Source organism: Talpa europaea (genome assembly GCF_964194135.1).
Source record: "Talpa europaea genome assembly, chromosome: 12".
In the NCBI taxonomy this organism is placed as follows: domain Eukaryota; kingdom Metazoa; phylum Chordata; class Mammalia; order Eulipotyphla; family Talpidae; genus Talpa; species Talpa europaea.
Genome location: NC_140079.1, coordinates 41,477,320 through 41,529,587, shown reverse-complemented (window position 1 = coordinate 41,529,587; position 52,268 = coordinate 41,477,320). Strand labels below are relative to the sequence as shown.

Sequence of the window (52,268 nt, the reverse complement as noted above, 5' to 3'; positions counted from 1 at the left end):
TGGCACCGGAACCCGGGTCCACAGCGCTCAGGCCTCAGTCCTTCAGCTCCAATTTCCACCCCTGCCCGTTCTCTGTCAGGGCCAATTTTAACCTTTTATTTTCTCAAAGAATTTTCACGCAAATAATTTAGCTGACTTGACCCCCAACAGATCCAGGTAGATCTACCTAGTTCCTGATAAGGACAGAGGAATCTCGACAACTTCTCTGACTCAGGTCGGTTTTGGCTTATTTGGCCCCCAAAGCTGGAAGGAATTGGCAGTGACTCCTGCCCCGTCAGGGCCCCAGGCATCTCCCCGAAGGTTACTCCTTTGAAGGTCCCCAGGTGTTCCCTGGAAAGTCCTGGATGTTCCTGGAAGGACCCTAGAGACTCCAGCCTGGACGGGAGGGGCTTCACACAGCCTACCCCAACTTAGGGACTAGAGTTGAGGTCTCCATGGTTTTCCACAAAGGACACCCCTCCCCTGCTCTCAGACCCTGGACACAAGATGGACAATTCCCTCCCTGTGCCCTGTGGCATAGAGGTTGACTTAGCAAACTGTGGTCCAAGGTAGCTGTAAATCCCACCTGGTGTCCTCTTGACACCCAACTGTCCTCTCAGGACAGCCCCATGGGCCAAGATAGGGGTGGGAATGGCTTGTGCATCAGCCAAGGCTACTAGACCTGTACCCAGGGACTGCTTATAATGATGGGATCTGCTTGTTTTCAGATTTTTCAAAGGAGGGATAAAATGAGTAAGAGGAAGAAGAGTCGAACCTCAGGTATATTTATGTTCATCTGTTTCTTCTTTATTGCTGCATCTGCTTATAGAAGAAATGCAGGCTTATTTATTGTAGGAATGCTAAAATGAACATCAAGCTCTGTAGAAAAAGCACAAAGACTTAATATATGCTAGAAAGTAAAGTATAAATTATGAAGAAGTGCATTCATCAAAAAGTGAAAGCTTTTTGGAGCTTCTTCCAAGAGTCTCACAGCCTAGGGGAAGACCCCAGGGAGCTGTGTAGCTGCTTTCAGGCCCTCTCTCAGAGATGACCTCTGAACAGAGCTTGAAGTGCTACAAGGCCATCTGGTATGTGACTCAGTGTTTCAGTCTAGAACCAGAACCCTGGTTCCTTTCTGCTTTTAAGGAAGTACCATTTTCTTACATCCTTATTAAAATTTTGACAGGATAGGGTTTCTCCGCTCAGATGTGGTCACTGTAGCCCTGGGTTCCTTTCATTTCTTCTCATTCTGTGATGGCAGATGACTCTGTGCCTCAGTTTCCCCCTTCTGTAATAGGGCCTAATAAGAGCACCCACTGTTTCCTTTAAAACAGTGACTCTCAACCTGGTCGGGGGAGGAATTTGCCTCCCAGAGAATATATAGTAATGTCTAGAGAATTATTTGGGTTTCACAGCTGATGGGTATGTTTTGGGGGGAGGTGGTACTAGCATTTAATGAGTTGAGGTTAGGATGCTCAGAATTCTACAATGCACAAGACAGCCTCCACAGCATAAAGTGATCCATCCCCAAATGTCAACAGTGCTCATCTGAGAATTGCGCCCTAGAGCTCACATGTGGATTAGTATTTGCAAAGCACCAAGAATGGACCACAGATAACAAGTAAATGTGTGCTGCTGTAAAAAGAAAAAAAGTCTTCATTTTGAAGTAATTTGGGAATTACAGAAAAGTTGTGAAAATAATTCAAGATTCTGTCTGCTTTTCCCCAGCTCCCCCTATTTTTAAAGTCTGACAGGATGATGATGATACATATAAATACATATATATGTATATATATATATATACACACACACACACACACAAACGTATATATAGTAGTACAGCATAAAAAAAGAGGAAGTGAACTTCAGTGCACTGTATCATCCAATCTTTGTCTATACAAATACAGTACTTCTATGGGAAAATAGAATCATCACACATACTGACCTGCATTCTACATTTTACACTTCAGGTATATCATGACTATCTTTCCTTATCAATATGCATGTAGAATTTCCTTCAAAAAGAAAAGTACCCAATATTATATGTTAGAACTCTATTTCCCTGCATTATCTAAAGTAATTTAAACTTCTTACCAGTTTAGAAATGACTTCTTAGTGTTTAATGAACTTAGAGTAGCACTCATTTTTTTCCCAAAACACGGGACAAGAAAGAAATTATTAACAAACTGAAAACATTTTGTGTTTATATGATCAACAGGCTGCTCAGAGGCATGGGATTTCTCTGACCTTGAGGAAGGAAGCTGGGGATGGCCAGGCCCACCCACAGTTGGTCAATTGGAGCTTCTCTTGGCACTGTCTCCCCAGTTTAGTGGACCAGGCTAGCCCAGGACAGCTGTTTTTGTGTGTCCTGGGTGGGGTCTCTTGAGAGGAAGACAATTCTGGCAGGTGTGAAAGAGACTGTTTCCTCTGTCTTTGACCTTTGGTGTTGAACATAAGTTTCTGCCTTAATATTTCTTAAAATTAACTCCTGTGGGGCAGATCATAGGAAGGAAATGGGAGGGTCTTCACTTCTGTTAATGTGTTATTGCTTTTTATTTAGTACAAATGTCCATTGGATCAGCAGAGCAAGCTAGTGTTTAGGCACCTTACAAAACACAATAAATGGGCAACTGTCCTCACGGGTCTTGCCTGCCTGTGACTATGGATTTGCCTCCCTTTTGTTCCTTCTTTTCTGATAAATCTGTCCTTTTAAAATGTAAAAGAAAGAAAGAAAGAAACCTAATAAATGAAGCTGCTGTATTTTGCCATTTCTGGCTCATCACAGAGGGGAAAGTGTTTGTGGAAAAAACATTTGTAGAACTTTAATCTGGGTGCAATTCAGGGGTCAGCACTAGAGGTGCAGGTAAGAGGCAGGGCCAGGATAAAACCAAAGGTACCCAGACTTACTTCCTCACGGTGAAGTCAGGGGAAAGAAAACTTCTCACGGAGAGAATGTATCAAATAGATGGGAGTAAAGTTCTAAATGGACACACAGGAGACAGACCTGACCAAAATAGGAGAAATTACAGCAAATTTGTGTGGTCCAGAATAAGGCTGAGGAGGAACCAAGCAATTGGCGCTGAGAAATGGGGGTGCATATAATGGATTTGCTTCAAGATGGATAAGGAGGGACCTCCCTGGTGGCCTAGGGGTTAAGTCTCAGCACTATCACCACTACAGACTGAGTTCAGTCACCAGTCAGGGAGCTAACCATACGGCGAGACCTCTCCTATCTTCCATGTTCCTCTTAGTATATTTCAGTAAATCTGCTTATTCTGCTCCCCACTCTGTCTCTGGTGAATCCTCTCACACACACCCTCCCACCTCTGACCTATACCCCAGCGCTTGTATTCATAAAAAATAAAATAAATCTTTTTTTAAAAAATTCTCCTTATGGGGCCTCCCCGGTGGCGCAGCGGTTGAGCGCTGGGTTGCGAAGCTGCCCGCAGCCTCTGCGGCGCCGGTTCGATTCCCGGCTGCTCCCCGGCCACCAGAGGAGGGTCCCACATGGCGCGCAGACCTCTCCTGCCGCCCGCTGCTCCCCTCAGCAGTGTACTTCGGTCCTTCTGCCTGCTCTGCTCCCCGCTCTGGCTCTGGTGAATTCTCTCACCCTCCCGCGCTTCTGACTGTACCCAGTGCATGTATAAACGAAACAAACGAACAAACAAACAAATAAAGAAAGAAAACATGCCTCTATAAAAAAAATTTAAAAAAAAAAAATTCTCCTTAGTTTTCATCTTTCACATTTTGCTCACATTCTTTTTTTTTTTTTAAAGATGTGTTTATTTATGCATACAAGAGCAGGGGTACAGGCCATAGATGCGGGGTGGGGGGGTGAGGGGATTCACCAGAGACAGAGTGGGGAACAGAACAGGCAGATTGATCAAAGTACACTGCTGAGGGGAGCAGTGGGTGAGACAGGAGAGGGCTGCTGCGCCATGTGGGTTGCTCCCTGGCCAGCCGGGGGATCGAACTTGTGCTGCAGAGGCTACGGACTGCTTCATAGTGTGGTGCTTAACCCCTTGTGCCACCAGGGAGGCCCCAAAAATAAAATAAATCTTTTTTTTATATTGAATATATATTTAATTTCCAAATTAAGCATTGAGCTTTTTTAATATTGAATACATATTTAATTTCCAAATTAAGCATTGGACTTTTTTTTTTTAAATCTTAAAAAAAGGGAATATAGGTCAAAAGGGATTTGACTGAACCCCAGGAAGTTCCAGCCTGGGTCCCGTTTGTTCTCTTCATTGTCAGAAGTAAGGTACATCAGCACTCAAGGAATGCTCAAGGACACTTGAGTGTATTGGCTCCAGAGTTGGACTGCCCAGATCCCATTCCAGATTCCCTGGCCTCTGTGTGCCTTGCCTTTGTCAACCAATATGATGAGCATAACATACAGAGAGACACAACCTTGAAGTTGCATCATAACACACAAATTCTCAGGACAATGCCCGGTATGGAACTCACTAGAGACAACTCTCAGCATTTGTTCATTGAATAAGTGATTAGATTGGGCTCAGATTTGGGAGGAGTCTTACAAGCCAGCCATTACGAGCAGTTTTCTGTGTAAGGAGGTTTCCTTTATTAACAAATAATAAGTACTTTTAGGCTCTAAATTGCTTTCAGTGATGGGGAAGGTATTATAGAGATAGAAGGGGCCAAAAGGAGACCAAGACATTGCTTCCTAGTACTTGATCACTCTGGGATCTTGTCTCCCCAAAGTGAATGTTCTTAGGGCATCATGGAAAACTAGAGTGGTACATAATTTAGTCTTTAATGGTACATGATACAATGTTTTCTACATGTGTTTATTCCGTCCTCTACCTAGTATTTATTGAGTACCTACAGTACACCAGATGTGCCCTTTAAGACTCAATAAGGAGGGCCTCCCCTGTGGTGCAGTGGTTGAGCGCTGGGTTGCGAGGCTGCCTGCAGCCTCTGCAGCACCGGTTCGATTCCCGCCCACCGGGTGAGGGTCCCACATGGTGCGCAGACCTCTCCTGCCGCCCGCTGCTCCCCTCAGCAGTGTACTTCGTCACTCTGCCTGTTCTGTTCCCCTCTCCGGCTCTGGTGAATTCTCTCACCCTCCCGCGCTTCTGACTGTACCCAGTGCTTGTATAAATGTATAAATAAATAAATAAATCTTTAAAAAAAAAAAAAAAAAAGACTCAATAAGGAGTAAGGCAGGTGAGGCCCCTCTTTACAGGTTGTAGTGGGAGAGAGACATAAAATAACCCTATACACTGGATACTTCCCAAAAAGCTGTAACATGAATAAAACTGAGCTTGGCCTAAAAGGGAATCTTTTGCAGAGAAGTCAGGGATATCCCCTTTGCAGGGAAAGTTAAGCTGTGACCTGAAGGGGCCAGCAATTACCTCCAACCACTTCCTCAGAGAGACAGACAACTGGATCAGGCCTGGCCGTCTTGGGATTTATGACTGAGGAGTCATGGCCTTCTAAATCCTACCTGCACGTGATTCTAACCTCTCTCCTGCTCTCCAGGTGGCCATCGGAGCAGGGGTTTCTTGCCCTTGGGTATGCCTGCCTACCTCGCAGCACCCAGAGGTGAATGCTCCTGGTATCCTTCCACTTTCTTTGTCTCTCAATCAGGAGAAGGGAGCCGTCCTCCAAAACCCCCAAAGAATGCAAGGCTGGAAGAGTCTGATGGGATCCCTCAGAGTTTTGAGCTGGACCATTTGCATCATCCCGAAGAGACAGAAGGCAGATCAGGACCCATTCCCTCTGCAGATTGGCGCTGGGAGGAGCCAGGAGGGGTGGCCTCCAGGTAAGTGGGACAAAATATTCCAGCAAACATAACATGGTGGCTTGGGCCTCCCTGGTGGTGTAGGGGTTAAGTCTCAGTGCTATCACCACTACATTCTGAGTTCCATTCCTGGCCAGGGAGAAACCCACATGGCGCAGCAGACCTCTCCTGCCTCACCCGCTGCTCTACGCAGCAGTATCTTCACTCAGTCTGCCTGTTCTGCTCCCTGCTCTATCTCTGGTGAATTCTCTCACCCTCCCATGCCTCTGATTGTACCCCAGTTCTTGTATAAATAAATGAATCTTTAAAAAAAAAATAACCTGAAATAAAACATAACATACTGGCCCGGTGGACAGAATATAAAAGGGGAGGGGGCCAACATGACCAGTACAGTGCCAAGCATGCCTCCCACCAGGGGCTCAGGGCCTGGGATTGTGCTTCTTGAAGCTTTCCTCCTATGCCTCTCGACTCTAGAAATTTGCATTTCAACCATAGGCAAGGAAAACCTGACATTTTCTTTTTTTTAATTTTTATATTCCCCATACAATTGCAACACCCTAATTTTGACCCTAATCCCTCTCCTCCCCACCCCCCACCCTCCATAGAGTGTCTCTGGTTCATAGTTTTTTGTTGATTTTGATTTTCACTTTCTTATAGTTATTCTTTTTCCTGGTCCCTTATTTAAGTTTTCTAGATTCCTGCTATGAGTGAGACCATTCGGTATTTTTCTTTTTCTTTCTGGCTTATTTCACTGAGCATGATCCCTTCCAGCGCCATCCATGTTGCTGCAAATTGCATGTGTTTATCATTTTTGAATGCTGAGTAATATTCCATGGTGTATATGTACCACATCTTCTTGATCCAGTCATCTATTTTTGGGCATTTGGGCTGTTTCCAAAGCTTAGCTATTGTAAATAGTGCTGCTATAAACATAGGGGTGCAGGTGTTCTTTGGAATTGGTGTTTCTGTGTCCTTTGGGTAAATACCTAGGAGTGGAATTGCTGGATCATATGGAAGCTCTATGTTTAGTCAAGAAAATCAAGAAATCTCCACACAGCTCTCCATAGTGGTTGGACCAGTTTGCACTCCCACCAACAGTGCAGGAGAGTTCCTTTTTCTCCACATCCTCGCCAACATTTGTTGTTGCTAGTTTTTTTAATATGTGCCATTCTCACTGGTGTAAGATGGTATCTCATGGTAGTTTTGATTTGCATTTCCCTGATTACAAGTGATGTTGAACATTTTACCATATGCCCGTTGGCCATTTGCATTTCCTTTTCAGAGAAGTTTCTTTTTAGCTCTTCTGCCCATTTTTTGACAGGATTATTTTCTTTGTTGTTGTTGAGTCTCATCAGCTCTTTGCAGATTTTTGTGATCAGTCCTTTATCATTAGTGTTGTGTGGAAAAATGTTCTCCCAGTCTGTGGGGTTTCTCTTTGTTTTTGTTATTGTCTCTTTTGCTGTGCAGAAGCTCTTTAATTTGATGTAGTCCCAGCTGTTTAGCTTTGCCTTCACTATTACTGCTTTGGGTGATATGTCTGTAAAGATGTCTTTGATGTGCATATAACAGTGTTTCGCCTATATTTCCTTCTATGTATTTTATGGTTTCAGGTCTTATGTCTAGTTCTTTAATCCATTGTTGAGTTGATTTTTGTGTATGGTGTGAGGTAGTGGACAAGCTTCATTCTTTTGCATGTAGCGACCCAGTTTTCCCAGCACCATTTATTGAACAAACTTTCTTTGCTCCAGTGCATATTCTTTGCTCCTATGTCAAAGATTAGTTGACCATAAAACTGTGGGTTTATTTCTGGATTTTCTATTCGATTCCATTGGTCTGTGTGTCTTTTCTTGTTCCAATACCATGCAGTTTTGATGATTATGGCTTTGTAGTATAGTTTGAAGTCTGGGCGTGTGATGCCTCCATTCCCTTCTTTTTTTTTTCAGGAGAGCTTTGGCTTTTCAGGGTTTTTGGTGATTCCATATGAATCTCATCAATAATTGTTCTATTTCTTTGAAGAATGACATTGAAATTTTTATTGGAATAGCATTGAATCTGTATATTGCTTTTGGTAGGATGGCCATTTTAATAATGTTTATTCTTCCAATCCTTGAGTAGGGGATGTCTTTCCATTTCTTTGTGTCTTCTTCTATTTCTTTTATTAGTGTTTTATAGTTTTCTTTGTATAGGTCCTTTACCTCTTTTGTTAGATTTATTCCCAAGTATTTGATTTTTTTTTTGTTTCGATAATAAAACGGATTTTTTTTTTATTTCTTCTTCTTCAGATTTATTGTTTGTGTATAGGAAGGCTACTGACTTTTGCGTGTTGATTTTGTATCCTGCCACTTTACTGAACTGACTGATAAGTTGAATTAGTTTTTCTGTGGAATTTTTGGGGTTCTCTATGTATATTATCATATCATCTGCAAATAGTGATAGTTCGACTTCTTCTTTTCCTATTTGGATTCCTTGTATGTCTTTCTCTTGTCTTATAGCTCTGGCTAGGACTTCCAGTATTATATTGAAAAGCAGTGGTGAGAGTGGACATCCTTGTCTTGTTCCAGATCTTAATGGAAATACTTTCAGCTTTTCACCATTGAGAATGATACTGGCTGTTGGCTTGTCATATATGGCCTTTATGATGTTGAGGTATGTTCCTTGTATCCCAAGAATTTCAAGGGCTTTTGTCATGAATGGGTGTTGCACTTTGTCGAAAGCTTTCTCAGCATCTATTGATATTATCATATGGTTTTTATATTTCTTTTTGTTGATGTGTTGGATAACGTTGATTGATTTTCAGATGTTGAACTATCCTTGTGTCCCTGGAATGAATCCTACTTGGTCGTGGTGAATTATCTTATGGATACATTGTTGGATTCTGGTAGCTAAAATTTTATTAAGGATTTTTGCATCCATTTTCATTAGGGAGATTGGCCTGTAGTTTTCTTTTTTTGTGTTGTCCTTGTTCGGTTTTGGTATTAGTGTAATGTTGGCTTCATAGAACGTGTTTGGTATTGTCCCTTCCTTCTCAATTTTTTGGAAGAGTTTTTGAAGGATAGGCACTAATTCGTCTCTGAATGTTTGGTAGAATTCATTTGTAAATCCATCAGGTCCTGGGCTTTTGTTTTTGGGGAGGTTTTTGATTACCATTTCAATTTTGCTGTGGTCTGTTTAGGTGTTCTATTTGTTCTAATTGGTCTGTTTAGGTGTTCTATTTCTTCTTTATCTAGCTTTGGGTGATTGTAGAGTTGTAGGAATTTGTCCATCTCCTCTAGATTGTTGAACTTGTTTCCATGTAACTGTTCATAGTAGTTACTGATTATTCTTTTGATTTCTGCTGTGTCGGTTGTGATTTCTCCTCTTTCATTTATGATCCTGTTTATTTGTGCTTTCTCCCTTTTTTCCTTTGTGAGCCTGGCTAGGGGTTTGTCTATTTTATTGATTTTTTCGAAGAACCAGCTCTTGGTTTCATTGATCTTTTGGATTGTTTTTTCAGTTTCAATTTAATTTATTTCTGCTTTGGTTTTTATTATTTCTTTTCTTCTACTGGTTTTGGGGTTTTTTTTGTTGTTGTTCTTTTTCTAGATCTTTGAGCTTCGAGATTAGGTTGTTTCTTTGAGTTCTTTCTTGTTTCTTGATGTGAGCCTCTATTGCTATATATTTTCCTCTTATTACTGCTTTTGCTACATCCCATACATTTAGGAAATTGGTGTCCTCTTTGTCATTCAATTCAAAGAATTTTTTAATTTCTTCTTTGATCTCCTCATTAGTCCAGTGGTCTTCCAGTAGTGTGGTTTTCAATCTCCATGAGGTAGGAGAGTTCCTTGCCTTCTTTTTATGGTTTATTTCTAGTTTGATGCCTTCATGGTCAGAAAAGATGGTTGGTATGATTTCAATCTTGGTGTATCTGTTGATGTTTGTCTTGTGTCCCAGTATGTGATTGATCCTGGAGAATGATCCATGTGCGCTTGAGAAAAATGTGTACTCCGTTTTTTTGGGGTTTAGTGTTCTATAGATGTCTGTTAAGCCCAAGCTCTCTAGATCCTTATTTAGAGCTTTAGTGTCTTTACTTATTTTTTGTCTCGTTGATCTATCCATTGTTGATAGTGGTGTGTTGAAGTCTCCCACTACGTATGTGTTTTCTCTGATGTCTGTTTTCAGAGATGACAATAATTGTATGATATATTTGGGTGCTCCTTCGTTTGGTGAATGTATGTTAATGAGTGTTATTTCTTCTTGAAGTATTGTCCCCTTGATCAAAATGTAGTGACTGTTGAGGTCTCTTTTTATCTTTTTGAGTTTGAAATCTGTTTTATCTGATATAAGTATAGCTGTTCCTGCTTTCTTTTTTGGTCCCATTTGCTTGTAGGATTGTTTTCCATCCTTTAACTTCGAGTCTATTTTTATCTTTTGTAGCTAAATGTGTTTCCTGGAGACAGCAAAAGGTTGGGTTTTGTTTTTTAATCCAGCCTGCGACTCTGTCTTTTTATTGAAGAGTTTAGTCCATTTACATTTAGAGTTAATATTGATATGTTAGCATCTGTGTTTGCCATTGTGTTTGTCTTTCCTTTGATTTTATTTATTTACTGTTTTAATAACTTTTTTTTAACCAGCTATTCCTGATTTTATTTTATTTTATTTTTATTTATTTATTTGTTATTTATTTATTTATTTTATTTTTATTTATACAAGCACTGGGTACAGTCAGAAGCGCGGGAGGGTGAGAGAATTCACCAGAGCCAGAGCAGGGAGCAGCGGGCGGCAGGAGAGGTCTGCGCGCCATGTGGGACCCTCCTCCGGTGGCCGGGGAGCAGCCGGGGATTGAACCGGCGCTGCAGAGGCTGCGGGCAGCTTCGCAACCCAGCGCTCAACCGCTGCGCCACCAGGGAGGCCCTTAGTAACTTTTTTTTTTTTTTTGGCCTTCTTTCGTTGTTATTCGTCCCTCTGAGGTTCTGGCTTTAGGACTCCTTGTAGTATTTTTTGGAGTGGGGGTTTAGCTGTAATGAAATTCCAGAGTTTCTGTTTGTCTGGGTAGGTCCTTATTCTTTCTTCATAGAGGAAGGAGAGCTTTGCGGGATAGAGTATTCTTGGTTGGCATCTGTTTTCTTGGAGTCTGTTGACTATGTCCCTCCACTCTCTCCTTGCCCGTAGTATTTCTTCCAAGAAGTCTGATGTCAGCCTGATTGATTTTCCTTTGAATGTTATCTGTTTCTTCCCTCTTGTCAGCTTCATTATTTTTTCCTTGTCCTGGATTCTTGGGAGCTTTACTATTATGTGTCTTGCTGTATTTTTTCTTTTGTCGTGGAAGTTTGATGTTCTTCTTGCTTCTTGTATATCAATTTTCAGCTCCTTCTTCACGTTTGGGAAGTTCTCTTCAATTATCTCCTTAAATATTTTCTCTGTTCCTACATCTCTCTCCTCTCCCTCTGGTATTCCTATAACTCTTATATTTCCTTTCCTCATGGAGTCAGATATTTCCCGAAGTCTTTCTTCAGTCTTTTTCCTTCATACTTCTCTTTCCTTTTCTGTTTTGGTTCTTTTTATTTCTGTGTCCTCAAGAGTACTTATTCATTCTTCCATTTCATCTATTCTGCTTTCATTGCTTTTCCCAGAGTTCTTTTGTGCCTCCATTAATTCTTTGATCTCTTGCATTTCTTTTACTTCCTTCTTTAGGGACTCAATTTCATTCTTCTGATCTTTGATTATTTTCCCCTTATCATTGTTTTCCTTTATGACTTCTGTCAGTTTTTTAATCATGGCAATTTTAAATTCTCTTTCTGGAAGGCTCAGAAGTTCTTCCAAGTTACTGTCATTGCAATCTGGGGGGTGGTTTTCTTTTTGTGGTGTGCTTTTTTCCTGAGGAGTTGCTGGGTTGTGTGTGGTTCTTCTACTCCCTACTGTCTGTTTTCTAATTTGCCATATGCATAGGGACACTAGGTTGCTTGGACTGGCCGGCATCTTGGGTGAACTTCTCCGCTCCCCTCTGGCTCCTCCGGGAGCCATCTGTCACTTTCAAGCAGTCTTTACTGAAGAAAGGTCCCTGTTCTAAAATGCCGATGCGGGGACACGCTCCCCTGCACGCCTGGTCTGCCCCAGCGGTGGGTTCCCACTCCCCCTCTGGGCTCGGATTGCAGGCCAGAAGGGGTCTGGCGTGAGCGAACTTCCTAGCTCACCCCTGGTTCCTCCGGGAGCCTTCTGCTGGTTTCAGGCAGTCTTTACTGTAGAAATGTCCCTGTTCTAAAATGGCGATGCGGGACGCACTCCCTGTGCGCCTGGTCTGCCCCAGCAGTGGGTTCCCGCTCCCCCTCTGGGCTCAGACTGCAGGCCAGAAGGGGCCTGGCGTGGGTGAACTTCCCAGCTCACCTCTCTCAAGCAGTCTTTACTGAAGAAAGGTCCCTATTCTAAAATGGCGATTCAGAGACAGGCACACTCTTCCGCGCGCCCAGTCTGCCCTGGCCATGGGTGCCCACTCCCCTCTGGGCTCAGACTGCTGGTCAGAAGGGGCTTGGCGTGGGTGAACTTCCCAGCTCACCACTGGCTCCTCTGGGAGCCTTCTGCCGAAAACCAGACATTTTCAAGGTCACTTAACAGCTATGTCCTAGCTGGCTGGGCAAGTTCATATTTATCCCACATTCCATTGTTTTGTTTCATATTTATTCATTTTCCCCCATAACTCTTCTTAATCAAGAAGGAATTCAGAGTCCTGTTTATGAAATAATAGCCAATAAGAGAAGAACAATCATCATGTTCAGCATGCTAATAGTAAACATATATATCAGTTCATTGACTCCTCAGAGCACTGAAAAATATTTTTCTGTCCCCAGTTGACAGGTGAGGACCCTGAGGCTAGCACATGACTTACCCAAGGCCACTGCATTGATGCAAGGCACACCAGGGTTCTGGTTGTATCTGATTCCTGTGCTCTTAACAACTGTAGTTTCCCAGTACCCCCTTTTTTTTTGCAAGAAATATGTAATTAAGCATGGTGGAAAAGAAAGACCTGAAAAACAGTTTATTCTTTCCACAGTGTTAGACTACATATAACTATAGCAAAGTAGAAAGGGGAGCTAGCAGGAGTTAGGAAAGAGAGATTCCTGCTAGCCAGAGTCTAATTCATAGATTGAACTAGGAAATTTTCTGAATATAAAGTTGAGGCATGTAATTCTGACAAAACTGTTTTCATGAATGGATATGGTGTGTCATCTCGTCATTGCTGTCTTAGGACTAAAGGCAGCCCTGTTGTCTGTGTAGGTCAAATAGGGTACCACATGTCACATTTAAGCCTTCTCCCAGACATTACAGTGTCACTATGTTCCTCACTGTGGAGAGACCAAGAGGGTTGATGGAATCTTGGCTACTGCCCACCTTGCTTTCTGAGTCCACAAGGACAGTTAGGACCTACAGAAATGGGTCCCTGCCCTTATTCTTTTCTTTTTTTAATGTCTTATTAATACCACATACACAGAAATACATCCCAGAAGTCTCCGAAACAATCCATCCTGATTAAACATTTTTGAAAGAGTTGCTATCAGTTTCTAGACTGATTTTGCCTCCATAACTTCCACTGACATAGTTTAAGCCGATTAATGTATCTTCATGCTTTTTTTTAAAGATTTATTTATGCATACAAGAGCTGGGGCGCACGCCAGAGATGCATGGGCTGAGAGGATTCACCAGAGACAGAATGGGGAGCAGAACCGGCAGATCTATTGAAATACATTGCTGAGGGGAGCAGTGGGCAAGACAGGAGAGGTCTGCTGTGCCATGTGGGTCACCTCCCTGGTGCTCTGTGGCTACGGATAGCTTCATATTGCTGCATCTTAACCCCTTGTGCCACCAGGAAGGTCCCTGTTTCTTCATGCTTTTTCCTACTCTACTTCCAAAGTTGAAATCATGGGAATTTTGGTTCTAAATTTTTATCTTTTTTTTTTTACTATATTCAGATCCACATGTATTTAGCTATAACTGTCTCGTCATTTTTTTAATAAAAAGTCCTTGTTTTTTTAGAGCAGTTTTACCTTTACAACATTGAGGGGAAAGTACAGAGATTTTCCATATACCCCAGGCCCCAGCTCATGCAAAACCTCCCTCATTATTACCATCACTCACCAGAATGGTACATTTTTTACAAGGAAGAACCTACATTGACACATCATTATAACCCAAAGTCCATAATTTACCCTAGAGTTTATTCTTGGTATTGTGCCAAGAGAAAACTCTATGAAAATCCTGTTAATTTGGTGTGAGTCAATTCTATGGGTTTGGATAAAAGTAGAATGACATATATCCACAATTATAATATCATACAGAGAGTATTTTCATTGTCTTAAAAATAACAATTACATATCCATCTCTTTCCCACCCCTGACTGCCATGTATATTTTACTGTCTCCGTAATTTTGCCTTTCCCAGAATGTCATATAGTTGGAATCATACTCATATAGCTTTTACAGAATGACTTCTTAGCAATGTGCTTTTAAGTTTCCTCCATGTATTTTAATGACTTGATAGCTCATTCCTTTTGGCATTAAATAATGTTCTATCATCTGGATGTACCACAGTATATTTATCCCTTTACCCACCAAAGGCCACCTCAGTTGTTTCCATGTTTTGGCAATTATGAATGTACCCTTTTTTTTTAGTGTCTTTCATACCAACAACTTATCTTCTCTTGAATTTGCAGAGTTGAGGACGGGAGTATCATCAGTCCCAGTGAGAATCCCTGTTCTTATTTCAGGAGTCTGTTTCTGGGATTATATGGGCAAAGTGCCATCAGAGCAGGTGCTTGGATTCTGGATGCAGGACTTCACCCACTGCCCAACAGGTGTTACCTGGAACATGGCTGGCCCCTCCACACCACCTTTCTTTAAAGACATTCCAGAGCCTCCCATTTAGGAGAGATGTTTAGCGCTACTTTTCCTTTGAATTTCATTCTCTGTATCACTACATATGTACACTGACAGCCTGGAGGACATTAGAACCTCCTCTTCTATTTTGTCTCTCTCCACCAGCTTCCCTGATGAAGAAGCAGGAGCTCCCTTCAGGCTCCTCAGACGACCAGAGAAGGAACAAGTCCCCATACCTCCTTCCCAGGTTAGCCTGATTTGTAGCCTCAAGTACATACAGAGGACACTGCCTCCCTTCAACTGAATGCTGCCTCTTCATTGTCAGCAGCTGCTCACAGTCTACAGAGGCTGGTGGGAGTATTTGCTGGGGACTATGGATGAGGGCCACATGGGAGATAAGAAAGAAGCTGATCTTGGGAGTGTGCTTGTTTTTTTTTTTCCCCCTGCAGCTTCATTACTTATCTGTACTGATGCTTATTATTGTTACATCTGGTTCACAGAGCTCAGTTGGGAGGTTTGTCCCCCAGTATGCAAAACCCAGAATGACAGCAACACAAACAGAGACAAGGGAAGAGGACCTCATGAGTAAGGCCTTTCGCTCGGTAAGGACCTAAAATTGGCCAGGCTGAGCCCTGTAGATGCGCAGCCTCTTGGCCCAGCCTCAGCGGCTACGTGCAGCCTTGATTTTCTTTGGCAATAGCTAGACCTGCACCACTTAACCCCCCAGCTCTCTATTTTCAGTGCATGACACCACAGGTGTATATGGATGCACAGGTTTTCACAGACCTGTTAAAAACCCTCAGGACAGCTTTACACACACTGAAGCATTCAAGGCCAGAGCGCCCTTTTGCACAGGATACATGAGGGTGGTAAAATTCAGTAAAACGTCCACTCACATGCTATCCCTGAACCCCTTTGCTTCTCAGAAACTTTACAGCTTGTTCTCTTGTCCTTACCTTCAAGAGATCCAGGGGTTACAATGTCTCTGGTAGCGTGCACCCAAAAATATGAGTAATATGCATCCCCAGCAGCTGTGTTAGTGACCTCCAAGATCTCCTTTAGTGGGTGAATGGTTAAACAAATTGTGCTCCTTTCATACCATGGGACATAACCCAGAAATAAAAAAGGATGTAATTAGTGATACATACAGTTACCTGGGTGGATGTCTAGGGCATTATGAGAATGGGAAAAGCCAGCCCCAAGAGTCATGTACTGTAGGATTCTGTTGACAAAATTATTGATTGGCAGAATTATAGGATGAAGGAGAGACTGGTGGTAGTCATGGTTCGGAAACAGTGGGTCGTTGTGGGTGGGAGGTGGGTGAGGCCACAAATGGCAATATGAGGGATCCTTGTGTTGGGGCTCTTCAGTTTCCTAGATATGGGTGTGGATACACAGTCTCCACTAAAAAGATACCCTTCCACAACATAATGCACACACGCCAACAAGTACATGTACACAAGAGAGCCAAATAAGGTCAGTAAATCTGATTGATGTCAGCATCCTGGTTGTGATTGCACATTACACACTCAGTTCTGCAAGGTATTACCTTTGGGGCAGCTGGCATAAGAGGTCTTTCTCCATCATTGCTTACAACTATGTATGAAAATACAATGACCTCACAAAATGTTTAATTGAAAAAAGAGAATCAATAATCTTGCCATCATTGGTATCGCTGAGCTGGGTAGTTGCCAGTGGCTTCACTAAAGCCACATCGACTTGCCTTGCCCTTCAGTGGTCTAACATTTGCAGTGTGGACCCTCTCCTAGAAAGGTCAGACCTGGTGGGTGTAAAGAAATAACTTGGAGGAGATGTCTCCCCTCAGCACTGACAATTGTGTGAAAGAAGTGGAGCACAGCTGTTGTCTGTGGGTGCCTAAAGGCACAGGACTCAGTCTCTAGTATTGAAATGACTTATTTACAGTTCATTTTAAAGGGTGAGCTGATGGTGAGTGTGAGAGAAGAGAGTGGTGATAGGTTGACGCTGCATGTGGGGCCTGAATGACTTCAAGGAGGGAGTTGATGTTGGTTGATACAGAGAGATTTTGAGGGGGACGCTCAGGCCATGCTGTTGGTTATGTCACATGGAAGGTGGCCCAGAGATGCCAGGTATCTTCAGTCGGACAGATCTGGGTTATAGCAACTAAAAAGGTTTAGACCTGAGCACCTGGAAGAATGGGACTCCCATCTAACCTAGGTATTGTGCTCCATCTGGGTCCCAATTGAGGTCTCCTCTCCCCAAGCTGCTTTATGGACATTTCATTATGGACATTTCATTTCCCTCTCTCTTTTGTAACTTTTTATCTTGAAATAAGGATAAACTCATAGAAAATTGCAAAATGATATAGACTCAAGTGCCTACAGACAGATGAATAAACAAAATGTGGTATATGCATATGCAGGAACAGATATTTGTACCCCCATGTTCATAGTGGCATTATTCTCAATAGCTAAAGATAGAAGTAACGCATTTCCAAGGAGAGAGAAATGAATAAACAAAACATAGCATATGGTCATATGTCGCTTGACAATGTCTCAGTCAAGGAAGGACCACATATAGTGGTCCTGATAGTTGTCTTGATAGGCTGTACCATATAGCCTAGTGTGTAGTAAGTAGTAGGCTGTACCATATAGGCTTGTATAATTACACTCGATAATGTTTGTACAATGGTGAAATTTCCTAACAATGAATTACTCAAAGTATATCCCTGTTGTTAATTAACATGTGAATGTATTCATAGAGTAGAATATTTTTGAGCCTTGAAAAGGAAATCCTGATACAACATGAATGAATCTAAGGGTCACTATGCCAAATGTAATAAGCCAAGCACAAAGCAACAAATACACATGATCCCAATTATATGCAGTCCCTAGAGCTGTCAGATTTCTACCAAAAATGTAATGGAGGTTACCAGAGTCTGTGGGAGAAGGGAGTTGCTTAGTGGAAACAGTTTTAACTGTGCAAGATGGAAGAAAAGTTTCTAGAGATGGATGGAGGCAACAGCTGTACAACAATGTAAATGCCTTAGACCACCGAACTGGATGCTTAAAAACGGTCAACTTATGTTATATATATTTTACCACAATTAAACAAAAGCGGGCCTCCCTGGTGGCACAGGGGTTAAAGTCTCAGTACTATCAAGCTAATACCAGCCACTACAGCCTGAGTTCAATCCCTGGTCAGGGAGCTAACCCACATGGCGCAGCAGACCTTTCCTGTCTCACCTGCTGCTCTCCTCAGCAGTGTATTTTAGTCAGTCTGCCTGATCTGCTCCCCAGTTTGTCTCTAGTGAATCCTTTCACTCCCCATACCTCTGACCAACACCCTAGTTTTTGCTTGTATAAATAAATAAAAATAAATCTTAAAAAAAGAAACAAACAAACCAAAACAGCACATTGAGGTCCCTGTGTGCTCCCTTGACTTCCCCTAGTGGTAACATCTTGCCTAACTGTAACCTGTGGTCCACTTCAGGCAACTAACATTGGTGCAATGCACATGCCCCCTCAATTCTTACTCTTTTACCTGCAGGTAGCTGGTATTGCTGGGAGAAGTGGGGTTTTCTGTGCTTCAAGTTCTCCCTCCAACCCCTAGCACAATGCTCCATTCTGCACTGGTACTGAACCCTATATGCCTTGGTGTCTGACACTTTGTTCAGGGGCAATAATAGCTAGAATGAATACCCAAGAATGAGTATTTTTCTCTCTACAGGAAACACAGCCAGAGCCCAATGCCCAGCAGGCAGGAAGCCAGCCACACTCCAGGCCCATTGTCCAGGAGGCCAGGGAGCCAGGAGACCAGCCCCAGGCAGATAATATCCATCCCCAGCATAGTGACCAAAGCTCTGAGACACTGGTGCCCAGCAGCAGGGATTCTCAGCCCAAGGTCTCCCCTGACATCTCTCTAGAAAGAGAGACAGTGCCCTCTGTCTCAGAGAGGATCAGCCAGAACCAACTATTAGAGCCAGGGAACAACACACCAGATGGTAGAAGCAAAGAGAGCGCTTGGGTTCCGGGTGGTCACAGCTATAAAGTGCACCTGTCAAACATTGATGCTGAAGAGAAGCCTGAGCAAGGATCCCCCCAGAAGGGAGAAATCCTGCAGGGAGCCAGGGCTGACCTACGTGAAGGACCCCAGGAGGAAGGAGAACCCAGATCTGTAGCACAGGGCCTCCCTAATGACATGCAGCTACCTAGCAGAAGTGGCAGGGAAGCAGAACAGAACTTCAGCAACACAACATGCTCCTCCCTCGGGATTGTTGCCATCACAGATGTGAGCACAGACCCCGCTGAGTTCGAACAGAGAGCTCTGGAGGTGGCTGGCCCAGATGGGCAGGCCAAAGCCAGGACCCCTGATGGAGGGCACAGTGAGGCCCTGCTCAGCTGCATTCCTCTCACTGGGAAGACCACAGGAGATAGAGGGGAATCAGGGAGGGGAATTGAGCCCCCTAGTGATATCCCCAAGGGCCCTGAAGTTACCCTGGCTCAGGTTCAGGGGATCCAAGAGCCCACAGTAGGTGCAGAACATACCAACCCTCCAGCTTCAGAAATGGACCCAGATGCTGATCAGACACAAGTGTCAGGCCTGGATGAAGAGGGACTGGGAGGTATGCTGTTGCAGCCCTCTACTGAAAAGCCAGCCAAGTTAAGTATCCAGAGCCATGAACAAGACCTCAAGGGGCTCAGTTTGCCCCTTCAAGCCTCCACCTTGCCAGTGCACAGAGAAGTAGTGAGTGGTCCTCAGCAGACTAGCACCCTTCAGGGCAGCCCAGATGCCTCTGCAGGCCGGCCCAAACACCCTCCAGACTCTACAGACCAGACTGCCTGGGGGGCGTCCCCAGCCCTGGAATTCGACTTCCTGCCAGATAGCCAGATATGGGAAGCCCTGGAAGCCCCTGACTTTGAAGCCCCACCTGAACAGGTAAGAGCATTTCCTAGTGACAGCCCAACTTGGGCTGGGCCAGTGCCTAACTACTTTTTTTGGTAAGATTTATTTATTAATGCCTACAAGAACTGGGGTACAGGCCAGAGGTATGAGGGGGCAGGAGTGAGAGAACCCACCAGAGACAGAGTGGGGAACAGAACAGGCAGATTGACTGAAGTACACTGCTGAGGGGAACAGCGTGCAAGTCAGGAGAGGTCTGCTGCGCCATGTGGGTAGCTCCCTGGCTGGCCGGGAATCAAACTTGTGCTGCAGTGGCTGCGGATAGTTCATAGGTTGCGTCTTAACCCCTTGCGCCACCAGAGAGGCCCTGCCTAACTATTTTGAACCTGCTCCCAAATTGCCCAGTGGCAGGAAGATGGGGCATGTGGCGATATGTTCAGACGAGTCTAGGGGTCTGATTCAAAGCTTTTATAGGAAGGTTAGTGATTTTCTAGAGAGGTCAGACTTGCCTTTCTGTGGGGCCTACCTGAGTGGGAGCTGAAGAGTCCCAGGTAGCCCCGGGACATAATTTGTCTGCCCAAGCAAAATGTATAGTAGCCTCCCCAATCTGACCAGCACCCTTGGGTGTACCCACTCCCTTTATCCTTCTTTACCCAGCCTTGGCTGCAGATTCCCAAGGGTACCTTTGGACCTGGAAGAGTGACCTTATGACCTTAAGCTGGGCCTGGAAGATGGAACTTCATCTCCTCAACTAGAAAGAGCCTTTGCCCCTCCTTAGAGTCATTCCAGGGCCCTGCTATGATTCTTTTTCAAACATAGGAATGGAGGTTTCTTTTTCTGTTGGATTTTTGCTTCCTTCTGACATCTGCCCCCCAACAAGCAGTGTGAGAGCCTCCCTGACTGCTCACCTGTGAGGCAGGTCTGACCCTGCCCAGCCCTGCCCCCTGGGGAAGTACCACCACCCTGGCTGCTGGCAGACCTGCGCCTAGGTGCAGTGCTCTGCAGTTACACCCCTTAAGGTAGGCGGTTCTCTTTCCACACACTGGGTGCAGCCAAGAGGCTGAAGGAGGTTAGGTGACACAGCTGGAGGGGAGGAGACCAAGGTCAGACTCACTCTACAGCTGCACCTCAGCCACCCCATTCTGGAACTGGGAACTTCACTTGCTTCATATATGTTGACCTGTGTTTTTTGCTCTCCCTGTTGAGGCGATTTTTAAAGCACACTCAGTGCATATTTATGAAGTACTGCTCCATGCCAGGCATGGTTACTGTCCCATAAGGTATTTTGGAAGCACCGTCCTCACCTGTCTCTCCACTGAGCATCTTAAACCCTGTCATCCCAGCACTTAGTCTACACAGCCCCAAAGTACCCATACTTGCAGAAAACCAGCTGTTGTACCTGTGCACGCAAAGCTGGGTTGGGTGAATGTGGATGCCGCAGCGCTGCTTTCCCAAAGCATGGCCCAGGAGTCATTTTCAATCCACACTGTGCACCTATATCCTTCCTGCGCAGGAAGGATATAGGCTGGCTCCTCCAGCCACTCACTTCTTTGTCACTGAATGAGCAAGATCTGGGAAAGCAAGTCACAGTGTGGATGGATCATTCAGATGATCATCTCCTAGGAGAGGTACTGGACAAGCTGAAATTTTGTAATTAGAGCCTCAACCCTCAAAAAATGCAAACCCCTCACATAAATTGTCCCCAGTCTCTGGCTTCTTGGGCAGTGGCTAAGGGAGAAGGCTGGGGATTCATTGGGAGGTTTGGTGGAATCCAGCAAGCAAAGGAATGAGCCCTTTTGGAAAGACCACCAGCAGGTACACTTTGGAAACACCCAGGAATTCAGGAATCAGCAGTGTGAGGGCCAGCCAGCCAAGTGGTCAGACTCGCCAGGCCTGTCAGGGGAGGAGGCACTGCTCTGACTGGCTGCCAATGCCCAGACAAATTTCATTTTGATACTGGGTGTTCCTGAACAAGTCAGGGCAATGCAGGCATGAACAAGTTCCCATGGGAAGGTTCTAGATGCCCCTGCTGGAACACTGCGTGAGCAGGGACACTGGGAGTAGAATGCAGGTAGATGGAGAGAGCGGCAGCAGCAGCTTCCCACCAGCAGACCCTCTGCCTCACTAAGGCACAGCCATGAGCACTGCTCGGGAGGTTTAGGAGTGGCAATCTGGAGGCTCTCAGAGGCCAGCAGCAGTGAGGGACCAGGTCATTGTACAAGACAGCATAATGAGCATCATGTAAGAAACTTATTCCCCCTGGTCCCTCTTAGGCCTTCAGGAGTGGGCCTCCAGCACATTCAGTGGGAAGATGGCCTTGCTGTCTCAGACAGTTACATAACCCTGGTGGGAGTGGTGGTAGCTTTTGAGAGAGAGAATATTCCTCCGTGGCCAAGAACAATATACTGAGTTGGATGAATATGTGCATCAGATTCTTTGTGAGAGTTGCTTACATGAAAGTTGATCAGATGCGTGGGAGATACTATATTGTCTATAGCTAGGTTTCAACCAGCTGGCATTTAGGGTCAGAGTACTCTCTAAGGTAGGGCCCCATGTACTCTAGGTTGTTAAGCAGCATCACTGGCCTCTCCCTACCAGATTCCACCAGCATTCCCATGACCAGAAATGTTTTCAGACACTGTAAAGTGTCTCTTGGGACAGAATCATCCCAACTCCTGGGCTGCAGGCAGCCTTCGTGCCTGTTCCTTTGGATTCAGGGATCCTTTTCAGGTAGCTCAAGCCTGTCACCACATCCCCTACCCTATTTAGGGCGTCTCCATTCAGAAATACTCTCCCCACTCTGAGACTTTGGTATCCTCAGAAGAGGCCCAGAAGCCCTGGCCTGGTTACTATACTGCAGCCTCTTTGAAGGGACACATGTATTCTCTGTGATTGAACTTGACATTTTCCACAGAAATTAAGCCACTGTTGACATGTAAAAACCTAAAGTTATCAAGGTTATCTATCAATAATATTCTCCCCTATTATGAATTTTTCCCTCCCAATATGTTTGCAAAATCTTTTCCTGACATGAAACACAGCATATTTGGCTGACTTCCTCCCCTTGTCCCAGATGCCCACCTTGCCCCAGTTGCCACCATTCAGGGTCTTCTGTGTACCCTTGTAGATATTACATGATAAGCAGCAGACAATAGCCTACCTCAGTTGTTCAGGACAGAGTATTTGGCACCAGAGCCACCCACTGGCATAGAACAGATCAGCCTGTCAGAAGGTATAGGCTGGGAGAGGACCCTGGGTCAGTTCTCTCCTGAGGGAGGAAGGCTAGAGCACCAGGCTAGTGGCCCACAGGTCTAGTCATCATGGTGCCCCTCCGCCATACCGTCTTTCCTCTGCAAGAGTTCTGGCCTCCATGACTCTGGTGTGACTGAAGTAAAATGTGCCATCCCCTGCTTGACTTTTCCTTTATTGTGTCGGGTTTGCCCAGCTAGGCTGTTCACACGTGTGTTCTCTTTTCAGCTGTTACCTGTGGGTCCTCACTGGCCCAGTGCCAGCCCATCTGTTGATGGAGGCTCCCTTGATGAGACTCAGCAGAGGTAGGCTGGGTACGAGGCTGCCCCAGGACCCTTCCCTCAGTGGGAGGCCTCCGTCTGTCCCTGGGAGGGACAGAGCAGCCTCCCAGTTCTCCCTTATCTCTCCCCAGTAGGCCCTGAATTCTCCCTCACCCCTGATCTATGAGCTCCATTTTACCCACAAGGGTAGTGATGAAGGGGACCCTGGATCTCCCTGTCTGGGCCTTGCTTTCCTCAATCCAGTAAGGAAACCAAGCCCTGTCTTTCAAATTACACATGTCCCCTGGTCCCTGCCAAGTACAGAGTGAGTGACCACCATGCTACACCCAAACCAGCATCTCTACCCAGGAATACTGGTTGGCGCCCCAGTTACACAAGTTATTTGAATTCATGTGTGTGTGTGTTTTTTTAAGATTTATTTTTATTTATGCATACAAGGACTGGGGTAGGCCAGAGGTATGGGGGATGGGGGCAAGAGGATTCACCAGAGGAGTAGGGAGCAGAACAGGCAGATCCACTGAAATACACTGCCGAGGGGAACAGTGGGTGAGATAGGAGAGGTCTGCGCCATGTGGCTGGGGGTTAAACTTGTGCTGCAGAGGCTACCAATAGCTTGATAGCACTAACACGTAACCCCTTGCACCACCAGGGAGGCCCATCATGTGTGTGTTTTCTAGAAAGGGGCTCTCCAGAGCTTCCTCCGATCTCTTTTGAGGGGGGATGCCCCAGATGTAGCCTTGGTGGGCCCTCAGTGTCTCATACCTGTCCTGTCTCCTAACTTACTGCTTGGCCCTCCTCTCCTTTCTGTAGACACCAGGTGTGCTATCCCTCCATCCTGGGGAGTGGGGGGCCTTGTCCCCACTCCTAGAGGCTCTCACCTCCTTCCAAGTCCTCTTACCTACCTTGCCAAACACTAGCCCTGGGCGCTGTCCTCTCCTACTACCTCCCCACCCCATGTGACCTCTATACAGGGATGGCAACTTACCAATTATTTATGGCCAAGTTTCTGTTTCTGTCTGGTGGGTATGGAGCAGGGTTAGGGATACATCCCTGGGTCATTTGTCTCTTCCTGTTCCTCAGGGTGAGGAAGCATTTTGCCCACTCCTGCCCTTGTCACATCTGTAACTCATAGCTCTTGTTCCACTTGATGTCACACATACACACACACTGCAGAAATCAGAAGCAGTTTAGTCAAAGTGACTGCACTATTTGAACAAAGAGGAGAGACATCTGGGTCTGAATTGCTGGTGGCCTAACTGGGCTGGTGTGACCCCACATGGACATCTGGAAATCCACAGAGCAAGTCCTGGGGCTGGTCAGTGGCCCATGGCTGAGACACTCAAGAGGCTAAAGCCAGCCAGGCGTAAAGGTGCATCTGAGGCAGGCAGAGAGCTGGAGTTCCTGCAGTGACAGCTCAAGAGGATACTCCTAGCCTGGGATGTGGGAGACTTTAGGGGAGCCACTGATCTGAGGCCAGATGGGTGGGCCCTGCCCATGTACAAAGGCTGCACACATGAGATGTGGCCACTTCTTCCATGAATGTTAACCCCATGCAGCCCCTGGTCTTCCGGAAACTGTTATGGGAGCTGGGACAAAGCATGCAGCTTTGTTCTAGTGAGTTTGGGGGTAAGAAACAAGGAAATTAGAAAGTCTTGTGGAGAAAACAGAAGCACTTGTTACCCCATCCAAGGAGGGTAATAATTGGCAAAGAACATTCTAGAGTCCTAGGAAATGCTGAGGGGAATGGAATTAAATGTGGCTGGAGTAGAGGGAAAAGGAAGAGAGGGAGGAGATGGGGTCTAGAGGTGCCAGCAGTTCGTGTGGGGCTGTGTGTGGGGGTTGGCGGGCCAGGTTTCATTTTCTCAGCAACCCCATGCTGTGTGGGGGGACAAGCTATAGAGGCAGGGGCTGGGAACGGGGTGGAGGAGGTGTGTGGCTGTGGGATCTGTCCAGGGGAGAGTGGCAGCACTCTGGGTGTGCTTTTGGCAGGAGAGCCAACAGAGTTGGCCATCAGGGATCTGCCTCTGGTGGCTTCATATCTGGAAAGGATGTGGCTAGCTGGAGCAGGGCAGCTTGAGTATCTGGAGATGACACATGAGGCCCAGCTGCAGTTTGGCGCAGCTGCCAGTGAAGTCAAATATGTCTTCCCTCCTTTCCCACCAGGACCTGCATGGGAATTAAGGCCTATGAAGCCACCAGCTTGGAGGACGCCACAGACACTGTACGAGGCCTAGTCATTGAGCTCTCCAACCTGAAGTAAGAGCTGGGCCTGGATCCATGGGGGACAGGCACAGAGGATGGGTGCTAGGGTCTAAAGAGGATGGAGAATCCAGTGTAGCAGCAAGACAGGAACCTAGGCTTCCCGCCAGGGGCTCCCAGAAAGCACTAGCCTTCAGAATATACACCTAGCAGAATGACTAGTTTCTGAAGTTGGGCTGGAATCATCTCAGTCCTCCTGGTCCTGACTCTGCCTGTGTGTGTGCGCGTGTGTGTGTGTGCTGTAATCCCACAGCTCATGTGGTATTTCCTCATAGCCGGATTATCATGAGTGCCCACCGGAACCTGGAAGCCTTCAAGTGCCCCAGCTACTATAAGGCAAAGTCATCCGGGAAAGCCTCTGTGCCCTTTGCTTCAAAGGAGACTGGGAATCTCCCCCAGGGGGGGTTCTCATGGAAGGATTTCTAGACTGCTTCCGGATGGCCTGTGGAGCAGGCGCTGCCCTCTAGCCAGCCCAAGTGCCTGAACAGCTTGGAAATAATCTCAGCAGATCCCAGAAAGCCCACGAGTCTCTCTGTGCCCCCTGGTATTTTGTTACCCTCCAAGATGCCTAGGGGATCCTAGAGGGCCCCAGAAACCACTGCTCAGCCGACCAGGAAGTCAGTTTCCCACAGGAAATACCCATTGGGTGCCTCCCTCAAGTTAATGTGGGATGGGGGAACCTGCTTCTCTCCTCCAGCCCACTGGGGCCTCAGAAGAGGAACCCAGCTAGGAGTGGCTCAGATGTTTATCTGGGTTTGCAAATCTCGGTTTTTTAGCCAAGGTTATAGACGGTTCAAAATTTGTTTTCTTGCTGAAGGAGAAAAGGACTTCTTTTGTTGGTTGTACTTTCAGCTTTCTCCCAATTTCCATTTTCTTTCTTTTAGGAAGACCATTAATAAAGGACTTAAGAATGATTCTCACATGACCTGTTTGGGGTTTGAGGCAGTCCCGTTCCTTAATGTTCTCCCACAAGCTCCCTGCTCACCTTTTTCTACCTTGGAGAGACAAGTTGGGCTTAGGTCAAGGGCTCCCCACAAATATCCAAGCAATGTGTCACACTCTCCAGGAGCGGGTGGCTGTGTGCATGAGTTCAAGTGCCCACACTGGTATCTAAGGAGCAGCAAGCCCATGGAGACATGAGGCTGATCCTATCATTGGAGGGCTTGTGAGTTTGGTTTTAGTGTTCATGTAGCCTCTGCCAGCCTCTGTAGCCCAGCCAAGATGGAGGCAGTGCCAGGGGATTGTTATTGGGTCAACACAGGGCATCATCCCACAAAAGCCTTCTTATAACCCCACAGCACTTATCCAGCCTCTGGGGCTGCTGTAAGCTCATGTTACAGGAAAGGGTGCTTCTGTTAAATTGGTCGCAGCAAAGCTGACCAGGCCCTAGACTTTTAATCACTTCCTGTGGCTCCTGCATCTGACTCCTATAGCCAAGACAGGGCCCTCCTTTCAATGCCATCTTACACCTCAGAAGACCCCAGAGACCCGAAGGATGGTCAGGGTCCCCCACACTTCTTCCTTGAACTCACTGGGATGTACCCTACTGGCCAGTTCACAAGGTGCAAGCACCAGCTGCTCTTACATAAGAGGGAAGAGGAGGAAGAGGGAGAGGCAGGGATGTTGTACCCCTAACTCAATTCTTGGGACTACTAGGGAGTCTGTGTTTTCTTTTTCCTCCTCCCCTCTCTTCTCCAAGCCCGCCTATGTAACCTTAAGTCCTAGTACGAGTCAAAAAGCCAAAAGCAGAGGGGACCTCCCTTCTCCCATCCAACACTGGGAGACCATCTGGGCAGGGTATGTGTGTGCAGCCCAGGTTCTGGGGCCAGCCCTCAGCTTTGGGAAGGAATGTGGACCTTGCAAGGTCCAGGCTGGAAGAGTAAGAACTGGGGGTAGAGGAGGCAGATGGCATGGGTGTTCCCCCAAACACAGCCCCCTGCCCCACAGAACAAGACCCCACAGTAGGGGAGAATTTTCATCCCCCCCTGCCCAAGGAAATCCAAATTGCCTCCCTGATGGTCCTGCCTAAGCTCTGGACTGGCCTGACCCCCAGGCCATATTCCCATCCCCTGCCAGCCCGCCAGGAGTCCTTCCCTTACTGTGAAGGGCCTATCACGTGACTCCACGGCCCCATGACCCAAGGTCATTGGGGCATCCACGGTAACCTAAGTGCTCACTGGGGACATACTTAGTATAGGACATCTTTAGTATAAGGGTGAAGAGCTTGCTCAGTCTCTCTATTGTCCCCCTCAAATCAGGCCCCCTCCTACACTGCAGTGTGGGGTAGGGTTTGTCCATTTGGTAAGTCAATATGCAGGATGGCTGAGAATCTGAAAACACCAAATGTGGCAGAAACGGCTTCCTGGGAGTAATCCAGAAATTCCTCAGGGTGAGCTGAAATACAAACAACAGTCTGAGAAAAGGGGCATCAGAGTAACATGTGGGCTAATGGATGCAGCTGAGAAAAGGAGGTGCCTGAGCCCCTCAATGTACTCCTGCTACTTTGTCCCAAGACCATGCCTCACTTGAGATTGAGGGTGTACATTCATAGCATTTATTGAGTACTCTGGCTTGCCTCCTCCCACATGGGGGCTTCTTTGGGTCATACTCCCAGGTCTAGCTCCCTTACCAGGCCTCCAAGCAGAGGGCCCTCTCAGGGCCCATCCTAAGAGTGTGGATCTTTCCAGAAAACCACCCTCTACTGAGCCTGGGTCCACATGCCCAGGCGAAGGCAGCATCCCCTTGCTCTCCATGCCAACGTCCTAGGCAGAAGTGGTGGGACAGCGGGAAGGCGAAGGTCCAGAAGACTTCCCAGCACCTTTAGAACCTGCATTTTAAGAATGGAGGAGGAAGGAGGAAAACATTTAATAAGAACAGTAATTCAATGCTGCTGAAGTAACTGGTCCACTAGCAGGGTTGCTGGGCTCTGGCGCCATCTGGTGGCTTACCCTAGAATGGCAGCCCCTGTGATGTTCCTGGACCAGGACAGCAGCCCGAGTCATCCCTGCCCCCCCCCCCCACCCGCCAGAGAGGAACATAAAGCCCAGAAACTGGGACTCCAGCCAACCATGCTGCCTACTTAAGGCCTCAGGGCTCTGGGGACCCCAAATTTATTACACCCACAATGTTACCAGGAAGGCGGTCTTAGGCAGCCTTTGTGTGCCTGTATTTAGTAGTGAGAACTCCCTCAACCCCACCCTCCATACCAGGGGAGGCAAGGGACTTAAGACGAAAAAGAATCAGGGACCATCATCTCCACGTCCCCTCAGCTTCCCTAGTTTCCCAGTTGAAGCTCATCAAAACTCAGGAAATTTGCCTCTGAGGCAGTCTCTTACTTTTTAACAAATAGTCACAGCACAGTGTGGGAACAGGGAGGAGTCTTCCCACCCAGTCACCTGCCTCCAGGAACTCATGGCTGATGGAGGAAACAGCGCCCACTCAAATGGGCAGCTGTGTCACAGCCCCTTCAGATCCCTTCTCTGTTGGCTGACTTCCCTTAAGGCAATTAAAGTTGCTAAAATGGGTATCTCTTCTGAAACCCCTCAAGGGCTGAAATCCTTTCCCTCTAGAAAAGAAAATACTGCCATTTAAGCCCCAGCTACTCAAAAGCCTTATCACACATCAGCATCACAGGGAATCCTTTAGAGACACAGCTGTTTCAGCCCCACTCAGACCTGTGGAACTGAAATCTGCAGTTTGTCCACATCTAATGAGCAAGATGAGGGTGACCCCATGTGGTGGGCTGGGCACAGTGTGAAGACAACCAGATCAGGGCTAGGGAGGCTTTGGCTGATCTGAGTTGATCCATTCAAAGAAAATTCATGGTACCCAGGTGTCCCCAGGAACCAGGCCTCCTTGCTTTTGCCTTGGATACCCGTGTCGGCAGACCTGCCCCTTTCCTTCCAATACTCTCAAATCTGTCCCCATACCTGCCAGCCTCCATACCAGTGGAGGCAAGGGACTAACCATCTAACAGACTAACACAAAGACCTGGTCTTGTCACTTCTGTGTCTCCCTAATACCAGAGTCCAAACTCTATGTGACTCAAAAGGACCTATAAGTCCTTCCTGCTGTCCCTGAAACCTGACACCATGCCCCCCAACCCCCCACACTCTATTCCAGACACATTGAACTTCACAAAATTGCTGGGCAAACCTCAGTGCCTGATACCTCAGGGCCACATATCTGACCCTCCACCAAACTGAGTAAGGCTTCCAGAAGTCACTTTCTCCAGGAAGCCCTCTTGGACTGCCTCTCATCTAGATCAGGGGCTTTTCTTAGCCCCATCATCTGTTGTTTTAACTGCCTTTGTATTCACTATAGGTCCAGCCCAGCATTTGGTACAGAGCAGGCACATAAACTATTTGGCAAATGAGTGGACATATGAAGAAGCTGAAGTTCAGAGAGGCTGAGCAACTTCTCTCAGGCCACACAGCTCCTTAGTGCCAAGCAGGATTGGAGCCCCTATGGCATGTGTCCACAGATCCCACTGCTGAGCCCATGGCCTCCTTGCCAGATCACCCTGTGTCTGGAAAAGACATAGTATTTGCCCCATGGGCCCAGAGAGGGAGAATGCCTTGCTCAAAGCCACGCAGTGAACCCCAGCCCAGCTTACCCACACTCGGCAACACTTCTATAATAGTCTTCTAAGCTTTCTCCACAGATTAATTATCACCCACCCCAACTCTCTGAAGAGGATACTGGGATTAATTTCATTTCATAGAGGCTCCAGGAGCTCAGCCTCTAGCGCTAGCGCAGGCCCCATCCATAATGGGTCCCCCATCACCTGTACAAGTGCCGCCTCCTCCTCCTCCGGCTCCTGCTCCTGAGCCTCCTCCCCGGCGGTGTCCGGAGTCCGGTGTCCTTGCTTTGTCTGGCCTGGTCAGCCTCTTGCCAGCAGAGTTGCGGGTGGTGTAGCTGTAGACGGAGGTGTAGCCCTGGCCAGTAAGCGGGCAGAAGCGGCGGGTGTGGGCCCGCTCACGTGTGGCACCACACTGGGGGCACACATAATCACGAAGTATGGGGCACAGCACCCTGCCAGCCTCGTCCTTCAGCACGTGGGACTGGTAGATGGCCCGGGACTCGCCATTGTGTTTGCAGAAAGAGCAGAGGCGTTCTGGAGCTGGTGAGGATTCTGGGCTGGACCTCTGATCCCCGGGTCCTGGAGCTGGCTCTGGTTGAGGATCCAGCCTAGTTTGGGGCTCCTCTTCCCCACGCAGAGCCCCCACCAGGCGTGCCAAACCCAGGTAATCTGTCCATAGGTCGAAGGTCCCCATGGTTGAGAGATGAGGGCCAGGCAGAGGGGAAGAGAGAAAAAGAGACCCTGCCTGCTCAAAGCATCTCACCCCTTTCTCCTCCTCCCTTCCTCTCTTGGAGCCTTTGAGCCTGGGCTGTCAGTCCCCTCCTTATACTTCCAAGAGGGTGTAAAGGGGGAGGAGCAGGCTGTAGGAGTCTCCTTGTGAGGAGGGGGGCTTGCTGCTGTAGGGAGGGGGGTACATGCACCTGCCAGAGGAATGTACAGGCTCTGGGGGGCCAGAGGTGGGGGGTGACAGGTTCCAGGCTGCAGAAGGCACCAGCAATTTGGAGCTACCTCCCCCCACCTAGAGGGCATTGGGAGGGCTACCCCTTTCTCCCCATCCTTGGAGGAGGCCTGGAGGCTCTTGCCTCACAGGGTGATGGGGGGGGGGAGTGTTTGGAAGCCCCACCCCATAGATAAGCATTGATTTAACCAGCAACTTTGTAACATCCCTCTTCCTTCCCAGGCTGGGGGAGGGGCCAGGTGCCCCTGGGCTCTTTGGGAAGGAGGGAGGAACTGTCTGATGCTCCTTACCTCTGGAAGGGGAGCTATGATACCTGGGGTGGGAGGGGACACAAGAACCAAGGCTCCCAGATCTTGTCTCACTCAGGGAGCTTTCACATCCACTGTCTCAGTGGAACCCCATTTAATGGATAAGCACAGGAATGGGTGTTGAATTATACACAAAAGCCTCCCTCCCTCATCCAGCTATTGGAGCCCCCAAGGCTAAGTGGTGTATAAGCCCAGGAGTCACCCCAGTGGGGCACAGACTTCAAGATGGAGGGTTCAGTGGACACAAAGGTGGAAAGTCGAGAGCCAAGAATGGAGACTGTGGGGAGTAAGCCAGGAGAGTGAGAAAGCGGGGCCTAGGACTTGGACACAGAGGGGATATGCCCACCCCATTCCTTCCTTCAGACATCCTGGAGCACAGCTCACCCCCCTACCACCTTTTAGAAGGGTTTTTCAGCAGCCCAGCCTGGCACCTGTGATTCTCATCCCCAACCTTCCAGGATTTATCCCCCCAAATCACGCCTGAATCCACCAGGATCCCAGACACGAGCCCTCCTTGGGGTCAGGACAAGGTAGTGGCTGAAAAAATTTATGAGGGAGCCCAAGGGATGTCTTATCCCCCCTCCTATGGCCCTTAGGCTGTGTCTGGCCCAGCCACAGTGACATTCATCCCTCGGTGGGTCTGGCTTTGGTCCTCACAACCCACCGACAACAATGAATGTTGATTGTGACCTTCTCTGACCTAAGGGCAGGGATCTGCTCAGGCTCCCCTTCCCCCTTAAGAGGTTGTGATGGGCAGAGGCTGTGAAGGGCGGTCGGCAGTTCCAGGCCTCGGGGTCCACTCAACGGTCGATGGTTTGCCTGAGCTGCCCAAACTCACCGACAGGTTGAATGTTCCCCCAAACCCTTGGCAACTTCTCCTGGGGACCAGGAGTGAAGGGTGGGAGACAGGGAACCCAGAAGGGTGAGGGATACCCTGAGAGGGAGTAAGGGTCTTAGTATTAACACAGTAAGTCAGCAAACAGTTATTGGGTGCCAGCTGTCTGCCCTGGGACCTGGAAAAAGCAGGAAACAAATTATTCTAATAACAGTACATATTTAAGCCTCATTTGCTACACTGATGTAATCTTTGTACACAGATGTAGCAGCACAAGGCACTCTGCTTGATTCCTTAAGTAACACTCAAAACAGCTTTGCAAGGGGCAGATTACTCCCATTAATAGGCTTGGGAAACTGAGGCCAAAGGGCACAGCTAATAAAAAGAGGGAGGAGGGATTCCCAGTGGCCCCAAGATGTCTAGCTGCCAGCCAGTACTGACCTGGGGCATCCATGCAACACAGATAAACAAGTCATTTTAATACAATGTAATACCTTAAGTGAGCCACACTGTGTCTGGGCACAATTGTTTGTGAGACTGTGAATCACAACAGCCCTGGGGGGTTCTCAGAGTCTCTACTTTGCAAATGTGGTGTGCTGCCAGCCCCCATCTCTGGCTGGAGCTTCCAGCCCTTTGAGCAGGGAGGAAGTTAGAGGACAGCTGTCATCAGACTGCAGGGTGTCCATGCATCTGAACTTAAGCCATCTGCATTCAGTACCCAAACTCACAGCCACCCTGGTGGAGGTAGCGCAGGGTTGCTCACCCTTGGGCCTCAACATAGACTGCAGACAAACCCAGCTCAGGCTCCCACTGGGCAAGATGCTACCCTCTCTGGGTTGCTTCATGAGTCCCTCCCTCCAGGAGTTTGGCAGAGTTGAGCACCCACTTCCCAGGTTCCCTCCCCCCTACAAGGGTGCAGTCCTGCAGCAACTTGCTCTTCTGCCAGTCTGTCAAAGCAGAGACCAGGCAAAGTGGAAGCCACCCCACCTGGTTGGTCAAATTTTAATCCCTTCCCATTTTCACTAAGGGGGATACTGAGTCACAGAGCAATACCTGGCATAAACCTAAAGTAGGTCAGGGATGCCAAATGTACTGAGTACAAGCGAACCCCACAATGCCTCTTGGTGGATGGGTGAGACAGCTCAAGCCCATCAGGCACCACCCCTGAAATTAGCGGCAATCCCCCCCCCCCCCGGAAATTTCCACCTAGAGAGGACTTTCTGAGACCTGACCGGCAGAAGGCACCCACGGACCAAGGTGGCTTCCTAGGACCACCCTCCTCCCTTAAAACCCATCCACTGATGGGCCTCACTGGTGGCACAAGGGGTTAAGCACCGCAGTATGAAGCAATCTGCAGTCTCTGCAGTACGAGTTTGATCCCCAGCCGGCTAGGGAGCAACCTACATGGCGAAGCCGACCTCTCCTGTCTCGCCCCCTGCTACCCTCGGCAGTGTATTTCAGTCAGTCTGCCTGTTCTCTTCCCCACTGTCTCTGGTGAATCCTCTCACTCCCGCCCCTGCATCTCTGGCCTGTACCCCAGCTCTTGTATGCATAAATAAATAAATCTTAAAAAAAACACCACCACCCACTGATTGCCTGTCCCTAGGCCTCCCTCTAAGGGTGCCCATAAATTCCCGTGGAATTCGCAACCCACCCCCTAAAACCCACCCCCTAAGCTAAAGCCCGCCTACCTAGACCCCCACTGTCATCTTCCCTAAGACTTTGGGTCCCCAAGGCCAACCGCATGGAATACAACCCCTCTAGAGTCCACCCTGACAAGGTATACCCCAAACTGACCTATTCAGGACCCTCTTGGGACCCCCCCCCAGGAAAGACTTGTTCCCATGAAATTCCATCTCAAGAAGCCCAGTCCCCAGGTTGAGTCCCCAAGTTGAGTCACCTTTTGCCCCCAACCCGGGTTGAGTCACATTCCCGCCTACCCATGTTTGAAGCTCTGAGTGGAGGTGTGGGGCACCCTCCCCCAGGGTCCATCCAGCAGCGCCCCTATTCTGATTGGGGGGTGGGTAAGCGGCTGGGGCAAGTGGGATCTCCTGCCTTGAGGACGGTGGTCCTACCAAAGAGAATGCTTAGAACTCTGGGGGACGATGGTGGGATGGGTGGGCAGGGGTAATAATTATAACGCTATAATAATAACAACAGTTTACATACATCACACCCTATTATTAGGATACCCATCTCATCCAAGAAGAAGGTGAGGCTCTAAGTTTGTAGCAAACTCTCCTGTTTTCTCAAAAGCTTTGTTCTTGGTGAAAATAAAGCTAGAATTCGGGTGTCATCCGGCATGAAGCACACCAGCCACACTGGGGGAGGGGACGGCGGAGCTCCCCGAGACTCCTCTTTCCGCGGCTCTTCTTTCCTGGCTTCCCTTAGCATTTTGACTTTGACCTACAGAGGAGGCAGGTCCCTGGAGGCCCTCCCGGGACGGGGAAGGTCAGTCAGGAAGGCCGCGCGGAGGTGATGGGCGGGGCTTCGGATCAGGGGGCGGGGCGGGAGGAGGTGCGCGGCCCCAGACCCATCCCCACCGGGGCGGGGCTGTCTGGGTCCGACCCCGGGTCTGTCTGCCTTTGTCTGCCGACGTCGGTGCGGGTTTCCCGCCCTCTGCGTCTGTCTGGGTCTGCCTGTTTGGGTCTGACTGCACCCTTCGCTGGTCTGTGTTTGTCTGGGTCTCCCGCCCCGTGTCTCTAACTGTCCTTTATACTAGATCTCCTCTCTGTGTCTCTCTACCTGTCCCCTCTGGGGGACAGGCCCTAGGCAAGAAGCTACCTCTTGTCCGTCTGGGTTTATTGTCTGTACTTAGGGGCTTAAGGCCTTGCAAGGGCTGACTGTTCTTCCCACCAAGTGTCCTGAGGCCTGCTGGGGGAACAGGTTGGGCTTCTGCCTTTGAAGCTCAGCTGGATGGAGGCAGGGAACTGTCTCCACCCACCTCCAAAACCCTGGCCTGGTGTAAGGCATGAGTGCCCTTCAGGGCTATCCTGACCCTCATTCTGCTTCTTCCTTATCCTCAGTCCCTAGGTTTGCACACCCCATCTGGGAGGGTCTGTCTAGGCAGGGTCTGAGGCAAGTGGAGTTGGGGAAACTCTAAGAAGCCATGCTGACCCAGGGCCTGCCCCCACCCCCAACCACATCCTGAGCTACAGGAAGGCAAGGCAGTTAGTTGGCTCAGGTCTGGGGGTCAGGGTCTGAGGTGAGAGGTCCAGTGGAGCCAGTTGGTGATGAGATGGTAGAGGGGGAAAATGAGGTCAGAAGTTCGGAGCTTCCAGGGGGTGTCTGGAAGCCTGTGTGTGTGTCTATGTGTCCCTGTATGTATGTCCATGCAAGTGTTCCTGCATGTGTACCCTTGTATGTGTCCCAATCTGCCTATGTCTCAGTGTGGCCTTGTGTGTGAAAGGGGCAGGGTCACACAGAGGGAGGGGTGTCAAGGACTGGCAGACAAAGAGCCCATTATAGGGCATGTAGCCAAAGCACATATGGGGGTCCCCATGTACGATCCTGTTGATGATCTGGGCTGTCGAGACTCTTGGGCAAGGGGCTCCTTATTTCCATGATGGAAATAAGGCATGGCCCCTCAGGTTCCCACCTGCCCTCCCCATGCCATCCCATGGGCTTCCTCTCCTGAGGAGGTGACCTGGGGGCAGCCCGTGGGCCAGGAGCCAGAGCTTCCTTCCCAAGTCCCCCAGATGTGGGGCAGGGCTGGAGGAGGCAAGAAGAATCAAGCCTGGGGTTGGGAACTGTGGAGGGACCCTGGGGCAGGCTAATGGGAAATTCAGACAGTTCTACTGAGGCCAGTGGTGCAGAGTGACCCTGAGTCTGGGTCAAGGTGAACTCCATCTGCAAAAACACAGGCAACAGCTACTTACAGACCCATTACAGAGGGTTTGTGTCCAGGTTACTCTGCTGGGCTGTTTTAGGGGGTCTGTGGGTATCTGTGAGTCTGGTAAGTTTCCAGGTGTGTGCTGTAGTGGGTGGCTGTCTACATGCTGGTTGGGTATGTGTGTCAGCACATGTTGGCTCCGGTGGGCTTGTTTGTGTATAGATGTCAGCATGACTATGGATATGTAACAGGCTAATATGGGTAACTGCAGGTCGACATGTCAGCTATTGTATGGGGGTTTCTGGCATCTGTCAATGTCACTGTGGGTGACTCTACTCCATGTGTCATGTGATGATGATGCCCCCCACCCCCAGCTCCCTCACTGAATTGTCAGCTCCAGGAAGGCAGAGATTTTGATCTCTTGGACCACAGGTACTAGGAAATAAAGGATATATAAATCCTGGTTCATAAAGGATACTCATGGCTATGGATTTCTGGTGTCTTTGTGTCTCTTTCATTTGGGTCTGTGTATACAACTTATTGTGTCTGTGTGTCACTGTCAAGTGTGTATAATCAAGTGTTAGGGTTGGGTGAAGGTATCAGTAGCGTGTTCATATCTGTTCATGGGTGAGTGTCATAATGGTTGTCCAGGAGAGTCATGTTTTCCAATGTCAGTGTCTGGCAGGCCTTGTACAATCTGTGTGTGTGTGTGTGTTGTGTGTGTGTGTCAGACTGCAGATGGGCCCTTGAATGTCTAGTTGTGCATGTCTGTGTTCTTGTGCACAATAGGGTCTATCTGTGGTTGTCACGATTACTCTGGGTGACTGACAGCCTGTGGGTGCCCGTACACAGTGAGCATCTTTATGCAGTAGAGAACTGTGTGTGTGTGTGTCCAAGGCTGTGTCTGTTTGTGGCCATCACTGATGGCAGCTATGTTTTCCCATGTGGCAGTGTTTATGAGTGGCAGCCCTGATTGTCTAAGAGATATGTGTGCCCACGTGGCAGTGTTATTGTGGGTGACTGTGTGTGTGTGCTTGGGTATATCAACATTCTTGCAGGTGATGCTAGTAATAATGAGGATGATGTATGTCTTAGAGTATGTACATCGGGGACCTTACCATCACTTCAACAATATTAATTGTGCCTCTGTATCTATGAGCACTCCAGGGCAATGAGGAATTGGAAGGAAAGAAATGAGGGAAACTGGAATGGAGTGAAGTGTATGTGGGGTTACTTCTCAGTTCCTATTTGTCCATAAGGGGTCTTCTCCATCCCCTTCTTGCCCCCAGCATGCCCTCAGAGCAGATCCTCTTGAAAGGCTCCTTTAAAGGGGCTCCCCAGCAGTGGGACTCGGGGCCATTTTTTCTTTTCATGGCCAGTTTTGGAGGGCGTGTTCCTGTGTGTAAACCTTGGCCCCAGAAAATACCCTGCAGCCGCCGTCGGTAATGACAGACGGAGGGCGCCGGGACTCCTGCGGACAGCGCCGCGGCAGCCCTGGGCCCACGGCAGCAGGCAGGCCCGAGCGCGGCCCCGGCCGGGATCCGGCTCCGCAGGGCCCGCACAGGCCCGCGCGCCCGTGAACTTGGCCAGGGAAGCCTTCCCCACCGCGCGCCGGGCCGGGCCTCTCCCAGCCCTGGGGACCCGAGGTCCCCCTCCGCTCTGCGCCCCCAAGAACAAAGCTCGCCGCCGCCCTGTCCCGGGCCTCCCGGCGGTCAGGTGTCAGACGACCCGAACACCGCTGCCCCTACGTGCCCCCCAGCATCTCCGCCCCGCAGGGGCATCTCGGCCCATCTCCCTCCCTCCTCTCCCCGGGCGGCCTCGGCCCGCGGACTTCAGGACCTTCCCCCTTAGGGGGGCTGGTCTTCTCGGCGCCCCTTCTCGCAGAAGGCTAGACGCAGAGATGCCGCCGGGGCCTCCCCGCCCCCCTTCCCAGCCGCCGCAACAATGGAGGGCCGGGCGGCAGAGGCCGGGGCGCCCGCCCCCGGCCCCGAGCAGGTGCGCGAGGGGGCTGCAGCGGGAACCCGCCGCCGCCCCGCCCCTCCGCGCCCCCTCCCCGCGGGCAGCCCCCGGCCCGCCCGGCGCCCGCGCTCACCTCTTCTTGGGCCGCCGCCGCGCTCCCCCTCTTCTTTCCAAAACCCGCCCGGAAAAGCCCCCGGAGCCCAGGCGCCGGCACGGGAAATTGCACTTCGGCGGCTCCGGGGCAGGGCGGGGGCTCCCCAGGCCACGGGCAGGGGGAGGGGGCCTTGGGGCTCCGGTGCCGGCTCGAACCCGCGGCCGCCGCCTCCCGCCCGCCCGCCAGTCTGTCTCGGTGACGTGCCCGCGCTCCCAGCCGCCGCCCCCTCCCTCCTCCCCGCGCCGCGCCGGGCGGTGGGTCCAGCCGCGGCTGTGCGCGCCCCAGGCCGCCTGCCAGGCGCACCGGGACGCTATCCGGGATGCCGGTGGGGCGCCTGGACTCAGCTCCCCGGGCCGCGCGGAGGATAAGGGGAACGGAGGTAGGAACGGGCATTCGCAGGGGTCCAGACCCACACAGACCTCAAAGGCCAAGAGGACACACGCGCACAAAGGCACGTGGACCGCAAACACAGGGGAGGCTGTGCAAGAGGCTTGGGGACACATTCCCATCCCAGAGAGTGGTGGGACATGCAGAGGCACTGGCGTGCTGGCCCCACGAGGACATCCAAAATCAACTACACGCAGATGGACCCAGGGGTGCACCGATACATGCAAGATACAGACACGTGGCATGCACAGGAAGAAGGACCTGAGACGATCTACACAGACAGAAGTCTCAGGGGTGAGCACACACGGGCACACACAACACAGACACACCTGGATACACGCAGGACCCACACACTCCCCATCTTTGAGGCGCACAGCCATGGGAAAATCCTGTCACATAAAACCCAACACAGCGCACATATACCTAGGACAGAAACACCCTCGTTCACATAGTCACACACAGTCTCGGGCATACACAGGCACACAAAGTTCACAGACACACAATATGCACACCTACTCATGTACAAAGGGAAGAGGTACACTGCCATGCCTATATCCAATACCCACAAAACACCCAGGCAAGCCCCAGAGCCGCAGAGGTTTCACATTGGGTGCACACACAATACACAGGGACACTTGAGGATATGTGTGTGGGGCCATCTGGTGTAGGCACATACACAGGTCTCACATGTGAGCGAGACCTGAAAGTTGTACACAGGCTGTGGGTCCCCTGATCTCCCAGAGATGCTTCCAAGGACCCCCCCATATTGTCTCTCTCTCTCTCTTCTCTCTTTCTTTCTCTCTCACACACCCACTCACCCACACACATAGAGCAGGAATGGTATACTGGCTAAGACTCTCCTAGGATACACACATCACACACAGATCCCACTATGTACCCCCCACTCCGGCCCATACCCACACACGGCATCTTTGCCAAGTGTGGTTCTGTCATGGAGGCTGGTGGAAGGAGGTCATGATAGGGCAGATGTAGCACCAGCCAGCCTCCCATTGGCATGGGCTAAGCCAACAGATTTCTCATTCTGTTTATTTATCAGCCCCACCTCACCCAGAGGGGACTGAAGAAACCTTTTGAGCCCCCTACCAGCCCAAGCCTTAACCCTTATTGGGCCATGACCCATCTCCACCTGGACATACTGCACCCACACATACACACCCCTATTTCAATTTCTCCTTGACATCCTCCTTCCTCACACCTTCTGGTCTCAACCCAGAAAGCCAAATTCCAATGGGCCCAGAGGGTAGAGGTCCCCAGGTCCCTCAGAGACTGCTGGGAACCTACTCTATACCTAACTCACCCCAAATGAGGGGTAATTCCCAGAAGTAGGGTATGCAAGGAAGAAGATAGGAGTAAATAGTAATTGGGCCTCCAGAGTGAGGTCAGCTTTGTTGTGTCTCTTCTGTGCTCTCCCTTCTATCCAACATGGTTTTTTTTTTAATTTATTCATTTATTTATTTTGTTTTTGTTTTTTGTTTGTTTGTTTGTTTGTTTGTTATACATGCACTGGGTACAGTCAGAAGCGCGGGAGGGTGAGAGAATCCACCAGAGCCAGAGCCGGGAGCAGAGCAGGCAGAAGGACCGAAGTACACTGCTGAGGGGAGCAGCGGGCGGCAGGAGAGGTCTGCGCGCCATGTGGGGCCCTCCTCCGGTGGCCGGGGAGCAGCCGGGGATCGAACTGGCACCACAGAGGCTGTGGGCAGCTTCGCAACCCAGTGCTCAACCGCTGCGCCACCGGGGAGGCCCCCTGTGCTCTCCCTTCTAACTGAAAAGGTGGTGGTGGGGGTTCCTGGAATATAAAACATTCATTCATCCTTTCATTCTTTCATAACCATCAGACACCTTCTAGAAAGCCAAAGAAATTATGTCCTTTTCACAGATGGGTAACTGAGGCCCACAAGGAGCTGCCCCTTGCCCAAGGTGCACAAGGCAGAAGCAGCAGAGCTAGAATCTGTGCCAGGCTTTTCCCATCTCCTTCCTTGGACAGAAAAATCCACTTTCCTACCCGCTGAGCTGCCCACAGCTACCAGCAGAGGGCAGCAGACTCCAGAGCCCATCTTGTTATGGGGGCAGCCAGTCTCTAAACTCTCTTATGTATTTTCCCCCCAACTCCTGAGGACTCTGGCTGAACACCCTGTCCCCTGCCCCCATGCCAGGCAGGAATCTCAACTGCAAAAATGCAGAGGACCCAGATGAAAAGAACACTTCTTAAATAAAACCTGGTGGAACTGGTGTCTCCACAAGTGCCTCTCATACACGTGGTCCCTTTTAAAGTCTAGCTCTAACTGGACTGCTCCTTACTGTAACACATTGACTGGGCCAGCAGCTTCTGCATTTCTGAACTGCGTCAGACCAGGAGAGAGGATTCCTGCAACCCAGCCCAACGGTCAGTCTCTGCCCCCACCCCCACTCTCCCCCACAGAGTCCTCTGAATATCCCCTAAGCCCAGAACAGGATAGGAGGGGCAGTGAGGGGCAGTGAGGGGAGCCCCACTGTGTTGGAAAGGCCTTGTTACTTCAAGACCAGGATCGTGGGAACTGCCCACCCCACCCCACCCCAATCCCCAGTTCCTGGGGCCCCAGGCAGTGCTGACTCATAGGGGACCCAGGGCTATGACTCAGCAGGGACTCTTTTGAACTTCTCAAGAGATTTCCAGCCCCATGTCCCCTCCAGGGTCTCCTCAGGGATCCAGAGGGAGGTTGGGTGGGTGTGTGAACCAGAATGTTCTTCTCAGTTTCCTGAACCCTAAGCCCCAGCCCCCAGAGACTCCTGAGGCCATGGTAATGGGTGTGTATAACTGGGTGCCATTGTACACAGTATATGGGAGCTTGTATGTGCCCAGATGTTTGTGTAGCTTGAACATTCAGGAGAACGCAAAGCCCAGACTGGGAGGATGCACTCCTCTGCACCCACTGGGAGTCTGCGCAGGGGCACTCCAGTGCCTGGATGAGGCTCTGGGCAGGGAGCTCCTTCCCTTGACCACAAACAAACCAGCTTCTCCAGTCATCTTTCCCACCTCCGGAAATGGCTCCATCATTTGGCAGATCCTTGGGCCAAAGCCTTTACTAACATGCACAAATTCAGTTACTGTGCTCTCTAAAAGCATCTGAAATCTTACCCACCTTCCATGTCCAGTCCCTGGACCAGTTCAGTACCCACCTCCTTGCTCTCCCTGCTCCAACCTCACACAGTCTGTTCCCATTACTACCACCAGAGGGCGCCAGTGAGCACCCTAATCAGATCAAGTCTCCCTTGCCCTGGACCCTTTATGTTTCACTCAGAGCAAAACCCCATGTCCTCCCCACAGCCCTCTAGACTTTGCACTCTCCATCCTTTTCCCTCATTTGCTCACTTTGACCCAGCTAAAGGGGCCTCTTCACTGTTCCTCAAACACACCAAGCACAACCTCAGGGCCTTTGCACTGACTGTTCCCTCTATCAGGAACTCTTCTCCAGATAGCCACATAACTTTTTTCTACACCTTCAGGTCTCTGCTCAAATATCACTTCCTCAGTGATACCTTCTCTCCCCCCCCCCTTTTGAAATTGCACCTCATTGCTTTATTCTGCTCTATTTTTCCTTTGCCCTGTCACCTTTGAATACACTATGTGTTGACTACACAAGTTTGTTGTATGTCTCCTGTCCCCTCTCCCAGGGCGGGAAGCTTTGTATTGATCATCCTGGTGGCACTGAGAGGCCAGAGTCTCAGACAATATCTGCTGATATCTACCATGTTCCTGGATCACGCTGGGGAATGAAATAGATATGCCTGCCATTTGTCAGGACAGTTACATAGTCATTTACAGTGGAAAGCTTTCAGTACTGAGAGTTGGAAGCACAAGGGAATAAGTGCAGGGAGGGCTTGGGGCTCAGTCTGGAGGAGTGGTTACAACCAGGAAAAGCTTCTGGAAGAGGTGAGTTCATACCAGGTCTTGATGGCTGGTGAGGAGTTGGGATTTAAATAAGACACGGATGGGACCTCCCGAGTAGCCTAGGGGTTATTGATCCCTTGTCAGGGAGGTAACCCATAAATGGCACAGCAGACCTCTCTTTTCTCTCCTGCTGCTCCCCTTAGCAGTGTATCTCAGTAAATCTGCCTATTCTGTTCCCCACTCTATCTCTGGTGAATACTCTCACCCCCAGTACCCTCTGGCCTACACCCCAGTTCTTCTATGCAAAAAAAAAAAAATCCCACAACATTAAAAAAAGGGAAAAAATTCATTAAAAACAATAAATTTAAATAAGGCAGAGAGGGCTTCCCTGGTGGCACAAGGGGTTAAGACGCAGCACTATGAAGCTATCAGCAGCCACTGCAGCATGAGTTTAATGCCCGGCCAGGGAGGTGACCCACATGGCACAGATGACCTCTCCTGTCTTGCCCACAGCTCCCCTCAGCAGTGTATTTCAGTAGATCTGCCTGTTCTGCTCCTTACTCTGTCTCTGGTGAATCCTTTCACCTCCTGCATCTCTGGCCTGCACCCCAGCTCTTGTATGCATAAATAAATAAATCTTAAAAAAAATAGGATAGAGAGATTTTGGAGGAGTTTTACTTTTTTTTTTTTTTTTTTTTAAAGATTTATTTATTTATTCATATAAGCAATGGGTACAGTCAGAAGCGTGGGAGGGCGAGAGAATTCACCAGAGCCAGAGCAGGGAGCAGAGCAGGCAGAAGGACCGAAGTACACTGCAGAGGGGAGCAGCCGGCGGCAGGAGAGGGCTGCGCACCATGTGGGACCCTCGCCCGGCGGCCCCGGGGAATGAACCCGGGCTGCAGAGGCTGCGGGCAGCTTCGCAACCCAGCGCTCAACCGCTGTGCCACCGGGGAGGCCCGTTTTACTTTTTTTTTTTTTTTTTTTAATGTTCACTGTGCCTTCAAGTAGGTACAAAATTTAATGAGTAATGAACAGTATTGTTGGCGGACCAGCACAGCAGTAGACAATGAGGCCACCTCAGGGTTGACAGGGGGAGGTGCAGCATATTGTTATTCAAATCGCATTTGTTTATCCATTACTGAGTATTAATCTCCAAATTTTATGATTTACAAATAGCCTGATTTACATTTGCATCAGTTACTTACAATGATCTAAAGCCCTCATATAGGGCTCATTTGAACAAAAAAATCTTATCCAAAGGCTTTTAGTTTATGCTAAATCATTTTTAAGATTTATAGCTTTGAAGCATTTTATTAAAAAGTTGGTACTTATACATAAACTGCTAAAAACTTAAAATTCATCGTAACATTTACTTCATTTTTTGCTTGACCTTCTAGTAAATCTTTAGCTTCATTGATTTTGGCTGCTATATAAGGAGATCCTCCCTTGTCTGGGTGATTTAAAAGCATAATTCATCGATGAGCATCTCTTATTTTTCCTTTATTGGCAGTAGGACTTACACCTAATATTAATGCTGCTTCCTGTTTTGTCATTTTTGGTTCAAATCCTCCTCTGTAATAGCCACCACTGAAAGCAGATTTTGGTAGGCTTTGAAAAACTTGTTTTACTTGAGGCTCCATATGCTTCATGGCTTGCAAAACATAGCGGCCTGCAAATCCTGCAGCAGCAATGGTCAATCCAACTGCTACCATAGTACTGGCCATGGCTCCAGCTTAGCTCTCCTGCCTCCACCGAGAGCACGGCTCATCCCAGACCAGAGGCCACGGCCACCAGCCCCACGTCCCCGCCAAACACCCACGCGGCCACCGCTGGCCGGTACCAGGAGTTTTACTTTTAAGCAGATTTAGTAAGGCATACTTTTTTTTTTTTACACTGCAAAAGGACAGATTTATTAGGAAAAGAGAGTCACCTGCATAATCACAGGCAGTCAGAGAGCTAAGGCATACTTTTCACAGAGTAAAATCCAGCCTTTATACAGTTCTATACATTTGGACAAATACATACAGTTGCATAACTGCTGCCTGAATCACCATCTAGCAGAGTCCTTGGGAGGTTTAAAGCAAGAACAAGCAGTCACATGCCGCAGGCCATACACATAGCAAAGGGGACAAGGGGGAAGCAGAGGGCCAATGGGCACACCAGTGTGGTTGTCCAGGTGAGGACAACTTTGTTTTGAATTAGGACAGAGATCTGGGAGACAGGTGGCTATGACAGGTTTCAGGAAGTGGAGCCAACAGGTCTTAGATGTAAAACAAGTGTGGAAACCGATGACCCAAAGAGGAGGGTGGAGGAGGCATCTGAGGGACACCCAGAAGGCCATATTTGGAGAGAAGGTCATCAATACATGGTGACCAAGCAATGCCCAGGGAGGATAGCATTTAAGAAATATTTACAAAGAAGTAGAAGAAGGAAGAGGGACACCAGGAGAATGTGTCTTCAAGCCAAGGAAGAAGTGGGTAAAAGTGACAGATGTTGGGGCCTCCCTGGTGGCCCAAGGGGTAAGATGCAACCTATGAAGGTATCAGCTGCCACTGCAGCACAAATTTGATCCCCGGCCAGGGAGCTACCCACATGGCACAACAGACCTCTCCTGACTGGCACGCTGCTCCCCTCAGCAGTGTATTTCAGTCAATCCACCTGTTCTGTTCCCCACTCTGTCACCCCCAATACCTCTGGCCTGTACCCCAGTTCTTGTATGCATAAATAAATTTTTTTTAAAAAGTGACAGATGTTATAAAGAGGTCGAGGACAGTGACAACTGGGAAAAGTGGCCGGACTTGCAGATTTGGGGTCAGTGTTGTGATTAGGTAGCTGCTTGAGAAGCAATTGGAAGGGAAGGGAAAAGTGATAGCAATACCAGTGCAGTACCTTCCAATAGAAATACAGGGAGAATCACAAGTTCCAGCCACCATGTACAATGTAATATTTTTTCATTACCTGCATTTAAAAAAGTAAAATGAAACAGGTGAAATGAATGGTAATAATATATTGGATTTAACCCAATATACCCAAAATAGTATAATTTCAACATGTCATCAAGATGAAAATCAGGGCCTCCCCTGGTGGTACAGCGCTTGAGCGCGGGGCTGCAAAGCTGCCCGCAGCCTCTGCAGCACCAGTTCCGTCCCCGGCTACTGCGAGGGTCCCACATGGCATGACAGACCTCTCCCGCCGTGCCCGCTGCTCCCCTCAGCAGTGTATTTCTTCAGTCTGTCTGTTCGGTTCCCCGCTCTGGCTCTGGTGAATTCTCTCACCCTCCCGTGCTTCTGACTGTACCCAGTGCTTGTATAAACAAACAAACAAATAAATAAATAAACAAACAAATAAATAAATAAATCTTTAAAAAAAAAGATGAAAATCATAAGTGACATTTGTCACATTCTTTTTTTAAAAAAAAAGATTTATTTATTTATGCATACAAGAACTTGGGTATAGGCCAGAGGTGCAGGGGGAGGGGGTGGTGAGAGGATTCACCAGAGAAAGAGTGGGGAACAGAACAGGCAGACTGACTGAAATGCACTGCTAAGGGGAGCAGCGGACAAGATAGGAGAGGTCTGCTGCACCATGTGGGTAGCTCCCTGGCAGGCCAGGGATTGAACTCATGCTGCAGAAGCTGTGGATAGCTTCACAGTGCTGTGCTTAACCCCTTGAGCCTCCAGGGAGGCCCTGTCACATTCTTTATTATATTTAAAAAGATTTATTTATTTATTTATGCATACAAAAACCGGGGTACAGGCCAGAGGGGCAGTGGGTGAGAAGATTCGCCAGACAGAGCGGGGAACAGAACAGGCAGACTTGAGTGAAATACACTGCTGAGGGGAGCAGCCGGAGAGTCAGGAGAGGTCTGCTGCACCATGTGGGTGGCTCCCTGGCCAGCCAGGGATCGAACTTGTGTTGCAGAGGCTGAGGACAGCTTCTTAGTGCTGTGCTTAACCCCTTGCTCCACCATCTGTCACACATTCTTTAAAAAAATATGTGGGGGTTAAAGTCTCAGCATGAGTTCGATCCCAACCTGGGAGCTGACCCACATGGTGCAGCAGACCTCTCCTGTTTCACCAGCTAATCCCCCTCAGCAGTGTATTTCAGTACATCTGCCTGTGCTGCTCCCCACTCTGTCTCTGGTGAATCCTCTCACCCCCTTCATTACACCTTAGTTCTTGTATGCATAAATAAAATAAATCGTTTTTTTTTAAAGATTTATTTATTTTTATACAAGAGCTGGGGTACAGGCCAGAGGCGGGGGAGGGTGAGAGGATTCACCAGAGACAGAGCAGGGAGCAGAACAGGCAGACAACAGAAGTACACTGCTGAGGGGAGCAGTGGGCATGACAGGAGAGGTCTGTTGCGCCATGTGGGATTCTCCCCGGCTGGCCAGGATCGAACCCGCACTGCTGAGGCTGTGAACAGTTTCACAGCGTGGTGCTCAATCCGCTGTGCCGCTGGGGAGGCCCTAAAATAAATCTTTTTTTAAAATTAATTTATTTACTTATACAAGCACTGGGTACAGTCAGAAGCAAGGGAGGGTGAGAGAATTCACCAGAGCCAGAGTGGGGAACAGAACAGGCAGACTGACGAAATACACTGCTGAGGGAGGGGAGTAGAGGGTGCGGCAGGAGAGGTCTGCACGCCATGTGGGACCCTCACCGGCAGCTGGGGATCGAACCGGCACTGCAGTGGCTGCGGGCAGCTTTGCAGGCCAGTGCTCAACCGCTGTGCCACCGGGGAGGCCCCCTAAAATAAATCTTTTTAAAATAATTTAAAAATTAAAATAAAATAGGGTCTCCCTGGTGGCGCAGCGGTTGAGCGCTGGGTTGCGAAGCTGCCCGCAGCCTCTGCAGCGCCGGTTCGATCCCCGGCTGCTCCCCGGCCACCGGAGGAGGGTCCCACATGGCGCGCAGACCTCTCCTGCCGCCCGCTGCTCCCCTCAGCAGTGTACTCGGTCTTTCTGCCTGCTCTGCTCCCCGCTCTGGCTCTGGTGAATTCTCTCACCCTCCTGCGCTTCTGACTGTACCCAGTGCTTGTATAAATACAAAAAAAATAAAATAAAATAAATAAAAAAATTAAAATAAAATAAAGGAAAATAAAAGACAATTTAAAAGTGCAGGTCTAGACAGGACCTGATTTTGTCACCTCACTCACCTCTCACTAATGCCAGCTCTGTCAAATCCTGTCTTTATTTTAAAATCTTGATATTTTGTTCCTCATGAAGTTTTCACATTAATTTTGATTTTTAAACACATTAGATATTTAACATCCCTCACAAAAATGTGTACATGAATGTTTATAGAAGCACTTATTCCTATTAGCCAAAAAGTGGAAACCACCCAAATGTCCATCCATCAGTGAATCAATGAAAAAATGCAGTATATCCCTACCACAGTCTTTAGTGATAAAAAGGAACAAAAGAGCAGTACATGCTACAACATGAATGATCTTTGAAAAGTTAATGAAGTCAGTCACAAGTCACATGGGATTAGTCCATTCATACACAGTGACAGAGAACAGATTAGGGGTTAGTGGGGTGACTCCCCAATTGGTCCTGGGTTTCTTTTAGGGTGATGAAAAATCCTCTAAAATTAGTTGTTGATTTCACAACACTGAATATACTAAAAACATTGTATACTTTTAAGTAAATAGAGTAATTTTATCTCAATCTCAATAAACTGTTAGAAAAAATGTTTAATCTTGACTCTAAACTCTTCTCACCCTGGTCCTGGCTCTGCAGTCTCTTCCACACCAAGTTCAAGCACAGCAAAGGTAGAACAGGAGGCAAGCAGGAGTGGACAGGTGAAAGGAATGGTAAGCCAGGGAGACATGACCACATGTGTCCCCCACACCCGTTTTTCCTGTCAGAAGTCACAGGTTTCCCTGACTGGCAGGCTCGGGAGACAGAAGAATGTCAGTTCTTCTAGTTTCTCCAAAGCCTCATTCCGAGAACCCCAGCCTGCCTACCCTAGCAGAGAGCCTGACTCAATTTGTCCACTGTGCATATGTGACCTTTTGCAGTGTTCCAATGATTCAGGTGACTTAGAAGCCCCCTCCCTAGGTACTCCGGGCTGCCCATGGTGACTTTTCAAAAACATGGAGGAAGTAGGCTGAAGGCTTTGGGGCCCAGTCTGGCTCTAGGGGGCACCCAGCAGGGCCTTGGCCCCATAGCCCACCCTCCAGAGGGCCTAAGGGCTGGGAGTGGGGGGTGGAGAAGTCTTCTCAAAGGGCCTTTGTGGGAGCGGCTGGGGGGTGGTGCTGGGGGACCCCGCCCTGTGTGACTCACCCTCATTGCTGGGTAGTGACTCACGCCCAGGCTCCCCTCCTGCCCGCCCACAGCAGGTGCTGCCAGATCCAACTTGGGCTGGGGGGCTCCCTGGCCATGTTCTGTTCATGCCACCCTACCCTGGGCCTGTGCATTTCCAGAGACACTGGCCCTGTCCTGTCCTCCTTTCCTTCCAGGGCTTCAAGCAGGGATACAATTTCCTGTCTCTCTCCCCTCCTGGGTGGGGGCAGACCTCTCCTACTGAGATGTGGCAGGCATGGTCTCAAGATCAGTGCATGGAATCTCAAACCACCCAAGAGGTAGAGGTAGGGTGTTCTTGCCTCCTCCTTTTAACAAATGGGGAAACTGAGGCTTTGTGAGATTATTATGGAGTTGTCCAAAGTCCAGAGTTGGGACATAACAAAACTGGTGTCCTGGGTTGTAACCGGGTAATAATCTCAGCTACTTCGGCACCAGGGTGTGTTACTGTAGCCTGCAATGCCGCTTTCATTTCACAGAGGAGTAAATTGAGTCCGTGAGGGCCTTAGTCACAGACAGGCTGGCCCGGGATTCGAACCAAGCCCGGCAGCCGGGGTCTGCTCTGATGTTTCCCCACGGTCCTCCAGAGCTCACTTGGGAGTTGGGACGCCCCCACCGCTGGGCCCCGCCAGCCGCCAGGGCCGGCTAGGCCCGGGCCGCCTGCCAGGCTGCCGGGCGCCATGCCCGTCAGCATCACGCCGCTGTGAGTCACAGCGCGCGCCGGCCCCGCCCCCCCAACAAACAGCGCGTTGCCCAGCAACCGCCTCTGTGGGCCGTCCCTGTCTGCTCTGCGGGGCCTGGGTTCGAGCCTCCAGCCGGATGGGAAAGGCCTCGGGCCCCCTCCACCCCTTGGCCGTGCCCTCTTCGGGACTTTATCCTGCCTGCAGTCCTGGTGGGCACGGAGATGAGGGCTGGAGAGGGCCCAGTGGAGATGGGAAGGACAGAGGTTGTCTCTCCCAAAGTCAACCCAATGGCAGGGTATTCTTTGAGAGGTGAGATGTACCCAGAGGGCTAGACTACAGCTGAGGGTGGAAGCCATTTTCCTGGAGGGATTTGAGTAGCCCTCTAGGGGAGGGGAGGTCAGGCGTTCTGTGATGGTGTGGGGGCTTTTAAAATTTCATCATCAGCCCTCCACCCCACACATACCAAAGGAGCTAACACTTAATTTGTATTATGTGTTCTAAGCTTCACTAAACACGTGTGTATCTACTCATTAATTTAACATTCACCATAGGCCCTCTGACATAATAACCCTTTCATTGGTATTATTCCCATTTTATAGATGGGAACATTGAGTCACGTGTGTCCTTTGCCAGAGGAGGCAGAGCACTGAGCTTCAACCAAGTATATGTTCCCACTTGGTGGTGGTCATATCTTTGGGAGTCTGAAGAGTGGGTATGACTGATAACCCAAGGGGGTTCCTTGGGCCTGTTGAGGTAGCTGAAGTCTATGCCTTCCAGCCTGTGCCAGGTTCCATCTTAGATTGACATGCTGTTTGAGGGCAGGGAAAGGATTCACCTCATTCTGGATACACAGCATCCTATAATAGTCCACCAGCAAGCTGCCCACCGACCCTAAGGGTGCTTGCTGCATGAAGAGCTGTCTAAGGGCCCAGACCTTGTAGGGTAGGAACCAGAGCACCATAGCTGTGTGGTACATGCACCCTTCCTGGTCTCTGTCAGAGAAGTGACCGGCTGCTTGGAAAGGGATTGCCTTTGCATTATTTAAGAAATGTTTGTTTTATTCAAAAGATTGAGTCAATCACTGAAATGGGTTAGTAAGTAGAAAACAGTATATAGGCTCCCTGAAGAGGCTAAAGTCAGAGGGTCTTGATGGGAGGCAAGGAAAACTTCCTGGAGAAGGTGATGCCTTAAGATGTGAAGAATGCTCAGGAACCCACAGCTGCAGGTGAAAGATGGATTGGGGAGAACTGGGACCTGACCAGCAGAGCCTTGTGACTGATAAGGACCATGGAGGACCTTTGTAATGGATGGTAGAGGAAAGACGTGATTGGATTTAATTGACTTTCTCTAGAGAATGGCTGGAAGGAGTAAGGCCAGAGATAGGACGATCAGGGAGAAGTCTAATGGAGTGTTTTTAAGCCTGAGATGATGGTGGCTTAAGGACACAGTTGCCAGATTTAACAAAAATATAGGAAACCTAGTAAATTTGATTTAAATTTGAAATTCAGGTATCTAACAAATAATTTTTTGGGCGGGTAAGTATATCCCAAATATTTCATGGGACTTACTCATGTAAAAAAAAAAAAAAGTTTTCGTTGTTTATCTGAAAATCAAATTTACTGAGTGTTCTGTATTTTATTTGGCAATAGCACTTGAGGGGCACGCTTAGAGGCCCCTGGGGATGGGGGAAAGACATAGCAAACAATGATGGAGCAAATGTATTTTGAAATGGGTACTACTATCACCCCCATTTTACAGATAGGTAAATTGAGGCCCAGAGAGGTTTTGTAACTTGTTTATAAGGTTAGTAAGTGGGTGTCCCGGGATTGGAACATATTGGTTACATCCCACCAGCGGCTTAGAACCGGCTCCTTCACCGGATGGTTAGTGGACTCAGACACTACAGGATCCGCGATTCCTAGTGGCCCAGGTAAGGGCCTTCCTAATGCAGGAGACTCGCCAGACCCCTCTTCGTAGTCTGGGATCAGGGCCACCCCTTTGTGGCCCTCCTCCCAGGACACCAACGCAGTGGGAGGGACGTGGGGCGGCCTCAAGGAGGGGAACCCTCTCCCCGCCAGCGATTCGGCCTAGCCCTCCTCCAGGCAGGGAGGACCCACAGTCTGCGTCCGCCGGCAGGGGGAGGGGGAGGGTTATTTTTACCTCCCTCCAGGCAGTCGGGGCGACAGGAAGTGAGCGCGCGGCCCGCCAGATGTGGGAAGCCTGGCAGCTGGGAGCAGCCACAGCTGGACTGGCAGCCGGCCGGGGACGAGGGAGGCGGGGTGTGCGGAGGGCAGATCCCAGGACCCAGGTCCCCCCTTTGTTCCCCGCCGCCCGGGCCTTCGCTCCCTAATGCTCCCCTCACCCCCATCCGTCCTCTCATTTCGTTCGTGGTCTCGCTGTCCCACATCTGTGCGCCAGTCCCCTCAGTGCTCACGAACGACCTCGGGCCCCGGGCAGGGAAGGAGACCCTGCTCCTTGCCCCGGCGACCACCAAGCCGCAACGGAGTGAAGGATGGGAGGGGGAGACGACCCGCCTGCCACCGCCATTGTTTATCCGTCGGCCGCCTCCTTGGAAACTTAACCCGCCCGCGGTAATTTTATTTGGGAACTTCGGCCAGTTGCCATAGCAACCCTCGGTGACGTCAGAGGGGCTGGGGCCCGAAATCCCCGGGAAAGGGCTGGCAGGATGGGATAATGAGGGAGACCCCCAGGAGACCCCTCCTTAACCCTGAGCCCGCCAGGCCCCAGTCTGAGGGGTGGGTTGCAGTCAGATGGAACACCTCTGGGGCACCCCCATTCTGGCCTTGTGCCAAGTGAGGGTGGCAGGCCAGGCCCTGATGTCATCTGGTCCTGGGGGGGTGTGGGGGGTGGTGGTGAGTCAGTCCCCTGGAGGGGGCTGGTCAGACCTGGGGGCTATTCCTGTGGGATTCATCCCTCCAGTACCCCAGAGCAACACCTGGGCACTGCCCCAGGGATTTCAAACACTTGATTGGGGGTTCCCACAGATCCTTGGGGCCACTTTGAACTGTTGTAGGTGGGTAGGCAAGGTTTTATTTGGTGGTCTGGACACCAGTCTGGGCTAGTGAAATGGAAATTAGTGGCAGTGAATTGG

The 52,268-nt window shown here is 49.1% G+C and overlaps 2 protein-coding genes and 1 pseudogene across 3 annotated transcripts; 1 reads left to right on the top strand and 2 right to left on the bottom strand.

The window, feature by feature from the left end:
• Window positions 1-728: 728 nt before the first annotated feature.
• Window positions 729-25,685, top strand: BRME1 (break repair meiotic recombinase recruitment factor 1; the record flags this gene model as incomplete). The annotated part of the gene is made up of 7 exons (XM_084249978.1): window positions 729-759; window positions 5,593-5,767; window positions 14,918-15,191; window positions 18,298-19,506; window positions 22,948-23,024; window positions 25,164-25,256; window positions 25,535-25,685. 7 exons carry the CDS (start codon window positions 729-731, stop codon window positions 25,683-25,685), a joined length of 2,010 nt encoding a protein of 669 aa, XP_084106104.1.
• Window positions 25,686-28,021: 2,336 nt separating this feature from the next.
• On the bottom strand, window positions 28,022-30,535 carry NANOS3 (nanos C2HC-type zinc finger 3; the record flags this gene model as incomplete). Its single annotated transcript, XM_084249577.1, has 2 exons — window positions 28,022-28,086; window positions 30,046-30,535. The coding sequence occupies 2 exons, from the start codon at window positions 30,533-30,535 to the stop codon at window positions 28,022-28,024; spliced, it is 555 nt and encodes a 184-aa protein (XP_084105703.1).
• Window positions 30,536-43,491: 12,956 nt separating this feature from the next.
• On the bottom strand, window positions 43,492-44,185 carry LOC311181517 (mitochondrial import inner membrane translocase subunit TIM14-like; annotated as a pseudogene). Its single transcript has one exon. The product of its transcript is annotated as a mitochondrial import inner membrane translocase subunit TIM14-like (transcript).
• Between the last annotated feature and the right edge of the window lie 8,083 nt (window positions 44,186-52,268).